The sequence below is a fragment of the Panthera onca genome, chromosome A2 (assembly GCF_046562875.1).
Source record: "Panthera onca isolate mPanOnc1 chromosome A2, mPanOnc1 haplotype 2, whole genome shotgun sequence".
NCBI lineage: Eukaryota > Metazoa > Chordata > Mammalia > Carnivora > Felidae > Panthera > Panthera onca.
In genome coordinates, this window is record NC_138340.1 from 11,091,036 (window position 1) to 11,163,124 (window position 72,089).

Below are 72,089 nucleotides of genomic sequence, written 5' to 3' on the forward strand. Positions count from 1 at the left end.
AGGGTTCAGTGATGGAGAAAGGGGATAAGCAAATGAGACCAGATAAAATATCAGGGGTGACAGGTGCTGTGAAGAAAAACAAAGCCTGTGTAAAGGGAAGCGTGGATGGAGGGATGGCTCTTCCTGGTTGTTTGGGCACACAGGCACACATGTAAACAGAGCCCTCGAGGAGACAGGAGACACAAGGTCCTCTGGGGAAGAGCGTGCCCATCAGAGGGAACTATGAGTGCGACGGCTCTGAGGAAAGACGTGGGTTTTTTAAATTAATTTTTTAAAGCATGAGGGTGGTCGACACACCAGGTCACGTTAGTTTGGGGGGCGCCACACAGTGATTCGACAAGTGTCAACATCACGCCCTGCTCACCAGGCTTGGAGCTGCCATCTGTCACCACACAGCCTGTGACAGCATCACTGACAGTATTCCCTCCGCTGGGCCTTTTACTCCTGTGAGTCTCCCCTTCCTGAACATGGAAGGAATTCCTCAACCAGAAGCCAGTGTCTCCCACTCCCCTTCACCATCCTGCCTTTTGTTGTTTGCATATTGTGTTAAAGACCCAGGCTCAAAAGAAAGCCAGTGTGTCCAGGGGAAGGAGCGAGAGGAAGACTGATGAGAGGTGGTGGCAGGGAATGTGGAGGAATGAGGTGGCCTCCCGGACACTGATGAAACTTCCCGGCACAAGGAACCCCTCCTTCACATGGTGTTCCTGCACTTTATTAATTTCCTCTCCAAGGAATCTTTGAATAGAAATAGGCACCCTTCTTATATTCATTGTCAGTAGTAATCTGGCACCTGTATTTTAAGGGTCACGTATTGGAGGTATGGGTTCCAGGACCTCTGTCTTGAGACCTGCTCATCACACACACACACACACACACACACACACACACACACACACGCACGCTCTATAGCCTCCTTGGACCATGTCACAACCAGACTATTCTCACCTCCAGTCGCAATAATTAGGCAAACAATGATACAAGGCAAGCTGTGCAATATCAGATTGTCTTTCCTATAAGTTGCAAAAACATCCAAATTCTAGTAGTTAAGTCTCCCATGAGCATGTAGACCTGGGTCTCGATTTTAAGGTGATCATTTTGTGTCCAGTATTTACAGAAACATAAAAATCAAATTCAAAAACTGACAGCAAGAAAAGTGGGGAGAAAGATCTAATGAGCTCAGGTGGCCCCTGGTGATGGTGACGAGAAAGTGACCCTGGTTCTGGCGACACCCCAACCCCAGGTACATCTCCTTGATGCCCAGAATAATAAAACAGCAAAAAGCAATTTATCCAAAAGAAAAAGTAGGAATGTCTTCATGTTAGCAAGACATCCCACCAGAATAACAAGGGAAGACACCCACAATTCACAAAAGGAAATACACAGGGTACAAGAAAAGTGGGGGGTTTTAGAAAATTATTTGCTAAAGAACAACTTTTCTAAATGATATAAAATGCTAAACTTTTACAATCAGAAACCGGTTTTGAATTGGGGATCTCCACACGTTTGCTATTTGGACTTGGAGAACCAACCAAACTATTCTTTTTCTCCCCCCTGTAAATTCGAGTCAGGTAACATACAGCATAATATTGGTCTCAGGAGCAGAATTCAGTGATTCATCACTTACCACACCCAGTGCTCATGGCGGCCATTGCCCTCCTTAATCCCACCACCCATCTAGCCCATCCCCACCCACCTCCTCCATCAACCTTGAGTTTGCTCTCTACCCCTATGAATCTCCTGTGGTTTGTTTCCCTCTCTTCTCTTCCCCCACCTTCCCAGCCAAACTGTTGTCAATGCTAATATCCTTCCCCAAATGGTAGGGCTAGAGGTATCTATCCCGCTCAGGTAGTTGGCAGATTTAGTGAATACGTCATACAGAGCTTAGCACGGCTCCCTATGTTGACAATGAGTGCTTCTCACTGGTGAGGAGATTTGGCTGATTTTTTTTCTTCTCTCAAAGTCCCCATCGCTTCCCCACCTCTGGGGTCCCAAATCCACCGGCTTATTTCAGTTCCTTGTCCTGTCTCCACCTATCATGGGCTGGCGCCTCTCTAGCCGATAGTCACAATTACCCAAGAGGTCTTTCTAATATTGCAATTACACGACTGTCCACCTTGACCCCTTCCCAGTGACTCCCCCCTGGAGAATGAACCCCCAATTCCATACCTTCCAACACTTGGCTTGCCTCCCCTGACCGACCCACTGCCTTCATTCACACTCACACCGCCTCACCCCTTCGATCTCACACACACCGAGCCTGAGTTGTAGCTTCCCCGGAAGGCCCGGCTCAGGTCTCGGAGCCTCTACACCCCTGCTTCCCTCTGCTTGGAGTCACCCCCCTGGTCCGTTTGGAGTTTTTCACCTCTTCTCTCTCCTGAAAATCCCATCTCCTCTTTCAGAAGGAAGGAGTCCTCTCCCTCATGAATCTTCGTGGGTGTAGTTCCTTTTAATAGTCTCACAGAATATTAAATAGCCTATTTAATAGTCTCACAGAAAAAAAAGACTTTCTCTTGTGATAATTTAGATGTCAGGGTTATCAATGTGCAACTTTTATTTAATGCCATTCATTTCCCTGCTGGACTGTGGGCGCCCTGGGGCTATTATGCATACCCCCACCCTTTACCCCCAGATATAGTTTAGTTGGGATCACCAGGAATAAATACATATTGCATGAAGGAATGAGAGGCTCTGCGCTCACAGAAGTTGCCAGTGATGAGAGAGAGAACAGAATCGGGGAGCTACTAGCACCGGAACAGAGGACGCGAGAGAAGAATGTTGTCCATGTTCTTAGAATGGGAGCATTTGTGGGGTCAAGCTTGGTCTGCAAGAATAAACTAGAGTAGGAAAAATAAGGCACAGTAGAAAATATCAGAGCGCATCAGACGTGGTCAGGCTGCAAACGCAGCCATTTCGTGGTTCTCCTTGTAGAGCCGTAGGCGTGGGCGCGTGCGTGTGCACAAATGTGTTTCTGTGTTTGCCCCTGCAACGTGCTGGGTCACATGTAATGGCATGTTTTGCTCCGAAGTAAGGTCAAAGTTCTCTTATCCGTGGCAGTACATGCAAGAATAGTTTCAAAAGAAGGGTAGTTCCTGCTAAGGAGGGGAAAGCAATATGAATAAGGAGCCTATTCTAGAAGCCAGGTTGCAGAGACAGTGGGCAGCCAGGGCGGGTGCTGGCGTCACTTCAGCGAACATCCGTTCGCTTCATACAGTGTCCACATCGGGCCCTTGTTTGGCTTTTATTCCCTATTTATTCCTATGTATTGGACCACACTTGCTCTCATATGGCCCAGGAACAGACGCAGCTGGCCCTTCTCTCACATTCCTTTGTAATTCCTGAGCTCTGGGTTTTAATCTCTTTTTTGACAAACTCATTGGGCGGCTCCACTCTTCCTGAGTTTTATCCAACGTGTGTAGGCGTCCCTACAACATGCTCTATAAAATCCTATACGTGCCCCCAAAACCTATTTCCTTTCTTCGTCTGTATATCCCTGAGGACGTCATGTCACACACACATTTACATCACCCCCTCTGCTTTCTTCGTTTAATGTCAGATCCAAATGAGCAGGACCTCGCCTGATTGTTCATTTTTGCCATTTCATAAAGGTGTGCGTTCAGGCAGAAACACATCTTTAGAAAATGGAATTTATAAAATAAAAAGAATAGCAGGGAGAGGACCAGCAGAATAAACACAGTGGATTCCAAACAACCTTGTTAATCAAATCCAATTTTAAAAAGACTGTCTTCTGCCATAAAAGATAGACAATGACAATAAGTTCATGACATTAACACAGGTGTCTAAATCAAAATGGAATGGGGAAAAAAACTAATAAAAAAGAATAGGAAAATATCATTTATAATTATCACTGCTTTTTAAAATAGCGCAGAGAGCAGTATCTAAAATTCTAATTTCATCCTATATAATAAACATAGGTGGAATCACGCATCCTTGTGAGAAGGATATAAGTTGAATGAGAGAGGAATTCATGTTTCCACAGGACGGCAAAAGGACGATTGCTAGTTTAGAAAATAGATCCAATCACAAAAAAAAGGTAGCAGTGAGGAAGCACAGATGGGAGGTAGGTGGCAATACATACAAAAGGCAGTTTATTACTACAAGGCACATAAAAAACAATGGGTGAGGGACAAACTATGACTAGTTGACAGGTTTGGCCACTCACAATTTATAAACTCTCAACAAATACATCTGTACATACATACAAGAACTAAACAGCAAATAGCAAACTTGGCTTAAAATTTTGCAATTGTGTTTTTTGTTTGTTTCACATTTTTGTTTAAATTCTAGTTGGTTAACTTAGTGTGATACTGGTTTCAGGAGTCAAATCACGCGTTTGAAAGAATGCAATCAAAAAGAAGAAAGAAAATGATTCAGCAAGAATGACAAACAAAAACAAGAATAAGAATGCTCCGAACCTAGGAAACCAGGCAAAGAATTTTTGCAGATAATTTGCTGCAAAGAAAGTAAATGGCTAACACCCCAAAACTGTATTCCGTCTCTAGGTAATGAAAAAATTGTCAAGTAAAGCCCTCTAGCATATTCCTGTTGTGCTTTAAATAAACTGTTTAAGTGAATATCTAATGGAGAGAAGATTCTGTGAAATGTATGTCTCCAGAACTGTGGTTGCAAGATCGTGGCTCCCTCCATTGGTCTGGATCTTTCTAACGGATACAGAATATGCTCCAAAATACCCCATCTTAAAAATATTTTTTAAATTCCCTCACTGCACTGCACCCCCCTCCATACCTAATAGTGTATTTTCCTATTCCCTTTTACTGCAACACTCCTTGGAAGTGTTCAAAGTTTCCAGGAAGACGGTACCTCCCACTCCTTCGTTAGTCTCACCCAACTGGACTTTGATTCCCACCACTTAGTTGTCGACAATAATCCTTGCATTAGCAATTTCAACAGACATTCCTTTTTTAAAAAACATTTTAAATATATTGATTATGAATGAATGAGTTCACCACACCAACAAACACAACAATCTCTCAGATCTGGGACAGGATGGTTAGGCTCTCAGGTGACCTCATCCATTCTCCCTGAACCTTTCCTGAAATACTTGCTGAGCTCTGAGACTCACCTGCTTGGGGTCTCTGAGAGGAAGGTCTCCAAGTGGAGGTAAGAATTCCTCCCTGTTGGTTGATGATAGAGAGCAAGCTCTATTTCCAGACAGCAGGAAGGAGTGCTAGGACCCCAAATGCAAAAACCATGTCTCCTCCAGCTTCAGGTAGAACATGTTCAGGGTCTGCGGCAGAGGAGATATTTATAGTCTCTTATGTTTGCTGTATCTGTTCTCTATAACTGCTCATTAGACACATTTCCCATTATTACTCCAACCTCTGAGCACATCTCCCCATGGGAACTTATCTGGACAGAATGGAATTTTTTCCTATAGGTTCTCTGTTCCCAGGAGATCAGGTTAGAATCCAGGTATATCCAGGGTGCCTGAGTGGCTCAGGGAGTTAAGTGTCCGGCTTTGGCTCAGGTCATGATCTCATGGTTGGTGGGTTCAAACCCCGCATTGGGCTCTGTGCCGACAGCTCAGAGCCTGGAGCCTGCTTCAAATTTTAAGTCTCCCTCTCTCTCTGTCCCTCCCCTGACTCATGCTCTGTCTGTCTCTCAAAAATAAGTAAAATGTTAAAAATTCAAAAAAAAAAAAAAAACCAATTCAGGTGTATCCAATTTTTATTATTCCTCCTTGAACTTTCCTGGCTTCCAGAGCTCTAACATTGAAACTTTTCACAGCCCGGAGTGAAAGTTTTTTCCAAATATAAGACTCGGGAACCTGGGTCTCCAAAACATTGAGTTGTGGTGACAACACAACTCCTACTAGCTCCAGAAAATTTCTATTCCTTCTTCAACAAGCAAAGGTAGGTTCCTTTGCTATGAAATCATGGGTACAACAATCCTTGGATTCATAATTCTTTTGACAAGTCAAGTAGGAGTTATGTATTTTTAAGTTGACATTTATTAGATGTTTGGTTATTCAAGCTATATTACAAAGCTGTAGTCATCAAGACAGTATGGTACTGGCACAAACACAGACAAACAGATCAATGAAACACAATAGAGAACCCAGAAATGGACCCAGAATGATATGGTCAAATCTTTGACAAAAAAGGTAAGAATATCCAATGGAAAAAACGCAGTCTGTTCAACAAATAGCATTGGAAATTGGTCAGCAACATGCAGAATGAAAATGGACCACTCTCTTACACCATACACAAAAATAAATTCCAAATGGATGAAAGGCCTAAATGTGAGACAGGAAGTAACCAAAATACCGAGAGGAGAACACAGCGAAATATCTCTTTGACCTTGGCCATAGCAACCTCTTATTAGACATGTTGCCTGGAGGCAAGGGAAATAACAATGACAACCAAAAAAACATGAACTGTTGGGATTTTATCAATGTGAGAAACTTCTGCACAGTGAAATAAACAACCAGGAAAACTAAAAGGCTGCCTCAGGAATGGAGAAGATATTTTCAAGTAACATATTGGATAAATATTCCATTGTGTGTATGTGTGTGTGTACGTGTGTGTGTGTGTGTGTGCGTGTGTGTGTGTGTGTACCCCATTTTCCTTATCCATCTGTCTATTGATAGACACTTAGGTTGCTTCCACATTTTGTTTATAATAAGTAATGCTGCGATAAACATAGGGGTGCATATATCTTTTCAACGTAGCGTTTTTGTTTTCTTTGGAAACAGTAGTGGAATTATTGGATCATAGAATAGTTCTATTTTTAAGTTTTGAGGAACCTCCATACTGTTATCCGCAGTGGCTGCATTCCCACCAACAGTGCATGAGAGTTCCTTTTTCTCTACACCCTCACCAACATTTGTTTTTTTCTTGTGTATTTGATTTTAGCTATTCTGCCAGGTGTGAGGTGGTATCCGATTGTGCTTTTGATTTGCATTTCCCTGATGATGAGTCATGCAGAGCATCTTTTATGTGTCTGTAGTCATCTGGATGTCTTCTTTAGAGAAATGTCTATTCAGGTCCTGTGCCCATTTTTTAATTTGATTGTGTGGGTTTTTTTTTTTTTTTTTTGGTGTTTAGTTGTATGAGTTCTTTATGTATTTTAGATATTAACCCTTTGTCAGATATGTCACTTGCAAATATCTTCTTCCATTTACTAGGGTTTTTTTTTTGTTTTATTGTTTCCTTTGCTGTGTAAAAGCCTTTAATTTTGATGCAGCCCCAATAGTTTATGTTTACTTCTGTTTCCCTAGCCTTGGGAGACCTATCTAGAAAGATGTTGCTATAGCTGATGTCGGAGAAATTACTGCCTGTGTTCTTTTCTAGGATTTTTATGGTTTCAGGTCTCACATTTAGGTCTTTAATCTGTTTTTAGTTTGTTTTTGTGTGTGGCATAAGAAAGTGGTTCTGTTTCATTGTTTTACATGTAGCTGTCCAGTTTTCCCAGCACCATTTATTGAGAAGACTGTCTTTGCCCAATATTGTCACCTCTTTTGTCATAGATTAATTGACCATATAATCATGGTCATGGAGTCTCTATTCTGTTTCATTGACCTATGTGTCTACTTTCGTACCAATACCATACTGTCTTAATTACAACAGCTTTGTAGTATATCTTGAAATTTGGTAGGTCTGGTCTTCTTTCTCAGGATTGCTTTGGCTATGCAGGGTCTTCTATAGTTCCATACAAATTTTAGCATTATTTGTCCTAGTTTTTGAAAACTACTGGTGGTATTTCAATAGTGATTGCATTGAATCTGTAGATGGCTTTGGGTAGTACGGACGTTTTCACAATATTGATTCTTCCAGCCCATAAGCATGGAATATCTTTCCAATTATTTATCTTCTATTTCCTTCATCGGTGTTTTATAGTTTTTGGAGTATAGGTCTTTCACTTCTTTGGTTGAGGTTATTCCTAAAGATTTTATTCTTCTTGGTGCAATTGTAAATGGTGTTTAGAAACATTTTTTGTTCTTTCAGCTACTTCACTGTTAGTGTATAGGAATGTTGCTTATTACTGGGTATTGATTTTTTATCTTGTACTTTACTGAATTAATTTATTACTTCTAGTAATTTTATTGATTGATTGATTGATTGAAATTCAAGTTAGTTAACATACAGTGTAGTATTGGTTGCGGGAGTAGAACCCAGGGATTCATCACTTACATATAACACCCAGTGTTCATCCCAACAAGTGCCCTCCTCAATACCCATCACCCATTTAGCCCATCCCCCATGGTTGCTGGGTTCCCTCCAGCAACCCTCAGCCTGTTCTCTGTATTCAAGAGTCTCTTATGGTTTTCTCCCTCTCTGTTTTTATTGAACTTTTCCTTCCCTTTCCCTATATTCATCTGTTTTGTTTCTTAAATTCCACATATGAGTGAAATCATCACATTTATCTTTCTCTGACTGAGTTATTTCTCTTAGCATAATACACTATAGTTTCATCCACTTTGTTTCAAAAGGCAAGATTTCACTCTTTTTGATTGCTGTGTAATATTCTACCATATGTTATATACCACATCTTCTTTATCCATACTTCTAGTAATTTGTTGGTAGAATTTTCTGGAATTTTTATGTATAGTGTCCTATCATCTGAAAATAGTGGCTGCTTAACTTACTTCTTACCAATATGGATACCCCTTATTTCTCTTTCTTGTCTGATTGCTGAGGCTAGGACTTCCAATACTATGTCGAATAAAACTGTGAGAGTGCACATCTTTGTCTTGTTCCTGACATTAGGGGGAAAGATCTCAGTTTTTCCCCATTGAGTATGATGCTGGCTTTGAGTTTTTCACTTATGGCATTTATTATGTTCAGGTATGTTCCCTCTTTATTGAGAGTTTTTGTCATGAATGAATGCTGAATTTTGTCAAATGCTTTTTCTGCATCTATTGATATGATCATATGTTTTTTATCCTTCATTTTGTTTATGTAGTATATGATATTGATTTTCAAATATTGAAACATCCTTGCATCTCTGAAATAAATGCCACCTGATCAAGGTCAATGATTATTATAATATATTGTTGTATGTGGTTTGCTAGTATTTTCGTGAGGATTTTTGCATCAATCTTCATCAGGGATAGTGGCCTATAGTTTTCTTTTTTTGTGGGGTCTCTGGTTCTGGTAGCAGGGTAATGCTGGCCTTATAGAATGGATTTGGAAGCCTTCCCTCTTCTTCTATACTTTGGAAGAGTTGGAGGAGAATAGATATTAACTCTTTAAATGTCTGGTAGAATACACCTGTAAATCATCCATCTGGTCCTGAACTTTTAGTTTTGAGTAGTTTTCTGATTATCAATTCCATTAAAAAAATTTTTTTAATGTTTTATTTATTTATGAGACAGAGAGAGACAGAGCATGAACGGGGGAGGGTCAGAGAGAGAGGGAGACACAGAATCGGAAACAGGCTCCAGGCTCCGAGCCATCAGCCCAGAGCCTGACGTGGGGCTCGAACTCACGGACCGCGAGATCATGACCTGAGCCGAAGTCGGACGCTTAACCGACTGAGCCAACCAGGCACCCCTTTTTAAAAATTTTTTTTTAATGTTTTATTTCCAATCCCACTTTTTATTGACAATTGGTCTGTTCAGATTTTCTATTTCTTCCCAGTTCCATTTTGGAAGATTGTATGTTTCTAGGACTTTATCCATTTCTTCTAGGTTGTCCACTTTGTTGGCATATAATTTTTCATAATATTCTCTTACCATTCTCTGCATTTCTGTAGTGTCAATTGTTACTTCTGTTCTTTTGTTTCTGATTTTACTAATTGGGTCCTTTCTCTTTTTTCATGATGAATGTGGCTCAAGGTTTGTCAATTTTGTTTATCGTTTCAAAGGAACAGCTCTTGGTTTCACTGGTATTTTTCCATTGCATTTTTTAGTCTCTGTATCATTTATTTCTGCCCTGATCTTTATTATTTCCTTTCTTTTGCTCACATTCGACTTTGTTTAGTCTTCAGGAAAGAATATTTTGAATACAAAATAGTACCTGATAGTAATTTAGAGCAGGCATATCAAACATGAATGGCCTTAACTTCATTTCATTGGTCCTGTATCCATACAGACACCTGTTTTCTTTCTAGTTCTTTCTAGTTAGAGGACAGACCTTCCATCCTGGTTCGATGTGAATCAGCTACTAATGTTCTAGATCCTCCCATCAGCCATGCTCCACTAGACTTTTTTCCTTTTAACCCTATCACTGAGGTGTAATTATATACAATAAACTGCACCCATTTAAAGTTTACAGTTGGACCCTTGTGGTGAGCACAACATAAAGAGTCGTCTGTCAAATCACTATGTTGTACACTTGAAACTATCAATGACACTTCAATAAAATTTTTTAAAATAAATTGTAGAGTTTGCTCAATTAAAGGAGTCATAAATATTTAGAAGCATATTGTGAATGATTCCATTTATATGTAATTCCAGAAAGTGCACAATAAGCTTTAACTACTTTGTTCTGTAACTTATTAAAATTTTTAATGTTTATTTATTTTTGAGACAGAGGGAGACAGAGTGTGAGTGGGGGGAGGGGCAGAGAGAGAGGGAGACACAGAATCTGAAACAGGCTCCAGGCTCTGAGCTGTCAGCACAGAGTCCAATGCGGGGCTCAAACCCACGAAGTGTGAAATCGTGACCTGAGCTGAAGCCGGACGCTTAACAGACTGAGCCACCCAGGTGCCCCTGTTCTGTAACTTATTAAAATTTAATTTTCTTGAGTCTCAGTTTTCTTATTTCTGAAGGTAATGCAGGATAACAAAACTAATTTCAGAGGAATATTGTGGGGAATGAACAAATGTGTGGTAATATTTTGATTCCTAAGAAAATGTTCAAGGAGTATGGTGTGTGTGTGTGTGTGTGTGTGTGTGTGTGTGTGTGTGTGTTTATACACATTTTTCTTTCAAGTAAACATTGTGGGGAATAAACAAATGTGTGGTAGTATTATTTCAATTCCTAAGAAAATGTTCAAGGGGTATGGTGTGTGTGTGTGTGTGTGTGTGTGTGTGTGTGTGTGTGTGTGCGCGTGTGTGTTTATACACATTTTTCTTTCAAGTAAACATATGTGCATACACACAGACTCATTATTAGGCAATATTTCATGTCAAAAATAAACTGGAGAGAAAGTGGGAGAGGATAAAAATGATAAGAATGAAAACTTGGATTAACATGAAAGTAAAAGTATATAAAGATTTGGACATAAAAATTTAAGATAGAACAAGTGACCTTAATATTTCAGGTTTTGTCCCTCAGTGTCTGCACGTCAGTATGGCTCATAGCTTGGGAGATTTTCTCTACCAGCTGTTGGGGTTGAGCAACTCCAAAGTGACTTTAGATTTCTTAATCTACATAAACTGATATTTCGACACCATATGTCCTTATCTGAGAGAATATGAATGAATAATATCCAAGGCTGAATTTCATTTCCCTTGAAGAGAGTGTTATTGGATAACTATCTGGAATAGATATTTATTGTGGTTGTGACAAATTCCATGCTGCAGGCTTAGAACAAATACATTTATGTTCTGATAGTTCTGGAAGTCAGAAGTCTGAAGTAGGTCTCCCTGGGCTAAAATCACACTGCAGAGAAGAGTTCATTCTGGAGGTCTGGGGAATGAAAGCCACCTTTATTCCCTAGTTCATGGTCCCTCCCTTTATCTGCAAAGCCAGCAACATAGCATCTCAAAATTTCTCTGTGATTCCTACTCTTCTGTCTCTGTCTTCCATATCTGGAGGTACCTTGTGATCTATTGAGCCCACCTGGATAATCAGAACAAGTTTATCTTCAGGTCAGCTGACTAACAATGTTAATACCTTTGTCACCCTAATTCTCCTTTGCCATGACACCAGATATATTCGAAAAGTCTGGAGATTAAGATGTGGAAATATTTGGGGGACATTATTCTGCCTACTAAAAGTCTTTTTCAGGGGTATATTTGGGGTCAGCTCAGGGTCCCTCAGATTAAAGAATCAAACACAGACTTTATTTCAGACTCTAGAGTGAGTCCTTAGACTTTTCTTTCAAAACCATACATGAAGAGGATCACGTGCCTCATTTATTAAAATTACTTCAAAACTATAAATGGTAAAGTAAACCCTCAATTCAATGAATTCACTATCAACTCAAGGCGAAGGTGAAGTGCAAGCTGGTTAGACCTCTGGAAGGCAGGCAAGTTCATGAGCGTGAGTAATACAAAACTGGACTCACCTGACTTCTAATCTAAACTCCCAGGAACAGAGTGTCAGCAGGAAATTTTTCCTTTCTGTGCACTCCAGTGGCCCATGGAGAAATGATGTGCTCCAAGGTGGGAGTAACAATGGCAACAGCGTCTAATGAGCAGACGTAAGGAGCTAGAAATGTCTCCTTCACTGCAAAACCATAGCATATGAAACCTTGGAATGGCCAGGACATGATTGTTGCTTTGGGGCTCCCAAGTCTGGGGGAGGAGGGACCAATGTTTCACTCCTTCCTGCTGTCCTGTCTGGGAAAAGAGTTTCGGTCTCCGTGATCAATCATGCAGGGAGGAAGTCAGACCTCCACGTGGAGACTTTCATCATCTAGACCCCATCCAGATGAATCTGAGAGCTCAGCAGGTATTTCAAGCAAGGTTCTGAGAGATTGGAACCTGAGAGCTTTCACCTGAGGTTACCTGAGACTAGGTAGACACATTTATAATTAATTTACATAGTATGTTCAAAAAAGAAGCGTCCATTGGACTCAGCAATACAGGGATCATTGTTGACAATGAGTGGTGGGAACGGAAGTCCAGTTGGATGAGACTGAGGAAGGAATAGAGGGGCATAAAGTGGTTCCAGTGAAATTAGAACATGTCCAAGGAGTTTTGCAGCCAAGGAGAGTAGGAAAACAGAGTGTTAGGCTTGGAGGCATGTGCCCTGAGCTTTTTAAGGAATGGTGGTTTTGAGCACGCTCTGTATTTATAGAAAGACCCAGAGCCATAGAGGTAGCTGTTTCCTTGCAACAGCACTTCTTGAGACACACACTTCTTGGCATCATCTTTCACGGTGAGTATTCACATAAAAATGTGTGTTTAATTTGCAAAAGAGTGTATGCTAACTAGCTTTACTGCGTAATACTTCATTACCAAGTTGTATAGAAACTAGGAAGATATTTGTTCAACATAGAAGAAAAAACTCAGCCAATCTCTTCATCAGTGATAATCATCCACTTACTAATGAGAAGGAACCATTGTAAGCCTTTTACATACACTGACTAACGCTGTCTACCACCCTAGGAGGATGGACACTGCTCTCCCCACTCTTTGAGTAAGGATATTCACATTTGGAATGGATTCATTGTCTTTCCCAAGTTCAAATAGCTTAATAGGATAGATCTGACCTTCGAAGCCTGGTTTTCTGATTCCAAATGCTTTGCATTTAAAATCATTCAGAAAAACCTTTTATTATTGCAGCTTGAAAAATCCCCTTCTGTTGTTGTACAGTGTATATTTTCTGTTGTCAATTGCAGGTTTATTCCCTTAGCACATTTTCTAGAGAGACATGCGATCAGTAAAAGATCCTGACATCATAAAAAATACCCCTCCTTTCTTGTTTAGGTACATTTTTTCCCAGCTATCTTAATTATTGTGGGCATCAAATGGATGTAACTGGGGCTGGAATGCTGCCAGAACCAGGGAAGCTTTCCTTTCATCACAGTCTCTCAGGGACAATTGGAGCTTATTAGATCTTTTTTCCCCTGTTCCATTTCTTTCCTGTCTGTGTTTTTGGAACTGCTTTTTTATGTTTCTTTAAATACAGGACACAAGGGGCACCTGAGTTGCTCAGTCTGTTAAGCACTCAGTGCTTGGTTTCAACTCAGGTCATGATTTCCCAATTTGGGGGTTCAAGCCCCGTGTCGGGCTCTGTGCTGCCAGCACAGAGGATTCTCTCTCTCCCTCCCTCTCTCTCTCTCTCTGTCCCTTAAATAAGTACACTTTAAAGAAAATACAGGACACAAGATGATCATATTAAAAGGGCTCCCATGTTTACATGTCCATGGGAGGCATACTCAACAAAATTTAAGTACTATTTACACATTCTCTAGGATAAAGGTAATCTGATGTTGACAGCTTGCCTTGTACCATTTCTTTCAAAAGTATGGTGGTTGAGGGCGGGAAAAGCCTGATAGCAATCAGTGCCAGGATGCCATAATGCACTCTCTGTGTGTGTGTGTGTGTGTGTGTATGCATGTGTGTGTTGTAGGGTATGAGTTGTCCTCAGGGCAATGAATTATACCTGAGTTCATATACTCCAATATGTGACCCTTAAATGCCAGGATGTCAACCAACAGATGGAAATAAGAAAGGGAATATCTCTATTCACATAATATCTTGGGAAAAATTAATAAAATGCAAAGAACCATGGGAAGGAAGGACTCCCTGTGTCTTGAAGGTTCTGTCCATTTATTAACTGGATTATTTTGGGGGGTGTTGAGTTTGATAAGTTCTTTACAGATTTTGGATACTAACTCTTTGTCAGATAGGTCTTCTGCTAATATCTTCTCCCATTCCGTAGGTCGCACTACTAGGTATTTGCCCGAAGGATAAAAAAATACTAATTCAGAGGGATACATGCACAAGGATGTTATAGCAATATTATCTCAAATAGCCAACCTAGGGAAATAGCCCAAGTGTCAATCGATTGGTGAACGGATGAAGAAGAGTTTACACACATACACACACACACACACACACACACACTCGGCCATCAAAAAGAATGAAATCTTGCCATTTGCAATGATGTGGATGGAGCCAGAGAGTAGTATGCTCAGCAAAATAAGTCAGAGAAAGACAAAAACCATAAAATTTCACTCATATGTGGAATTTAAGAAACAACACGAACAAGAAAAGGGAGAAAAATAAGACAAATCAAGAAGCACACTCTTAACTATAGAGAACACACTGATGGTTACCAGAGGAGAGAAAGGTGGGGGGGATGGGTAAAATAGGTGATGGGGATTAAGGGTTGGACCTGTTGTGATGAGCACCGGCTGTTTATGGAAATGTTGAATCACTATACTGTGCACCTGAAACTGATATTACACTGCATGTTAACTAACTGGAACTTAAATCAAAACTTTAAAAAATGAAAAATAAATAAATGGTAATACACGAGTAAAGCTCATTTGCTTGAAAAATACTCATGTTATTATTTTCTCTCCTAGTATTCAACTCCACCACATGGGACTCAGCAATGATACACACATTTCATTTTTTTCTTTGGGGATTTTCAGAGGAACCAGAATTACAGCCCCTCATATTTGGGCTTTTCCTCTCCATGTACCTGATCACTGTGTTTGGCAACCTGCTCGTCCTCCTGGCTCTGACTCCCGCCTCCACACCCCCATGTACTTCTTCCTGGCCAACCTGTCCTTTGTAGACATCTGCTTCACCTGCACCACCATCCTGAAGATGCTCTGGAACATCCAGACCCAGAGCAAGGTCATAACCTATGAGGACTTCATCACCCAGATGTATTTTTTCCTACTCTTCACAGGACTGGACAACTACATCCTGACCGTGATGGCCTATGACCGATTTTTGGCCCTCTGTCACCCCCTCTGCACTACACGGGCATCATGAACCCCCGGCTCTGTGGGCTGCTGGCTCTGGTGTCCTGGATCATGAGTGTCCTGCATTCCTTATCACAAAGTTTAATGGTGCTGCAGCTGCACTTCTGCACACACATCACTTTTTCTGTAATTTAATCAGATGATCCAACTTGCCTGCTCTGACACCTTTCTTAATGACACAGTGATGTATTTTTTAACCGTGTTGGTGGCTGGTGGTCCCCTTGCTGGGATCCTTTACTCTTATTCTAAGATTATTTCCTCCATACATAGAATCCCATCAGCTCAGGGTAAGTATAAAGCATTTTCCACCTGTGCGTCTCACCTCTTGGTTGTCTCCTTACTTTATTGTACGGTCCTGGGAGTATACTTTAGCTCTGCTGCTACCCAGAGTTCACGCTCAAGTGCAACAGCCTCAATGATCATGCCTATGCTGAACCCCGTCATCTACAGCATGAGGAACAAAGACATAAAGAAGGCTCTGATGAGATCCTTGGGGATGGCAAGTGTAAAAGGGACCATTGTCCTGCTAGTGAAGAAGTGCCCTTGATTGCAGGGCTCAAAGCCATGATTCTTTGAACATCGTGAAATAGAATTTGCTGTTATGTATTTCCTGAAATTTCCATTTCTTAGAAATCAGCTTCTCTATACAATTTCAGAAAACTCAGTTTACTAAGCTGTCTGCTCTGTCCAATATATACACAAGTTTTTCCCTTTGTCGGTTTTCATGTGTTCCCACAATTCTTTCTGGCCTTGGGTCAGACATATTTGAAAATTTCCACATCTTTTTGTGGCACCTGGGTGGCTCAGTCAGTTGAGTGTCCAATTTCAGCTCAAGTCATGGTCTCATGGTTCATGAGTTTGAGCCCTACAGCAGGCTCACTGCTGTCAGCACAGAGACCACTTCGGATCCTCTGTTCCACTCTCTCTCTGTATCTCCCCCTCACCTGCTCTCTCTCTCAAAAAAAAATGTAACTAAACCTTAAAAAAAAGAAAATTTCCATATCTTTCATAGGACAGCTTTAATGATGTGTTAGAAATGTTTCTTCTCGGGGCGCCTGGGTGGCTCAGTCGGTTAAGCGTCCGACTTCAGCTCAGGTCACGATCTCGCGGTCCGTGAGTTTGAGCCCCGCATCAGGCTCTGGGCTGATGGCTCAGAGCCTGGAGCCTGCTTCCGATTCTGTGTCTCCTTCTCTCTCTGCCCCTCCCCCGTTCATGCTCTGTCTCTCTCTGTCTCAAAAATAAATAAATGTTTAAAAAAAAATTTTTTTTTAAAAAGAAATGTTTCTTCTCAAATGATATATATCACATGTATATATGACATATATCATACATATATAACAATTTCTTTTTTAATTTAATTTTAATTTGTTTTAATTCCAGTATCATTAACCTACAGTGTTACATTAGTAACACTTTATTTATTCATTCATCCACTTGAACATCTCAGTTGTTTCCATGTCTTGGCTATTGTAAATCATGTTGCAATGAAATGGGGGTGTGTATATCTTTTTGAATCTGTGTTTCTGTTTTCTTCAGATAAATGCTCAGGAGTTTCATTGTTCAATCATATGGTAGTTCAATTTTTAATTTTTCAAGGAACCCCCACACAGGTTCCCACAGTGATTGAACCAGTTTACATTCCCACCAACAGTACGCGAGGGTTCCCTTTTCACCACATCCTCACCAACACATGTTGTTTTTGTCTTTTTGAAAGTAACCATTTTAATAGGCATGAAGAGATATCTCATTGCAGTGTTAATTTGTATTTCCCTGGGGGTTAGTGATGGCAAACATTTTTTCATGTATCTGTTAGCCATCTGTATGTCTTTGGTGGAAAAATGCTTATTCAGATCCTCTGCCCATGTATGAATCATATTGTTTGCTTTTCTTTTTATTTTTTTCATTTCATTATTTTTCATTCATGAAAGCTGATTTGACATACATCCGCATAGAACCTTTTCTCTCATGTCTACAGCTCAACACACTGCTGAATCCAAAGGAGCTGGTGCCATTACTATGTGGAGTATATTGTATTAGTGTTTCAGTCGTTTATTCCGACCCATTTCTTCTTTTACACTCTAAAACATCTTCATTATGCTGTTTGGTCAGATAGATCCACAAGAAGCTGGAGGTGCCCAAGGTCAGCCCAACTTTCATCCAGTCAGGTCTGTCACGTGGCAGCTCCTGAATGTAGGACCTTGATGGCCCTGAAGACCAGTTGGGAGTCTGGCCAGATCCAGAAGCTTGGAGAAGGGGTGCAACAATGAAGTCAGGGCCATCTTCCTGGGCTGGGGTCCTTTTCTGTCTTTGCTATTGAGTTTTTTATATACTTCAGGATATTTACCTCTTATGATATGTATGATTTGCAAATATTCTCTGCCACTCGAGAGGTTGCCTTTTCATTTTGTTGATGGTTTCCTTGCCATGCAGAAGATTTACTTTGATGTAGACCCTGCTTATTCTTGCTTTTGTCCTCTTGTTTTTGATGTCAGATCCCAAAATCATTGCCAAAATCAAAATGTTTTTTTCCCCAGGAGTTTTATGGCTTCAGGTCTTATGTTCAAGTCTTTAATCCACTTTGAGTTACTTTTTGCCTGTGGTGTAAGACAGTGGTCCAGTTTTATTCTTTTGCGTGTGGCTCTCCAGTTTACCCAACACCATTTGCTGAAGAGACTGTTCTTACCTTACTGTATATGTTTGCCTCCTTTGTCATAAACTAATTAACCATATATACAGTGGATTTGTTCCTGGGCTGTCGATTCTGTTGCATTGATCTGTGTGTTTTTTATGCCAATAACATGCCGTGTTGGTTACCGTAGCTTTGTAACATAGTTTGATGCCTCCAGCTTTTCTCTTCTTTCTCAAGATTGCTTGGCTATTCGGTTCTTTTGTGGTTCCAGACATATCGTAGAAGTGCTTGTTCTATTTCTATTAAAAAAAAAGTGCCATTGGAATTTTGACAGGGAGTGCTCTGAATCCACTGATTGCTTTGGGTATATGGACATTTCAACAGTATTCATTCTTCCAGTCAATGAGCATGGTCTTTTTTTTCATTTGTTTGTGACTTCATTTCTTTCAGCAATTGTCTTATAGTTTTCAGTATACAAGTGTTTCACTGCCTTGATTAACCTTGTTCTCAGGTATTTTATTCTTGTTTATGCAGTTGTAAATGAGATTGTTTTCTTCATTTTTCTTTCTGATAGTTTGTGATTAGTGTGCAGAAATGCAGCCAATTTTTGTATATTGACGTTATAGCCTGCTGAATTCATTTTTCAGTTATAAGGGATTTTTTTCTTTTAAATAATCCATTGAAATGCAATGGCACACAATAAGCTAAACATATTTAAAATGCCATATAGTCGGTTACGCAACTGACTCTTGATTTCGGCTCGCATCACGATCTCACAATTGTGGGGTCAAGCCCCACACTGAGCTCTACACTGACAGCATGGAACATGCTTCGGATCCTCTCTATTTCTCTCTCTCTGCCCTTCCCCTGCTCTTGCACTCAATAAATAAATAAATAAATAAATTTTAAAACAAATAGTAAAATGCAAAATATTCTGAATTAAAGGAATCATACAAAAACCGAGTTCATACTGCCTAAATCCATTTAAATGTAATTCAAGAAAGTGCACAAAAGCTTTAAAGCTTTATTACATAATCGTAAACATTGTGATCCACCCGAAACCTCTGTTTCCTTAGTTCTGATGGTGATGTGGGTTAATACGTCTAATTCAGGCAGATGTGTTTAGGAATAAGTACAGTGTTTGGAAATACTGGGTGAGTCCAAGAAGTCTTTCATAAGTAGGGAGTGTATGTACGTGCACATATCTACGCATTTGTATATTATTTCATACAAATACGCTCTTATCGATGTATGTATGACACAGACACAAGAATCCCATCTTCGATGTTGAAAGGATATTTGGAGAGGATAGAAATCAAACCAATGAATGTTTGAATTAATATGGAGTTTTAAAAGTGTAGGAATTTAGACTCAAATACTTAAAGTATAATGGGTGAACTTAATTTTAGTAATAAATGACGTTTTTGCTCTTCTTTTCAATGTTTACTTATTTACTTTGAGACACAGAGAGAGGGAGAGAAAGAGAAGGTGGATGGGGAATGGGGAGAGAGAGAGGGAGAGAGAATCCCAAGCAGGCTTCACACTGTCAGACCAGAGCCCAATGTGGGGCTGATCCCACAACCACGAGATCATGATATTAGCCAAAATCAAGAACCAGTTGCTTAACCGACTGAGGTACTGAAGCACCCCAGATTACCTTTTTTTATATCAATGCATAAAGGCCTCAAAACCAGAACTTATGTTTAAATCTAAAGTCACAGAGTGCCTGGTTGGCTCAGTTGGTAGAGCATGCAATTTTTTGGGGGGAAAGATATTATTTTTAAGTAACCTCTGCACCCAACATTGGGCTTAAACCCACAGACCTGAGATCAAGATTCCCACCCTCCATGGACCTAGCCAACCAAGAGCTGCACACATGTGACACTTGATCTCAGGGTCATGAGTTCAATCCCTATGTTAGGCGTATTTATATAAAATAGATAGATAGATAGATTGATAGATAGATAATAGATAGATAGATAGATAGATAGATAGAGTCACATTTATATTTTATCAATGGGGAGTTCACTTTTTCCATTCCTTTTAAGAAATGGAGCAGAAGCTCCAAAATGACTTTATTTTTTTTCTTCCAGTTGAGGTTGGATTTCAACACATAATGCCCTTACCAAGAGAAGAGAAATGAATTAACTGAGAGACTAAAATGCCTTTTCCTCCAAAACCATTTTATTGGATGAATTTCTATATTACATTGCTATTTCTGATTAACAGATTACCACACTAGAAGCTCAAAAGAAACACATTTATGCTATTACTATTTAGAGGTCAGAAGCCTGAAGTAAGTCTCCATAGGCTAAAATCAAGATGTCTGCAGGGCCTGGTTCCTTCATGGATGCTCCAGGAGAGACCGTCTTCTTTCCTATTGTGGTTTCTAGGGACAACAAGCATCCTTTGGATCATTGCCTTTTCTGCATCTTGAAAGCCAGCAATGTGGTGTCCTCACATCTCTCTCTGATCCAACTACTCTGCCTTCCTCTCCAACATTTGGAGGACCATGGTGATTACATTAGTGCCACCTGCACAATCTTGGCCAACCTTAGTTTAAGGTCAGCTCATTACCAGCCTTGTTCCACTTGCTACTTTAATCTCCCCCCCCTTACTATAAAAATAAACACATTGAAAGTTTCTAGGGTTTAGAATGTGGACGACATCAGAAGGCTCTTATTCTGCCTACTGGAAAGCCCTTTACCAACAGTATTTTATTTCATGTCACTCAAAGGCCCTTATGTAAAAGAAACAAACACAGAATTTATCACAGCCCCTAGAATGACTGGATACGCTTAGCATTCCAAAACTTATGCAAACACAATTTATTTTGTGAAGAAGACCTATGACCACCTGCACCTTGCTCTATCCCAGGACCACAACCTTGCTACTCAAAGAGTGGTCCATGGACCAGGACTTACAGTATCAACATCATTCAGGGGCTCATTAGACGCACCAAACTCCTGGCCCACCAGCACCTGCAATGTCATAATTTGCATTTAAACTAGAATTCTAGGTGATTCGTATGCACCTTGAAGTTGAAGAAGTGCTGGGCTAGAGTAGGTTTTCTCACATTTTCAATTTGGCCTTTGAGGCAGGATGATGATTTGTGTTGGGAGCTGTCCTGCTCACCACAGGTGTTTAGCAGCATGCCTCAGACATTGTCAAATACCCCAGGGGGAAAGACTCATCTCTGGGAGGGAACCACGGGCACAGAGTTTGAAAACTGGGAACGTCTTGACAGGATCCAATGAACACCCATCTATTTCCACAATGATAACTTTGAGAAGATCACTAACTTCTTCAAGCCCCATTTCTCCATGGGGAATGGAGTTCACACTAGTACTTTCTTACAGAATATACTTTTATAAAAATCAGGCTATTCCTAGAGCTGCTGAACTCAGGTTACAGTGCGTAAAAAGATGTAAATATATCTCTGACAATTAACAAACATTTTATAATGGCATTTTAAGTAATGCCTTTAAACTGGTGATGTAAATATGAAATCCCTAATTGTTTTGGCAAAACTATCATGAAGCCCACGAGTGTAGTGCCCCAGGTTTTATATCAAAGGAGCAAACCTCACATCTTCGTTGAAAAAGAGAAAAGTTACTTTCCAAAGATATTAGGGGCTATGTCTTTAACCCAAGTCAATGCTTTGAAGAGTCCAAGGGACCTAGTCAAAAACTGATTTCTCAGTCTTAAACAGGAGAAAATGTTCATTCAGGATTGAGATAACATGCTGGGAGTTTAGATCTCTGAAAGACAGAAGTAATAGAAAAAGAGTAAGAAAAATGGACTTCAGCTGCCTTATCACCTGGTCTCCTAGCAACAGAAATTCAACAGGGAAAATTTCCTTTCTGTCCACCCTGGTGTCCCGTAGGGTAATCACGTGCCTAAAGGTGGGAGAGACAAGAGGGAAATGTGCCTAATGAGCAGAATTAAGAGGCTGCAAATACCTCCTCTGTTGCAGCCTCATAGTGTGTACACCTCGGGCTGGACAAGACATGGTCGTTTCTTTTGCAGTCCTAAGTCTGGATGGGACACTGAAGTTTGACCCATCCCAGCTGTCGCGTCTGGGACAGAGCTTCATCCTCCACCATCTACCAACGAGATGGGTATTTTGATTTGCATGTAGAGACCTTCCTCCCAGAGACCCCATCTAGATGAGTTTTACATCGCAGTAAGTACTACCGGAGAAGGTCAAGAGAATGAAAGTTAAGAACATTTACCTGAGGTCACCTGAGAGCCAATCTAGCCTAGCCAGAGCTGAGAGTTTGCTGTAGTTGTTTGCTGGCTTGATTAGTAAGTTGATTGATTGATTGATTGATTGATTAATGTATTTATGATGCTATAAATAGAAGTAAATATTGAAGTCAGAAATGCAATGTTCAACGTTAACAACTAAGTGATAATAATGGAAACTCATTTAGAGGGGGGATGGGAAGCACAAAGGTAGAACCTGAGACCGAGGATCTTTGCAATTAACCAGAGTAGAAAAGTCTAGTACTGGTTGTTGAGGGATGTACATTGAAGTGAGGACATGTCTTTTCATTTTTAAGATGGGACATACACTACAATTCCATACTGATGAGAAAAACCCGGATGAAAGAATGTTTGCAAGTGCATCCTTGCAAGAGCAGTACTTGAAACATACATATCACAGCACCTTCTCTCCTTGAGTATTCAAATGAAATTTTTTAGGGGCACCCGGCTGAATCAGCCAGTTGAGGGTCCGAATCTTGATTTCAGCTCAATTCATATCAGGGGTCATGAGATTGAGCCCGACTTTGGGCTCTGCTCTGACAGCACGGGGCCTGCTACGGATTCTCTCATTCTCTCTCTGCCCCCTCCCATTCATGCTCTCTCTGTGTCAAAATAAATAAATAAACATTAAAAAAATAAAAATTTTAAGTGTACTATGTGAAACGGGGTATGCTAATGAGCTCCCTTCACAATCAGCTCACAACCTGTGAGTCTGAATGTATTCTGGGTTAGCTAGCCACCCACTTTCTCTATTGAAAGTCGTCTGTGGGAGTCCTTGGTGTTTGCATAGTGGGGTTGGAATGGTTTTATTTCTGGGTTTTTTTACTCCTTTTTTTTCTTTTTTTTCAGAAAAAGAATTGGCATTTATTTCGTGAACTACTTGCCATTTTGTTTATTTTTTAATGCACGTATAGATGTATTTGTGCAGAATGTATGAGAGTGTGTAAATTTTGTGTGGTAGTCTATGACGTAGTCATACTCCCTCCACAGCTTTTTCTATTTTTATTTATTTATATTTTCCTGAAAGAATTGATCTGAAAGAATTGATCTGTCACCTTAATATTCTTCCCTCGTGAAGACACTACTGTCCACAAAATTAAATTCTAAGTCCTTCTGCTACTTAGTGCTCATAAATCCCCCCTTCTACATATTTCCAACTAATTTTCACTTCTCTGTATTCCTCGTTTGTTCCTTTTGGCCTTTTATTATTGGATCTATTTCTACAATCAGAATTCCAACACTTGTAAGGCATTCTTTTTTATGTTTCACTAAGAATCACCTTTATCTTTGGGGTGCCTGGGGGGCTCAGTCGGTTAAGCTTCCAACTTCAGCTCAGGTTATGATCTCGCGGTTTGTGAGTTCGAGCCCCATGTCGGGCTCTGTGCTGATGGCTCAGAGCCTGGAGCCTGCTTCAGATTGTGTGTCTCCTTTCCTCTCTGCCCATCCCTGGCTTGTGCTCTGTCTCTCTCTGTCTCTCAAAAATAAATAAATAAATATTAAAAAAAAAATTTTTTTTTAAAAGAATCAACCGTTATCTTCCATAAGCATAGCTGGTCTATCTATCTCTATGTGACGTGAAATTAAAACCTTAGATATCACTTTCTCTCCACATGAAAAGACTTTTTTCATATTCTTTTATTCCTGAATCCCTAGCAATCTAAATTAGATTTGGACCCATGAAACTATCATTAAATTATTATTCTTTTAAATCTTTTTATTCAGAAGTTGCTTTGGTTCTTTAATTTTGTTTCATGCGGTGGTTTTTGAACCACTCTGCCTAACCCAAGTGCATTTTCGCTGTTTCTCTTTCTTAAAAGTCTTCATTGCTTTTAAAATTTTTCTGTTACGTACACATACATATTCACACACTTTCAATTCAAATGTATAGGAAGACAGCAATGCATATTGGAAGCACTCTTTATGTTCTGACACCATCGTTCTTTCTAGCTTTTCTCTGCCCATCCTTCTAACTCAGTAGTACCTTACCTATGTCCCTCTAGTCAAGTAGTATAATGCTGATTCATTAGTTCTTTTTCTTTTAAAGATTTTATTTTTAAGCAATATCTACACCCAATATGGGGCATGAACTCACAACTTCAAGATCAAGAGTCTCACTCTCTACCTACTGAGCCAGCCAGGCACCCCTGATTTATTATTTCAAGGCCGGTATGACGCATCATGGTGTGGCTGTGCCATTACACCTTTGGTAGTCTTTCATATTTTTCTCATTAAATTACTATTATATCAATGCTTCAAAATATTTTTAAATACTTAATACTATGTTTCTCACCCAAAAGTGATTTTGTACCCCAGAGTATATTGAGCAATGTTCAAAGACATTTTTGGCTGTCACACTGGAGAGGGGTGCGTGGAGGCCAGGGATGTTCTAATCCTACAATATATAGGACACACCCCACAGGGAAGGATCTGGCTGGGAATGTCCATACAGTAGAGACTGAGAAATCCTGAGTTAAAAAATATCTGTATTTTTGTTTAAACATTTTTTTTTTCAAAAATCTCTACACCCAACATGGGACTTGAACTTCAAACCCCAAGCTCAAGAGTTGTGTGCTCTACCAACTGAGCCAGCCGTGCGCCCCAAGAGGATCTGTATTTTTAATATTTGTAATTGTCTTCACAGCCTCCGAAGATGTTATAACGCTTCACAATTATGACAGCAAAATTAGAAAGTGCCCCTTTGTTAATTGGTTAAAATTTCCGACCCCACTCAATGTGACAGCCCTTTGAGTGATTTCTCAGGGAAATGGGTGTGAAAGAGATTTCTTGTTGATTTTTTAAACTATTAGTGAGCTCCAGTAAAGATTCATATATTTGATCACTATGTTCATTTGTCTGTTATTATTATATGTCCACGTATTATATGCCTATTTATCTATAAGTATCAGCATTTCGAATACTTGTTGTAAATCACACTTCTGTATTGATTTTTAGTTAGGTATTTTCGTTTCTGAGTTTGTTTGTTTTTTTGCCTTAATTATGATGGTTTGTCCACCTGTAGATTTTTTTGACATGTAGTTTTCTAGATGTGTATCTAAAATGCAGCGGATACTCTTACACTGAGGGTTTACTCTTTTGGATTTTTTTGTGAGATGTGTGAAATGAGCACCACACTTCCTTCCACGTAGAAAGCCATTTGTGCCAGCTTTCACTCAACAGTCCGGTCTTTTAACCACATTTAAATTCAGCTTTGTCGCGCTAAAAGTGCATATATAATAAGACCTAATTCCTGATTCATTCAACCAATACGAAAAGTGCATCTGCTAGTACCAGAAATTTCTCAGAACTTTATATGTTATGCTCTTTTATTTCCAGGTCTTGGGGAATTTTATGATTCATCTGGGTTGATTTTGTTGACTTAGTGGTCCTGTAGATCATGTTTCAGTTAGTTCTCAAAACTCCATTCAATTTTGTTTAATACAGTTGTACTGAAACCGTTCTCTTTAACCTGGTTTTATTTCCTCTATTACTCTTTGTATTTCATAATGTCTCATGTTCTTGACTTTTTTTCCATGTAAGTGCCTATACATGCACATATTTTGGAAAGAAGAAGATGAAGAGAAGTTCCTGCTCCTTTGATAATTACATCACAATGACAGACAAGAGTGCAGTCCAATAAATGTGAGTGCAAAATAGTGTCCTCAGATAAGTCACATGCAGATTATTCAGAGTAAGAGAAGAGATTGTCATGGGGTGTGTAGGATTTTATAGAGTCTGGGGATGTCTTTGCATGTTGGACAAGGAACAAAACCATCCCTAGTTGTGGTCATCAGACTTGTGAAGAAAGTGATTAAACCCAAAGCGTAAGAATAACAAATACACGAAAAAAGATGTCACATAAGAAAAATGCTAAACAGGCTTGCCTCATCCTCTCTTGGACCATATAAAAACTGATCAGTCAAACGAAGATAGAATAGACACAGGAAAATCAAGTCTTCTTCTCTCTGCTCTCTGGGCATAAAAATGCCCAAATTGTGAGAAGTGTTCTATTCTCTTGTGATGTTCAATATGTAAGATGTTTCACACCATAAAGATAGCATTACTTCTGTCCTTTGGACAAACTTATTTTTGTCCTTTCATCATTTTTGCTGGAGACAAATGGGATACGACCAGGATTGGGTGCCACCAGCAACATTTTCTCTCTCTCTACTCGTCGCACATAATTTTTTATGTTTCATTACATACAGGTCAGAAAGTGACCATTCCAAAACGGAGCCCCGGGATTATTTGTTCTTGGGAAGCTATGAATAGGACTTTCGGGGTACAATTTCTACCTTCTTTCTGGGAAAGGTATTGTGATGTGTTTGCGTTCATATCCTAAAAGTGTGTTGAGGCAGGCAGGGGGACGTGAGAAGGACAGAGAAGTAACACACACCAGGAGGATATGATGAAATTGTGTTGTGTGTATGTGAAAGTGTGTGTGTGTGTGTGTGTGTGTGTGTGTGCAGTGAAAGCAGATCTCCAAGCAGGGGTACATGAGCTCCTCTATTCCAAGGTGACCCTATAATACACAGACCAGACTCAGTCAATAGATGATACTGAGAAGAGATGTTCCACGGACAGGACACTACAGTAACCAGATGAATAAAGTGAAAGAGGTACACAGTATGGACGAGGAGCTCCCTGTGTCTTGAACTTAGGCAGCTGTGAGGCAACATGGTTCTACAAAATTCACAGCCATTGCCTTTAGTCCTTAACACACTGGCTTCCTTCTGAGCCTTGATTTTCTGGGAAAAAAAAGCGCTTCCTCAAGGCCTTTGCCTTAGCCGACGCTCTGGCAGTTTCCAGGCAGTTTTCTCTAGTCTTTCAGGTCTCTGTTCAAATGTCACCTTCTTAGCCAATCTTGACTAAACACCCAACATCACACCTCAACCACTCTCTTCCTATACCTGCTTCATTTTCCTCATGACATCTATCTCCATCCCAAGATTATTTAATTTTTATGTATGCATATATCCTATGCACATCACTGAATATTAGGTAATTTTTCTGTTCAGCACCCTCTACTTTATGACTTGGAAATGCTGAAAACACGATTGACGCTCTATATATTCCTCAAATGCATTAAATAATTTCTTATTAAAAATGTACAAGGGCGCCTGGGGGGCTCAGTCAGTTAGGCCTCTGACTCTTGATCTCGGCTCAGATCATGAGCTCGCGGTTTGTGGGTTGGGGCCTCACGTCTGGCTCTGCGCTGACAGCGTGGAGGCTGCTTGGAGTTCCGTCTCTCCTTCTCTCTGCCCCTTCTTGACATGCACACATTCTCTCTCTCTCTCTCTCTCTCTCTCTCTCACTCTTAAAAATAAATAAATAAACTGAAAAAAAATTTTAATGGACAAAACCTAGCCTATTGGAAAACATCGACGTTGGGATGAAAATTCCTAGTAAGAGAGGAAATAAGGATCCCCTCAAAGGACTCAGATCCATTCACAAAATATCGAAATTACTTTCTTGACTGGGGAATATAAATTGTAGCATTTGAACCACGTGAGCCAAGCGATTTATGTGAAAATTAGTCATGTTATTTTCCCCTTTACTGGTAGTCACCTCCACCACATGGACCCAGGAAATGATACAGGAATTTCAGAATTTCTTCTTATGGGATTTTCAGAAGAACCAGAACTACAGCCCCTCATATTTGGGCTTTTCCTCTCCATGTACCTGATCACTGTGTTTGGGAACCTGCTCATCCTCCTGGCCGTCAGCTCTGACTCCCACCTCCACACCCCCATGTACTTGTTCCTGGCCAACCTGTCCTTTGTAGACATCTGCTTCACCTCCACCACCATCCCAAAGATGCTCTGGAACATCCAGACCCAGAGCAAAGTCATAACCTATGCAGGCTGCATCACACAGATATACTTTTTCATAACCTTTGCGGGGATGGATGACTTTCTCCTGAGTGTGATGGCCTATGACAGGTTTGTGGCCATCTACCACCCCCTGCAATACACGGTCATCATGAACCCCCGGCTCTGTGGGCTGCTGGTTCTGGTGTCCTGGATCATGAGTGTTCTGTATTCCTTGTTACAAACCTTAATGGCGTTTCGGCTGTCCTTCTGTACAGAGGTGGAAATCCCCCACTTTTTCTGTGAACTCAATCAGATGATCCAACTTGCCTGTCCTGACACCTTTCTCAATAACATGGTGTTGTATTTTGGAGCTATGTTGCTGGCTGGTGGTCCCTTCATTGGAATACTTTACTCTTACTCTAAAATAGTTTCCTCCATATGTAGAATCTCATCAGCTCAAGGCAAATACAAAGCATTTTCCACCTGTGTGTCTCACCTCTCAGTTGTCTCCTTATTTTATTGTACAAGCCTAGGAGTGTACCTCAGCTCTGCTGTCACCCAGAGCTCCCACTCAAGTGCAATATCCTCAGTGATGTATGTGGCGGTCACACCCATGCTGAACCCCTTCATCTACAGCTTGAGGAACAGAGACATAAAGGAGGCTCTGCTGAGATTCTCTGGGATGATAGCTACAAAAGGGCCAATTGTCCTGGGCTGAAGAAGTTCCCATGATTGCAGGGCCCAAAGTCTGAGCCAAATGTTGAGATTGTTTCATCAGATTGTGGAGGTGAAAGATGCCTCTTCTATTTTTTCCTGGAATTTCTATTTTTTTCTTTCACCCTCTCTGCACAATTTATTTAACTCACTTCATTAAGCTTTCTGATATCTCTTACATCCAAGAGATTTTCCCGTTGTCATTTTCTTCCTCTCCCAAGGTTATTCCTTACTTTGGATTAAAATATTTGGAAATTCTTACATATTTTTCAAAGGACGACATGGATATATTAAGAATAATTTCTTCTCATGTGAAATGTATCATAGGGAGTACTTTTTCTTTTGTTTGACCAAAAACAACAAAAACAAAAACAACAACAATAACAACAACAAAACAACCATTCATGACTTATGCTAGTCCTATGGAAAGTCTAGTCTTGGCTACCACAGCTATTGATATAAGTTTAAAACAGAGAAAGATCTGAGACCACCAGACTTCACTCTTTTGAACATCATTCTTTTCTATATCACTACATTAACTGCTCTTCCTGATAAGGCAGACTTTTATGTACTGGTTGTTATCGCTGATCGTGGGGTTTTTTTCCTACACATTAGGTACCTGCTCTGTCACACAGCTTGTGTCCATCATGCTTACCATAGTCACTGACAAAAAAAAAAAAAATGATAATAAAATGCATGTCTCCAAGTGGAATCTACAAAGAAAGAGAAACATGTAAAAAATAGATTGATATAATATGGCCTTTTAAGTCAAACTTGACTTTAAGTATGATGGCACAAAATATTAAGTCATGCATTTATCACTATGCAAAACATTTCCTTCTCAGGCACTTTATCTGCTCATTGAATTACGGAATATCAGGGTTCGTGTGTAAAGTGTATTCATTAAGATGAAAGGCTGGTGGCATGTTTTGGGTTTTATTAAATTATTTTCTGGTTTCTGAAAATGTCCAGTGCTACTTATAAATGTGAGCCCTTCCATTTCTCTAAATGAAATATCTCCCACTATTCAGAATTTTGCCAAAACCACTGAGGAGGCAGCAAATGAATATTATCCATATTGTCTGTTTTACATCTTCCTCCTTCTTAATCGCTGGATGACTCCCCAGCAAGTGTGGATTCCTGTCCAGGTATGTGAATCGGAGTCACAAGCTTTGTGAAAACATACATGACCTTCCAAAATTTCCGTTTTACCTGAAAGGGACTCAGTGGGGTCATTTTTTAATACGTTTATCTGAAATAAACTTGAAGAATAGAATAATCCTGATGCTTCAATTATGCTACCTACAAACTCCTAGAATAAAAAGAATCAGATTATGACAAATGGCCTCATTTCTGCCCAATTTGATTATTATATCAGTTAGCTATTGCTGTGTCCAAAGCATCCTCAAATAAAATAGCTTACTACATATCTTTATTATTGAATGGGATTGTAGGGTAGGAAGTTGTTTGGATCTCTGCTGGGCTCCTCATGAGTCCATAGTCAGGTGTGAATCTCTACATTGTGTTTTGAAGGCTCGTCCATGAGGTGTGTGGTTCTAGTGTCTTTCTGTCTTGAACTAACTTATGTCAGTTTACTCCTTTTCTGTATGTGGGCTAATCTTCTAGTCTACAAAACGTGAGTTTATTGAATGTGATTTGTCTTAATTTAGTTCCACTATTTTAATATTTACATGTGAACCTTTGCTTTTTCACAGCTGGTAGAGAGATCTCCCACCCCATTAGGTGTGACTCAGCTCACTGTGCTCCAGATCTGACCCTGAGTCATGCACCATTAGAATTTTTAATTTCTAATTAACTTATTGGAGCATTATTACATGCGACAAACTGCACATATTTAAAGTATACAACTTTAAATTGAAAGAGCCATTGAAAAATCATGGGTACATACTGCATGATTCCATTTATATAGTACTCAAGAAGGCTCATGGTAAGTTTTAACTGCTTTGTTATGCGATTTTTAGGATATGATCACTCTACCCATTGCTTTCTTCTGAAGGCAATGTGGAAGATAAACATAACTTCAAGAGATGTGGTGAGGAACGATGACGTAGAAATACTGTTGAGTCCAAAGAATGTTCAAGAATAAGGGTTGTGTATGCAAATGTACATACAAATGTATGTGTATTTATGTATATTTTTCTTTTTTAAAATCTGAACTTTATTGTCAAATTGGTTTCCATACACCACCCAGTGCTCATCCCAACCGGTGCCCTCCTCAATGCCCATCACCCACTTTCCCCTCCCTCCCACCCCCCATCAACCCTCAGTTTATTCTCAGTTTTTAAGAGTCTCTTATGGTTTGCCTCCCTCCATCTCTAACTTGTATATTTTTCTTTCAAACAAACTCACTCACATACATAGATGTACATGCATGAAATTCATGACCCTTATTGTAACTCATTATAACTTACATGTTGTGTTGAAAGAAAGCTTGAGAGAAACTTGAGGGTAAAGAAAGGAAGAGAATGAAGGTTTGCCTTAACTTGGAATTCTAGGAATGTAGAAATTTAGACAAAAAAATTAGACTAGAACAGGTGGCCTTATTTTTAACAATGAATCATGTTTCTTATCTTAATGCCCAGAGGTCTCAGAAACTGTATCATATTTGCATTTATGTAAGGAGAAATCCTGTGTACCAGCTCATAAGGCTGAGTATCTCCAAATTGACTTCAGGTTTTGTTTCTTCTACTCAAGTAGGGTTTCAACACAAAATGCCCTTAGTCAAGGAACCTATGTAAATGAGTTGAGAGTCTTGGGTTCTATTTCTTCAAAGAAAATTTTTTGGATGAATGTCTTTGTCATTTCCAACTGCTGCTTTATACAATTATCACATTAAAGGTTTAAAAGAAACAAATTTCCACTCTTTCAGGTCTGGAGGTCAATGCCAAAAATGAGTCTCATTGGGCTAAAATCAAGATGTCTTTGCAGGGCACAAGAGAGCTTGAATTCCTGCTCAGTTATGTGATTCCAAGACACCATATTTTTTCCACCCAAATGCAAATCCTTCCAACCTCTACTGATAACTGAAAAGGAATAATTTTTTAATAATTATCCAAATAAACTTGAATAACAGAATGATCATGAATGTTGCTGCATAGCAAACCATCCTGAAAGCAAAGGGCTTGGTAGAATGTCTTTAGAATTCAGTGGAATTGTATGGTGCTGAGTTGTTCTAATCTCTGTTGATCTCCTCAAGGGTCTTGAGTCAGCTGTGTGTCAGCTGGGGAGGCTCTGCTGATCTTTCCAGAGCATTCTAATATAATTGGGGCTAGGCTAGCTATCTGTGGCTGATCCAGGGTGACCTTGACTTGGACAACTGGGCTGTGCTCCATATGTCCCCACTTCCTCTGCAGGCCATCTCATTTTATTCACTTTGCAGAGCCATAGTTCCAAGAGAGAGCAGCAGAAATGCACAAGGCCTTTAAGTTCCACTGTCACTTCTATCATATTATGCTGGCTGCAGTAAATGAAAAATCCTAATCCATCCAGAATCAAAGGTGGAAGAATAGTCTCCACCTCCTGATGTAAGGTACTGTGCACATTGTCAAAGATATGGCTACAGAGAAAGACGGCATTTGGGGCCACCTCTGCAAATATTCTACCATGGTTGTTAATTTCAATTCAGTAGGTTTCATTTCCACTTCCACCTTCAGCAGTGCAATGATCTGACAAGAGAGTGAGAATTAGGTGTCTAATGATCAGTTATGGAAGTTCTACTCCAGATGGTCAAACTTTCCTCCAAATGTAAGTTTCCTCCTCACCACTCACCTATAGATCAACATTCTTATTAAAAGAAAAGGACAAAGAAACCAAGGTTTTCTTTCCAGTTGCCTCAGAGAGACTGGGGACCCTGTATCTAACTCGTTGATTAATGAAGTTAGCAACTATTGTATCACTGATGCTATTTTTATGGCATCCTTCTGTAGATACTGTTTTTCTATTGATTGACCTTCCCATTGACATACTCATAAAGGTTTTCATCCTGGTACTGTTTGTTTGTTTGTTTGTTTATTGGGAGGGTTCCATTGGGAGGAGGTTACATTGGAAATGCAAATAAAAGACAGAGACATTGGAACATATTTTCTTCGTTTATCCAGCTCTATTGAAATTTCATTGACAAATAAAATTATGGAAGTTTAAGCATATAACTTGGTGATTTCACATATTTATATGTTGTGAAATAATCATCACAATAGGTTAGTGAATACATCCATCACTTCACATAGTTACCATTTCTTTTTGTTGGAAGAACATTTACTATGTACTCTGTCAGCAACATTCAAATATACAACACAATATAGTTAAGTATAATGACTACATTGTACATTAAGTTCCCAGAACTTATTCATCTTATAACAGACAGTTCTTAGGCTTCCACTAGCACCTTCTCATTTCCCCAAACCCTAGCCACTGGAAAACATCAACCTACTCTCTGTTTCTATGGTTCGGATTTTTATATCTCACATATAAATGAGATCATAAAGTATTTGTCTTTCTCTGCCTGATTCTTTTACTTAGCATAATGCCCCCAGGGTCCATCCATCTTTGAGCAAAGGAAAGCATGTCTTCCTTTTAAACTGGTGAATTCCACTGTATAGATGTCATCATTATTAATTCATCTGTCAACGGATGCTGGGCTGTTTCCATGTCTTGGCTATTGTGAATCATGCTGCAGTGGATGTGAGAGTACAGATATCTGAGATGCTTACAAGTATGTTGGAATTAAACCATGCACTTGTGAATGACTGATGTGTGAAAGAAAAAAATCAAAAAGCAAATTTAAAATCTTAAATCAAAGGAAAATGTTAACATAGCATATCACAACTTATGGGATGTTACAAAAGCAGTTCTCAGAGGGAAGTTTATAGTAATAAGCACCTACGTTAAGAGAAAAACGACCTTAAGAAAATAACCTAACTTTATCATTGAAAGACCCAGGAAAAGAAGCAGCAACTAAGTCCAAAGCAGCAGAGGAAAAGAAATAACAGATATCAGAGCAGATATAGATGATATATAGACCAGAAAACCAGTAGAAAAGATTAATAAAATAAGGAGCCAATTTTTTGAAAAGCTAGGCAAAATTGACAAGCCTTTAGTTTGACCAAAAAGGGGGGGGGGGGTGCAGGGAGAAGACCCAAATAAATAAAATCAATAGCAAATGGTGATGCTTTACAGCCAAAACCACAGAAATAGAAAGAATCATGGGAGACCACTATGAACTATCTCACTGCAACAAATTGGGCAACCTAAAAGAAATAGATAAATCCCTAGAAATGTACAATGTAACAACAAAATCAGGAATAAATAGTAAATGTGAAGAGACCAATAATAAGTAGGGATATTAAATCACTAATCAAAAATCTTCTGGCAAAAAAAAAAAGCCCAGAATCAGAGAGCATCACAGGTGAGTTCTACTAATCATATAAAGAAGAATTAATGATAAGTCTTCTCAAACCCTTCCAGAAACTTAGAGAAGAAGACAAATTTTCAACCTCATTTTCCAAGGCTGGCATTACCCTGATACCAAAGGTAGAAAAGGTCAGTACAAAAAAAAAGAAAAAATATAGACCAGTATCCCTGCTGAACACACACACAAAATTTTTCAAAAATATCAGCAAACTGAATCAAACAGCACATTAAAGGAATTATACACCATGACCAAGTGGGATTTATCTCTGGCATACGAGGATGGTTCAGCACAAGCAAATCAATAAAGGTGATACACCCCATTAGTAGAATGAAACATAACAATCATATCATCTCAATACATGCAAAAAGCTTTTGACAAAATACAACATCCTTTCATGATTATAAAAAAAAATCTTCAACAAACTGGGTATAGGGGGAACATACCTCAACATGAAAAAAAAGGCTATATATGACAAACCCACAATAACACTGTACTCAATCGTGGAAAGGTTAGAAAACCTCTTCCGAGATCATCAGCAACACAACGGTGCCCATCTAGCTAAAGCATTCAGGCAAGATAAAAAAAAAAATGCATCCGGATGTTTTCCTTAGAAAAGTGTCTATTTGGGGCGCCTGGGTGGCGCAGTCAGTTAAGCGTCCAACTTCAGCCAGGTCACGATCTCGCGGTCTGTGAGTTCGAGCCCCGCGTCAGGCTCTGGGCTGATGGATCCGAGCCTGGAGCCTGTTTCCGATTCTGTGTCTCCCTCTCTCTCTGCCCCTCCCCCGTTCATGCTCTGTCTCTCTCTGTCCCAAAAATAAATAAAAAACGTTAAAAAAGAAAGAAAGAAAGAAAGAAAAGTGTCTATTCATGTCTTCTGCTCATTTCTTCATTGGATTGTAAATCGGAAAGAAAGAAGTAAAATTGTCTTTATTTACAGATGATATGAACTGAATATAGAAAATCCTTTAGATTCAACCCTTAAGAACACACGCACCATGATGAGCACCAAGTAACATGTAGAATTGTTGAATCACTATGTTGTACTGAACTACATTGTTCTGTGTGTTGATTTTCTGCCCTGCACCAATACAACTTTATTGAATTGAAAATTACACATGTGGTACACCTTTTGCAGACATGGCCCCAAATACCACTTATCCCTGTATCCATGTACTTTGCAATGTGACTGGGAAGCTCCTCCCACTTCTCCACCTTTGAATCTGGGTTAAATTTACTATTTTATTTGCCTTGGCTAATACTATCTGGTAAAAATGACAACGTGCCTCAAGGGTCTTTGGCGTGTTTCTGCTGCTCTCTTGGAACCCTGCCTCTGCCATTGAAACAAGTCCAAGCAAGCCTACTGTAGGTGGAGAAATCATGTGGAGCAGAGCCCAGTTGCTCTAAGGATGGTCAACCTAGCCTAGCCTATCTAGGAACCAGCAAGTTCCCAGATGTGAGAATGCAGCCAGGATTAACAGAGCACTTCCAGCAGACCCACAGCCCTCCACAACCTCATGAGGAGACCAACAGAGAGGGGAAGACTTCCCAAACATAGATTCCCATGTGATCGTTGGAGATAGAATGTGTTATGCTAACCGAAATGAGTCGATCAGAGAGAGAGAAATATCATATGAGTTCACTGATACGTGGAATGTAACAATCCAAATAGATGAACATATGGGGGGAGAGAAGAGTGGGGAAAAAAGCCACAAGATGCTTTTAATGATAGAGAAGAAAGTGTAGGTTGATGGACGGAGGTAGGTGGGTGATGGGCTAGATGGGTGATGGGTACTAAGGAGTACACTTGTTGTGATGAGCACTGGGTGTTGTGTGTAAGTGATGAATCACTAAATTCTTCTTCTAAAACCAATAGCACACTACATATTAACTAATTAAAATATAAATTTTAAAAATTTAGAAAGCATTATCTTAAATCATTTACCTTTGGCAAGGCTTGTTACGCACCAATAGCTTACTGATACAATAACCAATATGAAAAAATCTGAGACAATTAAGGATAATCTACTGCTTTTTATTTTTGGCATTTGTTCTGATATTTGAAGACGGCATTCATAATGACCTGGTTATTCACATTTATTTCAGATAAATGTACTAAAAAGTGACTACCATTCAGGTTCTCTTCTAGGTAACTGGTAGAGATTGGAAAGACCTATATGTTTTTTGTGTGGATAATTTGTGGGACTCTTGGTCACAAGACTCCATACCCAGAGCATTACTGGGCAGGAATTCAAGCTCCTGTCCACATCATCCTCTGCTCATGAGGATTGAAGAGAGTTTAGAGCATAAAAAAGGTAAAGAAATTAATCCCAGAGAGAATACACATATGGTTCACTCACTCACACTATAATTTTTATGACAGCATTTTTAAAGATGAGATATTAAGTTTAGGACAATGGAGGAAACAATACTTGTAGGCAACACTGGAAATTTTCAAGTAGAAACAAAAAAATCATCCAATTAAATAATATAAAATCTGCCACTAAATTCTTCACTCCAATTAATAAAACCCTTTAAACATGGACACCAAATATCTCACACCTCAATAAGATATACATCATCAAAAACATATTTTCTGCAATAAAATACGGCGTGATTGAAAATTTTATGTCATCATTTTTTCAGGTCTTCTCGGATAGTAACCCCATATTAGTCACTTGGTTTATGCAAATTTGTCTTTCTGTACTTTACACTTGGAGCAGAGCATGTTTTTCATAAGGAATTTTTGCCTTACTATTCTGTGCCAGGGATACTGTGGATGCTGAGCTGATAAGAGAGAGAACAGGATCCTAGTGAGGATCCTAAAACCCCATGACTAACTACAAAACAAACTAATATGTTAAAGTCTACATTATCAGGAAAAGCATTCAAGGTAGTCATGTAGAAAGGAATGGGCAGTCACAGAATTTCCTCTACAGTAAAATTATATAAATGGCCTCAGTTGCCAAATATAGTTTATTCCATAAAACTGGTACAGTTCATCACTATGTGAAGCAAATGGGAATCTCCAAACTGTTTCTGATTCAAGGTTGGACTAACTTTGGAAAGTAAGAAAACAAAAAAAATGAAAAACTGGTGGGTACCAGAAGGAGCATAAAGTTAAACAAAGGGACTTATTTAAATTTAATAAAGCAGTCGAACTTTGGAAAAATTGAAATTCCAGGATATGAATAGAGGGATTAAGTTCTTCCATGATCCGATTAAAGGATCACAATCTCTGGCTGTTAAGCTCTGAGCCAGCAATCACAGGTACTTCTGGGAAAATGGCTCTTTTATGGCTTCCCTCTGAAAAATACATTTAGAGCCTCCTTTCTGTCTCTGTTCCTCAGGCTGTAGATGAAGGGGTTCAGCATGGGCGTGACCACTGTGTACATCACTTAGGATATTGCACTTGAGTGGGAGCTCTGGGTAGCAGCAGAGCTGAGGTACACTCCCAGGCCCATACAATAAAATAAGGAGACAACCGAGAGGTGAGATGTACAGGTGGAAAATGCCTTATACTTGCCCAGAGCTGATGAGATCCCACGTATGGAGGAAACTATCTTAGAATAAGAGTAAAGGATCCCAGCCAGGGGAGCACCACCCAACAGCACAGCACACCGTGTCATTAAGAAAGGTGGCAGAGCAGGCAAGTTGGATCATCTGATTGAGCTCACAGAAAAATCGGGGATTTGCATGCCTGTCCAGAAGGACAGCTGCAACACCATTAAGGTTTGTATCAAGGAATGCAGGATGTTCATGATCCAGGACACCAGAACCAGCAGTCCACAGAGCCAGGGGTTCATGGTGACTGGGTGGTGTAGCGGGTGACAGATGACCACAAAGCTGTCATAAGTCATCAGTCAGGAGGAAGTTGTCTAAACCTACAAAGAGTATGAAAAAGTACATCTGCATGACACAGCTTTCATAAGTTATGACTTTTACGACTTTTCTGTGTTTGTACATTCCCATCTGGGGGACCGTGGTGAAGGCGACATAGATGTTTACGAAGGACAGGTGGGCGAGGAAGAAGTACGTGGGTGTGTGGAGGTGGGAGTCAGATTTTACAGCCAGGATGATGAGCAGATTCCCAAGTATGGTGACCAGGTACACGGACAGGAACAGCTCAAAGAGGAAGGGTTGCAATTCTGGTTCCTCCAAAGATCCCAGAAGAAGAAATTTTGAACTTTGTGTATCATTGCCTAGTTCCATGTAGTCGATGTGACTATCAAAATAAGAGAAAAAAAGCATGACACGACCATGCATTGCTAATCTGGCAGATACATCATTGTTTATATTTTGCAGTCAGGAAATTAATTTTTACATTTGTAAATGGAACATGTTAAAAACACTAAAATCTAGGAATAGAAGGAAACTATCTCAACATAAAGCCCTGTATGAAAACCCCACAGCAAACACGTGCTCAAGGGTGATACAGTGAGCATTTTCCTGTATGATCAGACGCAAGGAAAGGATGCCCGCTTTCACAACTTCTACTCAACACTGGAAGTTCTAGCCAGAGCAATTAAAGAAAGAAAAGGTATCCAAAATGGTTAGAAAGAAATAAAGTTACGCGTGTAGAAGATGTGATCTTGTATGTAGAAAATCCTGAAGATAACACCAAAAAACTAGCACCTCCAATAAATTAATTCAGCCAAGAAACTGGGTACACAGCCAACCCTCAAAAAATCAATTGCATATTTACATACAAAGAATGAATGATCTGAAAAGGAAATAAAACAATTCCCTTTATGTGACACCCCAAAGAAGAAGGCTATCGCCTCACACCAGTCAGAATGGCTAGTATAAGGAGACAAGACACAAATGTTAGTGAGGATGTGGAGAAGAGGGAACACTTATCCACGTTGGTGGGAATGCTAACTGGTGCGGCCACTGTGGAAAACAGTATCGAGGCTCCTCAAAGCAATTACATGATCATGTAATTCTGTTGCTGGATATTTACCCAAAGACAACAAAAACACTAATTCGAAAATATATACGCACCCCATGTTTATTACACCATTGTTTACACTAGCCACTCTTTGGAAGCGTCCAGTGACACATGAATGTATAAAGTAGATTGGCAAATATATTTATATATTTATATACAAAAAATTGAATATTACTCATCCGTAAAAAGGAATGAGACTTTGCCATTTGCAACAACATGGATGGAGAGTATAGGGTGCTATACTGAGTGAAATAACGTAGCAGGATTCTCGCACAGAGAGTCGTGACTCCGAGGCTTTTCTTTCCAGGAGGCAACTCGATTCCGGCCAGCACTGCTCAATTGGGTTTGTACCCAAAGAACTGAGCCCCCAACGTCCTGTGGCATAGTTTTTTTAATATATTTTTATTTCTTTGTCTCCTGTATATGGTAACATACAAAAACATGTAGTCTGATTAAGTAGTCTCAGTTCACAAGGTCATGAGGGATATTGTCACGTAGGCACATGGCCAGGCTATCTTGTTTTTTTCCCTTTCTCTCTTTTTTCTTCTCTCCTTAGGGAGGGGACCCTACCACATCCCCCCCTTTGATGCTCAGACCCCCCCTATTTTGGGACAAAGAGCATCATCTTGGTTTAGAGGTTAATATTTTTATAACAGTATTACATGAGTGGCCGTCCTTTCTAAATCATGGCTTCAATGAGACTGGAGGCAGACCGTACAACCAGGGGAGCTAAGCATCCAGGGGTAAGCATCTGTACAACCAGGGGTAAGATTAAGCATTCTCCCAAAATTAGGAGGATAGATTCCCATGAGGGTTTTGAATACACTGAGAGTTGAAAAACATCCTCCAAATAACTCCCCGGGGTCCCAACTTTTCCGGGGTCTGGACAGGGACATTAGCAACGTTTTTATTTGATCTGTGATCTCCTCTATGACTTTTCCCTCATCTATCTGTAGGCAGCAGTTGCTAAGGTTAAATCTTCCACAAACACCTCTCTCAGAAGCAAGCAGGTAATCTAAGGCCATGTGATTTTGATAATGGCATTGTGCATTTTGGTTTGTTGCTTAGCTAGTAAGTTAAGAGCTCTAACAGTTTCATTGGTTATAACTTTTATAACTGCTTGTAGTCTGATTATGCGGTTTAGCCTGTAAATGGGAGCACAGTGGCCCCAGGACCCATCCTCTGTCCAGGTGGCAGGGCCATAATATTGGATTATACGCTCAGGAGGCCATTCATCATCTTTTTAGTTGCCAGTTTGTAAAGCATACCGCTTTCTTTGAATCTCCCTGTCCCCATACACTTGGACTCCCAAATGTTTCCTTCTGGCAAGTGGGAGCACAAAGAAAGATGGATGAAGAGTTCCCAGAGTGTATGATCCTGACCAGACTGAGGGAAGTACTATATACATAGGCTTTCCTTCCACATATCCAGGCTAGTCCACCTGGGACCTGCCATTTGATGGCTGTATTGACCTTGTCCCAGGCCTCTCTGAGATGAGAGAAGTTAGACAAGGGGTGGGGATCGGGCTCAAGGTGATCTGGGGTCCCCCACCATTGGGTTTTCCGGACAGTTGAGTTATAAAATCTTTGGCTTACGCATGTTAAGTTTTTAACAGAGACGACAATGAACTTTTTCCCCACCAGGCAGGACAGTTTTTCCCAATAATTGAGCTTCTGAGAAGCCAAACTCTGGTCGTAGGACTGGGGTATTTTGTTTTACTATAAGGTTTGTGGGGATCCAATTTTCTAGTCTCTATGGCCATTGTTTCCCCGTGTTGGTACCAGCGAAGTATCCAATCCACAAAGGGAGGGTGAGTGTTCACAGAAACCTCTCACCACGTTTCCAGACGGCCGGGGTGGCCTCGGCCAATCCTATGGCAAAGAGCAGAGCAAGAATCATGATAATAGTGAGAAACGAGGCATGACAGTGCATCACAACAAGGAAACATACAGAAAATAACGACGGTCTTTTGTTTCTCCAGACTGCCGATTCCTCAAGCTTCTGCCGTGTGTAGATCAGCTTCTGGAGTGACTAAAGCAGGGCTGCAGTCTCCTGGCGCCTCTGGAGTTGCAGAACCTTCCGTATGGTCAGTCTGCACAGCATTGATGGGTCAGGAATGCACTCCCAGTTTTGAGATGCCGGCTTCACTCTGCTGTAGCGAATCCAGGGACCCACGTTGGCCACCTTTCCAGCGGTAGGGGTGGACAAAATGACAGTGAACGGGCCCCTCCCGAGGGCTTTTAGCGGTTGGACATTTCACTCCTTTATCCCTATTGCATCTCCTGGTTTAAAGGGATGAGCGTCTGTGGTCAGATTCAGATAATCGCTCCCTGACCCAGGGGTGTAAGGTGGTTAGGGTAGAGCCAAGGCCTCGCATCTGTTGTCTCAGGGCTAGTTGGTCTATCTCATTTAGATCCCTCCCCCCATGCCCTTGATAATGGGGGAGGGGCGCCCATAAATGATTTCATAAGGGGAGAACCCCATCCGCTTCTTTAGCCTCCCACCTGCATCTGCCCTCTGCCTCCCTGAAGGTCCCTTCTCTCTCCCTGCCTGATGTTAACCCTTTCCCTATTTATTTCTCTGCTGGAACAGGGCCTGGAACCGCTGTTAGGGAACAGGGGCAACGACTGTTCTGGCTTCTTCAGGCTGATAAGGGACGGTGTGGGGGTACAGCAGTTGGAGTCTACCCAAGGGGTCGGTCGAGTGGCCCATAGTATGGTTCTGCAGGAAGGCTGGCAGGCATTAGCAGACACAGAGAAAAACACAAAGGAAAAATTATACTGACCAACAAGATGGCATCTTAAGATCATGTCTATGGTTTCCAAACCTGTCAAACAACCTTTGTAAACAACACATGTCAGGGAATCTCTCATGACCCAGGTGATGGAGAAGCAGGAGCGGTAAGTAATCAACGGTGGCTCTATTTCCAAGAGTTTGGCCTTAACTTAATTTAAAAACAATTTTTAAAACATCTAATGCTTGTGAGGTGTTATTTAGAGCTTTTCTGAGTGTAAACAGACAGTCTGCTTTATTTTGAGATGTAAAACTTTTCCACGAGCCAGGAGTGCTACCAGAGAAAGAGTCAAGGCAGCCATTGACCATTATTAATTTGTAAATATTTAGGTAAGTCAAACCTAGGCATTATTTGATAAAGCAGAAGTTTTATTACTTTTTGTGCCTTTTCTGTCTCATAGGGGAAAGCCTTTGCCCAATTAGTAAAAGTATTAACTCATACCAACAGATGTTGGAATTTTTTTTTGACCTTGGCATATGAGTGAAACTTAGTTGTCAGTCTTTCCTGGACAGCCTCCGGTTTCTTGATTGCCTGGGATAACAAGTTTGTGGTTGACAGGAGTGTTTCTAAGACATACTTCACAGGATGATCCTGCTTGCAGAACCGTCCTTGACAAATTTTGGGGAGGACACATCATTAGGGTAAACATCCTTTGGGCCATTTGAGATGTTTTGTCCCTCCCTAAATAAAAGGCTTGATGCTGTGTTTTAATGCTCTTTTAGCTCTGAGATCTTTGTAAGAGTAATTGTCCTGCTCTGTTTGTAACCATTCCAACGGCTGGAGACAGTGTCTAGGAGTTAGACCCCAGTTTATTATTTTTGGGGGGACAGTAGGTCGGCTTGAGTCTCCTTTAATAATTGATATAGCAGGCAAACTATTTTCCTGAACCCTGGTATCTACAGCCTACAATATCCAGTAATTTTCAAAAACTCACATAATTGTTTATCTGTCCTGGAGTTGGTAGCACCATAGTCTCTAATTTACTTCTAATGTCCCCTTCTAGCAAGGGAGTAAGGCTCTCTGGCATTATCAGGAAAGAACGAGAAAAAATTACATTTTTTCATATATATCCCAAGGGCTAAGAGAAAATTTTAGTTAGAAGTTTCTCGAAGATGCCTCTAATCATCCTGCTGCATTTGGATAGTTGGCCTGGAGTGGAAAGGAGGACAGAAAAGGTCGCTCTGGTGTCGAGAAGGAAATCAACTAGTTTTCCTTCCCTTCTATATTTAGAGCTACTCGAGGTTCTGGGTTTCTGATAGACAGTTGGGTTGGGGGGGGGGGGCCACCGTGAAGAGCCCCAGGCCCCAGTTAATCCCTTCCAGGGACATTGTTATCTGAGCCCTCACAGACAGAGGTCCCCCAAGGTATTCAGATCTCCAGTGATTGTCTCCACATAAGGGGCATGGCTTTTGGGGTTTTCATTTTGGTTGTCCCCTCTGAAGACATTCTCGTTTTAGTGCTCTCAGCGGCCATATAAATGGCATTTGGTGCCAGGACCTCGGGAAGCCCGATCTCACATAGTACCTAAGGCCACAACTAAAGCCTCAGATTTTTTTAAGCCTCCTTTTCTGTTTTTTTTTTTTTTTTTTTTATTCTCCTCTTGATCTTGGTTGTAATATACCCAATTGGCAGCTCATAAGAGCTCCTCCAGGGTCCCTTCAAGGCCAACAGCCAACTTTTGCATTTTCTCTGAATACATAGGGCTCAGTGAGAGACAAATTTGTCCTTTTAATCATCTCAGCCTTAGGGGTGTCAGGGGAGATAGCCATATATTTAATGAGAGCCTCCCTCAACCTTTCCAGGAAGGCCCTCCGGCTCTCATTTTTTGTTTGTAAAATAGTGGCTAATTTAGCATAATTTAAGGGCCAAATCTTAGATTTCCTTAGTTGTTTTTTTTTTTTATAAAGCATCTATCTTACTAAGAGTCTGGTTTAACAAAAGCATTATGTCTTTCCAGGTCAACTCAAAAACATACATAATATTCTGAAAAGGCTTTATATACTTATTCAGTCAGAAAATGTACCTAGATCTCCTTTTACCTGTCTTAAACCTTGTAATGTAAAGGTTTTTTCTTCTGGCATTCTAGCTTCCTGTAAGGGAAACACGCCCTTTACAGGAGGGCCTGGATAAGGTGGGTAGCAGGGAACAGAATTGCATTTTTTTATATGTAGATTGAGGACCCAAGGAGGAGGAGGAGGAGGAGGAGGAGGAGGAGGGAGTCTTCCCTTCCTCCTTCTCTAGGTCTGTTTTGGGTACAGGTGAGGGGCCCTTAATTGTGTCCCCTCCTGATTGCTGGGCTCCAGAAAGGGTTGCCATTAAATGACAATCCACCTTACGTTGCTTACATATATCTCGATTTTTTCCTTAAGGCCCAAGAACAATGAACATAGGGGAATTCTCCCCATTTCCCTTCACATTTGCAAAACATGTCCACTTGTAGGATAGTATCGTCATTGATATTTCCCTCTGGTGGCCAGGTTCCCTCTTCCAATTTGTATTGGGGCCAAGCCTTTGTGCAAAAGAAAATGAACCATAATGCATTCCAAAGGGGTAATGGCCTTGGTTGGGGAATTACCCATCCGTAGGAAAAAGGACGAGTTATTTTGTCAAATGTTGTTTTGGCATCTATTGAGAGGATCATGTGGTTCTTATCCTTTCTTTTATTAAGGTGATGCATTATACTGATTGATTTGTGGATATTGAACCAGCCCTGCCTCCCGGGATAAATCCCACTTGATACTGATGAATAATCCTTTTAATGTGTTGTTGGATTTGGTTTGTTAGTATTTTATCGGGAATTTTTGTATCCATGTTCATCAGGGAGATTGGTATGTAAATCTCCTTTTTAGTGGGTTCTTTGTCTGGTTTTGGAACCAAGGTAATGCTGGCCTCATAGAATGAGTTTGGAAGTTTTCCTTCCATTTCTATTTTTTGGAACAGCTTCAAAAGAATAGGTGTTAACCCTTTTTTAATCTTTGGTAGAATTCCCCTGGATAGCCATCTGGGGGGAGGAAAACTCTAAGAGACTCTTAAATACTGAGAACAAACCGAAGGTCGATGGGGGGTGGGGAGAGGGGAAAGTGGGTGATGGGCATTGAGGAGGGCACCTGTTGGGATGAGCACTGGGTGTTGTATGGAAACCAATTTGACAATAAATTATTTAAAAAAATATGATCATAGGGGAAGGGAAGGAAAAATAACATAAAAATAGGGAAGGAGGCAAACCATAAGAGACTTGTAAAGACAGAGAACAAACTGAAAGTTGCTGGAGGGGAGGTGGATGGGGGGTGGGTTAGATGGGTGATATGTATCAAGGAGGGCACTTTTGGGGATGAGCACTGGGTGTTATATGTAAGTGATGAATCACTGGGTTCTACTCCTGAAACCAAGACTACACTGCATGTTAACTAACTTGAATTAAACACATTTAAAAACAAAAATTGAGGTCGCCCATTGCAATGGAAACTTTTGCCTTTATTTCTGCATCCTTTTATCTTATGTTTATTCAAGCATCCAATCTTTTCTCTATCCTCTCTAACTTTCTCTCAAGTCTTCTTTCAACTTAAAAGATAAAATCATAAATCATATGTGGGTGTACACATCTGATTGAGCTTACTTGAAAAAAAAAGTATATGCACACAAACACTTAAGACACAACCACTACACTTGAATGTTTTCTTTGGAGTAAAAAATTAACTTCCATGCATTTCATTCTTGCCTTACAAGATTCATAGGAAGTTATGTTTAGCTGTATACTTTAATACAGATTATTGAGCGTCATTATATGCTAATAATTTAATTAATTGGGAAAATCTCTATGGTGCAGGGCTATGGGTAGGATTGAGAGCACAGAAGCTGACTCTCCATTACAGGTTTGGGAGATAGCTTCTAACAGGGAAGGAAAACAAGTGTTAAGGCAGTGGAATTAAATTCAAAGAATACACATGATTGGGAACGCAAGCTGGTGCAGCCACTCTGGAAAACAGTCTGGAGGCTCCTCAAAAAACCAAATAGAACTACCCTACAACCCAGCAATTGCACTATCAGGCATTTATCCAAGGGATACAGGTGTGCTGTTTTGAAGGGACACATGCACCCCCAGGTTTATAGCAACACTATCAACAACAGCCAAAGTATGGAAAGAGCCCAAATGTCCATTGATGGATAAATGGATAAAGAAGATGTGGTGTATATATATATATATATATATATATATATATACACATATACAATGGAGTATTACTTGGCAATCACAAAGAACAAAATCTTGCCATTTGCAACTATGTGGATGGAACTGGAGGGTATTATGCTAAATGAAATTAGTCAGAGAAAGACAAAAATCATATGACTTCACTCATATGAGGACTTTAAGAGACAAAACAGATGAAAATAAGGGAAGGGAAACAAAAATAATATAAAAACAGGGAGGGGGACAAAACAGAAAAGATTCATGGAGAACAAAGTGTTATTGGAGGGGTTGTGGGAGGGGAGATGGGCTAAATGGGTAAGGGGCACTAAGGAATCGACTCCTGAAATCATTGTTGCAATATATGCTAATTTGGATGTAAATTTAAAAAAATAAAAAATAAAATTAAAAACAAGAATGCACATGATAATTTCACTTAATTTATAAATAGAATAACTTACATATAAAAATGTAGTAAATTTATACACACAATGGAATACTACATGGCAATGAGAAAGAATGAAATATGGTCTTTTGTAGCAACATGGATGGAACTGGAGAGTGTTATGCTAAGTGAAATAAGTCATACAGAGAAAGACAGACACCATATGTTTTCACTCTTATGTGGATCCTGAGAAACTTAACAGAAGACTATGGGGGAGGGGAAGGGGGAAAAAAGTTAGAGCAGGAGGGAGGCAAACCATAAGAGACTCTTAAAAACTGAGAATAAACTGAGGGTTGATGGGGGGTAGGAGGGAGGGTGGGTGGGGGTGGGCATTGAGGAGGGCACCTTTTGGGATGAGCACTGGGTGTTGTATGGAAACCAATTTGACAATAAATTTCACATTTAAAAAAATAAAAATAAAAATTTAGTAATAAGATTATAAATTGGTTGAAGACAGAAGAGCACTACAACCACACACAGCATCATGGATGAGCCTTAGAAACACAACAGAGAGATTCACACCCGACTCTAGACTTATAAGGAGCCCAGCAGAGTTCAGAAATGCTTCCAAGAATATAATGCCGTTTGACTGTAAAGCTATTATTAATGAGAAAAACAAAAGCAAGAGAAATGTAGCTAAAAGTCAATGTCAACTTGCAGCCCACTGATAAATTCATAAGACATGTAAAGTGTGACACTTCTACAGGAACTCATGGCTGCCTTCATGTTTATGTTTTATTAGAGATTGACAGCAACCTTATCTTGAAAAGAACCAGACCACTAAGGTCCTGTCAACCTCACTTTCAGCTTACAGAAATTCCTTAGAAACTTCCTTATCCCCCCTCCACAAACTTAAAAGTATATCATCAGTCACTCTTCACAATCCAAGTGTAGCTCTTTCTGCCCACAGATTCTGTCCACAAGCCATAATAAAAGCATAATTGTGCACCATAAAATGTCTCAAGAATTCTTTCTTCACCATTGTGCTTGGTGATCTTGCATCATCATGATATCCTGTTTGACGAGGACAACCTGTTATACAGCAATAGCTGACTGACACAATAATCCAAGTGAACAGACTGAGGCGATCAGAACATGTGCTGCTTTTTATTTGTGACATATGATTTGACAATCAAGAAGAGCAGTCATGATCATCCTGAGATGCAAGTTTACTTCCCATGACTTTATGAACAAGTGACTACATGTGGGCTCCCCTCAGGGTTACTGGGAGAGTTTGAAGGACATGCAAGTTTGTGCAGAAGAACTGGGGACCCTGAGCCACACGCCAGCAGGACATCCAGCTCTCGTGTGAAGCATCCTCTGGTCATGCAGGTGGGAGAGATTTCGGGGCAAGATGGAGGTATGAAATGGATGATGTTGATGGTGTTCATTTGGATCCCTTAGCATTTATGACAAATATTAAGAAAAGAAGTTATTTCATATACACCATAAAGAGTCATATTAGCAGGTAACATTGGAAGTTCTCAAGTAGGAACAGGAAGAGAATTCAGTGATAAAACATAGAAGACATTAAGCAATCCTGTACCTCAATGAATAAGCCCCCTCAGTTGTGGACACGAATCTTTAATACATAGATGCACAGCCTGAACTCTGATGGTAAAGGAAAGGAAAGGAAAGGAAGGGAAGGGAAGGGAAGAAAATAAAGAAAAGAAAAGAAAAAAGAAAAGAAGAAAAGAGAAAAGAAAAAAATAAAAGAAAAGAAAATTTTGTTTAGTAACAAAATGCGTGTTCTGAAATTTGGCCTCATATTTATGTCATCCTGACACTAAGAAAATAACAGGTTGATCTGTTTATTCAAGTGTGTCTTTCCCCGAAGACTCGACTGGGAGTTACCTTATGCTAATCAGGTTTGCCAGTGGCTATGGTAGGCTCTCTGGACACCGAGCTGAATAACAGAATAAACCAGAAGACCGGTTATGAAATACAGTAGCATGGTAAGAGTAAGTGCCTGAAATTAAGCTTTTGATTTCTGAGGCATCCATTTCAAAGACAACCATGTTGAATAAATATATTGTCAGGTGTGTGATACAATTACTTAGACTGCCCCTGCCATGAAGTACCTGTTTAGAAAGCCCTGGCGAGCTCAGATAACTTCTCATGAATCAACCTGCTTTTCCCCTTCAGTAGTCAAAATCTACTCATATATAATTGTCCACTAAGGTGTGAGACACAAAACCCTAGTCACTCTGGCCATGGACCTCAATAAACCAGATGCCTCAGCAGTGCTCTCTCTCTCTCTCTCTCTCTCTCTCTCTCTCCCTCCCTCTCAATGTCTCCCTCTCCCACTGACACCTCCCCAAATGGCCTTAGGGTGTCCCACGGGCTCTCCAGGATCCCTGAGTAATAAACGTTGCATTTTTAGAGTTCTCTGATGGGTGTTCCTGAGGTGTTTCTTGCACTTACAATAAGAACCCAAGGGCCAGTGCAGTCACAGCATAGGCTGCCAGGGAATGTGCATGGGAATGTCCACAGGCACATGGGCACAGGTGAGTGCCTGGGCTTTCAATAGCCAGAGCACCGTGTCAATAGCCAGAGGCTGAAACTGAACACTGTTAGAGTCCACATCATCAGGAGGAATGATGCAGGTTGTGATATAAAATGATCGACAGTCTCAAGGCGAAACTGTGGTGGATTTTTTTTTTTACTCCTTTTCTTTGAACTTGCCTCCTTCCTGATAATCTCCTAGCACCTTATCTCAGCTCCCAGTTATAGTTTCTGCCAGGTCTAAGACTGAGGAACCCGCTAGGGCTAGGTCTCTTTATCTTCAAGGCACTGACTTGTGGTGGGGATCCAGAGATCTCCAGACATGTTTATTCTTCTTTTAAATGAGGTGGAGAACTTGGTTCTTCTGATAATAAACCTTGGGCACTACGCACATTGGGTTCAAGATACGTTTGCCATTACAATTAGGAATTTCTTACTTTATCCCAAGCTAAAAGCTGTCCCTTGGTCCCACTTATAAAGTGTTTGTTAATTATAAGATATATTCTTAGGTCTTTGTATGTGCTATCACCTGTAATGAGCACCTTATGGGGATTATTTGATTCAGTTTTCTGTAAACATGTCATCCCTGAGGAGCAACATTTCTGAACTCCCTTCTCCATGCAGGAATAGCACTTGGTGGCATGTAGTGATCTGCCCGAAGTCGTTGCTCAAGTGTTCGATGGGCCATGAGTGTGATTCTGTCAGGATGCTTCTAGTTCTCAAGCTTGGGGACAGTGGTCCTCAACCAGAAATGAATTTTCCCCTGGGCATGGCTGGTAATGCCTGATGCTCTCAACACCCACGTCCACAAGAAAACACCCTCCACAAATAGAATTATGCTGTCCCAGATGTCAAAGTTAATAAGTGAGAACACCTATTCTAGACCAACACTTCTCCAACTTCACCTGGTCTGCAAGGTGTCCATGATTCTACACGATCCCACTACAAATGCAGGAGCTGAATCACAAGTCCCGGTGGCCCAGAGATTCTGCCTTTAGAACAAGCTTCTAGGTGACATTGATGCATGAATCCTGGTCTATAGACCACTCTTTGATGAGCAAGCCTGGGATCCTGTGTTAGAGATAGGCATAGGAAGTTTCGGTCTTCCGCACCAAAGATCATCATTGCGTCTCATTTTGAGGGAATAATGTACCCACTCATTTTAGAGGCTGTGTAAATTCTGTTTGCTTCTTTCATATACAGATCCTTGGGTGACACAAATTAATACACTTCTGAAAACACTTTTTAGAAAGCAAAATTAGGGCCTCTCAAATATGTGCACTCCCTAATCCCCAGGAACCTATCAACATGTTATTTTTTACAGCGAGGGAGAATTAAGGTGGCAGATTGAACAGGATTGCTAATCAACTTACAGTAAGAGAGAAAGATTAGTGATGGTGGGAGAAATTGAAACCCTTGTGTACTGTTGGTGAAAATGTATATTGGTGAGGCCTCATGGAATGAAATATTGATTAAAAATAGAACTAACATATGATCCTGTAAATGCACTACTGGATATTCACCCAAAGAAAACATAAACATTAATAGGAAAAGATATATGCACCCCTGTGTTTTTTGCAGCATTATTTATAATAGCTGAGATATGCAAACAACCCAGTGTCCATCAATAGATGAATGGGTAAAGAGGATGTGGTATATAGTATACAATGGAGTATTACTCATTTACAAAAAAAGATTGAGATCATGCCATTTTCACAGATGGACCTAAAAGGTATAAGGCTAATTGACATAAGCCAGTCAGAAAGACAAATACCACATGATCTCACTGATAAGTAGAATTTAAAAAACAAAACAGAAAAACAAGAGACAAAAGAAACAGACTCTTGAAATATAGAGAATAAATGATGGCTTCCTCAGAAGAGTTGTGCAGGGGGATGGGTGAGAAAGATAAAGGAGATTAAGGGGGCACTTATCTTTTTTTTTAATGAAGTCGTAATAGTTTATTTCCACTTTTGTCTCCCTTGCCTCAGGAGACACATCTAGAAAGAAGTTGCCAAGGCTGATGACAAAGGAGGTTACTCCCTGGGTTCTCCTCTGTGATTTTGATGGTTTCCTGTCTCACGTATCGGTCTCTCATCAATTTTGAATTTACTTTTGCATGTGGTGTAAGAAAGTGGCCCAGTTTCATTCTTTAGCATGTTGCTGTCCAGTTTTCACAGCAACATTTGTTGAAGAGACTCTCTCATTCCCATTGCATTTTCTTTCCTGCTGTGTCAAAGACTGACCACAGGTTGTGGGTCCGTTTCTGGGTTTTCTATCCTGTCCCATTGTCTACGTGTCTGCTTCTGTGCCAGTACCATACTGTATTGATCACTACAGCTTTATAATATAACTTGAAGTCTGTAATTTTGGTGCCTCCAGCTGTGCTTTTCTTTTTCAAGGTCACTTTGGCCATTCGGGGTCTTTTGTAGTTCATCAACACAAGAAACAACAGGCATTGGTGAGGATGTGGGGGGAGGGGAACTCCCTTGCATTGTTGGTGGGAATGCTAACTGTTGCAGCCACCGTGGAAAACAGTATGGAGAGCCCTCAAAAGTTATAAATAGAACTACCCTATGATCCAGCAATTACACTACTAGGTATTTACCCAAAGAATATACAAAAATACTAATTCAAAGGGATACATGCACCCCAGTGTTTTTAGCAGCTTTAGCTACAATAGCCAAATTATGGAAGCAACACAAGTGTCCATCAACTGATGAATGGATAAAGAAGAGGTGTGTGTGTGTGTGTGTGTGTGTGTGTGTGTAATGGAATATTACTCAGGCATAGAAAAGAATGAAATTTTTCCATTTGCAATGACTTGGATGGAGCTAGAGAGGATAACACTAAGTGAAATAAGTCAGTCAGAGAAAGACGAATACCATATGATTTCATTCATATGTGGAATTTTTTTATTTGAGAGAGAGAGAGAGAGCATGAGAGGTGGAGAGGGGCAAGGAAACAGAGAGGATCTTAAGCAGGCTCCACACTCAGCACAGCACCCAATGCAGGCTCAATCCCACAACCCGGGGATCATGACCTAAGCCTATAACAAGAGTTGGAAGGTCAAATGACTGAGTCACTCAGGTGCCCCTCATATGTGGAATTTAAGGAACAAAACAAAGAGCAAAGGAAGAGAGAGAGAGAAAAAGAGAGAGAGAGAGGGGGGCAAACCAAGAAACAGACTCTTAATAATAGAGTACAATCTGAGGGTTAACAGAGGGGAGGTAGGAGGAGATAGGAAATGGGGATTGAAGATTGCACTTGTTGGGATGAGCACCTGGTATTTTATGGAAGTGTTGAATCACCAAATTGTACACGTGGAACTAATATTACACTGTATGTTAATGAAAGGGAATTTAAAACTTTAAAAAGAAAGTACACTTATCCTAATGAGTACTAAGAAATGTATAGAATGGTTGAATCATTATATTGTACCACTGAAACTAATAAAACACTGTATGTTAATTACACTTTGGTTAAAAAATGTTTGAGGGAAAATAGATTTTTTAAAAAGACAAAAAGATAGAAAGGTTAACTGTGACTGTCCAGGTGGGACTAAGGTGACCATAAAGGTCCTCCAAATGTTGCGGAGGGAGACAAAAAGTTGGCGTCACAGAGACTTTGAAAATGCTACCCCGCTGGCTCTGAAGGTGGAGGAAGAGGTGGCCAGCAACAGAGACTGCAATAGATTCTCCTCTGAGCCTCCAGAAGGATCTCAACACTGCAGACATCTTGCTCTTACCCCGATGAGACTCCCTCCAAGCCCTGATTCCAAAACTGTAAGAGTGTGTATGTGTTTGTTTTAAGCAGCTAGTGTGGGGATAGTTTACAGCAGCAGTAGAAACCTCATAGGGACATAGTCAATAAAATTCTTTGCAGGAACTGAGTTTAAGACTCAATTCTCTCATCAGCTTCCCTTGGATAAGGGCAATTGATATCAAAAACACAGTAGGTAGAAAGGAAAAATTAAATCAAGTTGGAGATATTCTTTCCCATTAGCTGGTAGAGTGAATTAATTCCTCAGGGCATAAATGTGGGTATGGTCTATGAGGCCTTTGAGCCAGTGAGACAGGAAGGAAGTCTGATCAAACTTAAAGTCATTCTTTGTCATTTCAATCTTTGGCTGTATTTCTGCATCCTTTCATTTCATGTTGATGCAACCATTTCATGTGGATCCTTTTCAGTGCCATCTTCCCCAGTTCTCTCTCAGGTTTCCTTCCAACATAAAAGATGAAATCATAAATGCATCTGTGTGTGTGCATATGCGACGACTGAACTTACTTGCAAGAAAAATGTATGCAAACACACACATACCCAAGACACAACCATTACCCTAAAATGTTTTCTTTGAGGTCAAAAAAGAAGTTCCACATATTTTATCATTCCCAGCAATGTCCATATGCAGGTATGTTTCGAATCCCACATTACCATCAAAACTAGGGAATATGATGCCCGGGATGCTTAAATTTTTAGTAATTACCTAACAAAGCAGTTAAAGCCTATGTAACAGTCTTAAGTTATACCCAAATAGAAACTTGCACTGAGTACTCTTCATTTTTGTGTAGTTCCTTTAATTCACCAAAGTGTACACTTTACATATGCAGGTTAGTGTGTACAATTATACTCCAAAGATTTAATTCAGTGGGAAAAAATCTAATGGTGCATAGCTAAGGGTAGGATCTGGAGACCAGGTAGCTGATTCTCACTTAAGAGGGGTGGGAGATAGCACTTCTAATGAGGAAGAAAGCCAAGTGTTAATATGGGTCTATGAACTATGGAATTACATTAAGTAATTCCCACAATAAACAAATTTTTTCTATAAGTAGATTAACCTCCAGGTACAAATGTAGTAACAAGAGCCCGTAAATTGACTGAAGACAGAAGAGCACTACAGCCAAACACAACATCACACATGAGCCTTAGAAACACAATGTAGAGATTCACACCTGACCCCAGACCCATGAGGAGCCCAGCAGAGATCAGAAACGCTCCCCAGCATATGATTCCGTTTGATTGTAAAGGTATAATGATATCTCATTTGACAAGGACAGCATGTTATACAGCAATAGCTGACTGACACAATAACCCAAGCGAACAGACCTGAGTTCTGACCTGAGAAAATGTGATTTTTTTTTAAGTTTATTTATTTATTTTGAGAGAGGGAGGGTGGGGGAGAGTGATGGAGTCACAGAGAGAGAGGGAAAGAGAATCCCAAGCAAGCTCCATGCTGTCAGCAGCGGAGCCCAATGCGGGGCTCGATCTCATCAACTTTGAGATCATGACCTGAGCTGAAACCAAGTGTCGGGTGCTAAACCAACTGAGCCACCCAGTGGCCTCAGAAGATGCTGCTTTTTATTTGTGGCACCTGATCTGACAATTGAGGAGCGCAGTCATGATCATTCTGTTATTCTAGTTTATTTCCAATGACTTTATGAACAAGTGACTAAACCTGGGCTCCCTTCTGGGTAACTGGGAGCATTTGAAGGACATGCATATTTGTGCAGAAGAACTGGTGACCATGAATCAGATGACTGTCAGAACATCCAGCTCTCGTGTGAAGCATCCTCTGGTCATGCAGGTGGAAGAGATTTCCGTGCAGGAAGGAGGTACGAAATGGATGAGGCTGATACTGTTCGTTTGCCATCCCTTCACATTGGTGACAAATACTAGGAAAAGGAATCCTTTTGTGTAACAATAGAGTCATATTAGCAGGTAGCATTGGAAGTTTTCAAGCAGAAACAGGAACATAATTTGGTGACAAAACATAGAAGACACTAAACATTCCTGCACCCCAATGAATAAACCCCCTTAGTTGTGGGCACCAATCTTCCACACTTCAATAATTAGATGCACAGCATGAACAAGAAATACTTCGGATAGTAACAAAATGGGTAGTTTGAAATTTTGTACCCTCGTATTTCTTAAATTTTTTTTTTAATTCTAGTATAATTAACATACGGTTTTATAACAGTTTCAGGTGTACAATACATTGATTCCGCAGTTCTATACATTACTCAGTGCTCATCATGATAAGTGTATTCTTAATTCCCATCACCTATTTGACCCATCCCCCACGCACCTCCCTCTGGAAACCACAACTTTGTTCTCCATATTTAAGAGTCTGGTTTTTTGTTTGTATCTTTTTTTTTCTTTATTTCTTTGTTTTGTTTCCTAAATTCCACATATGAGTGAAATCATATGGTATTTGTCTTTCTCTGACTGACTTATTCCACTTAATTTATACCTTCTAGATCCATCCATGTTGTTGTAAATGTCTACATCAAATTAAAATCTTTTGTGCAAGAAAGGAAACAATCAACAAAACAAAAAGACAACGTATTGAATGGGAGAAGATACTTGCAAATGATGTATCCAACAAGGGATAAATATCCAAAATATATAAAGAACTTATATAAGTCAACACCAAAAAATTAATAATATTTCAATTAAAAAATGGCCACATGACATGAACAGACTTTTCTCCAAAAAAGAAATACAGACAGCCAACAGAGACATAAAAATATGCTCAACATCACTCATCATCAGAAAAACGCAAATCAAAACCACAATGAGATATCACCTCACACTTTTCAGAATGGCTAAAATCAAAAACACAGGAGACAATAAGTGTTGGCAAGGATGTGGAGAAAAGGAACCCTCACACACTGTTGGTAGGAATGCAAACTGGTGCAGCTTGTGGAAAACAGTATGGACATTCCTCAAAAAATTAAAGATAGACCTACCATACGATCCAGTAATCTCACTACTGGGTATTAACCCAAAGAAAATGCATCCTCATATTTATGGTCATCTCTGACGCTACGAATATATTACGTCAATCTATTTATTCAAATTTGTCTTTCTAAGTACACTCCACTGGGAGATCTATATTTGATCATCAATTTTTGCCAGTGGTGGTGGTGGCATTCTAGACACCTAGGTGAATGCTTCTACTCACCAGAGAACTACTCAGAACACACCCAGCCTGAAGCACCTCTTCAGAAAGCCGTGGGTAACCTACATACTGACACATGAGTCCCCCTGATTTTCCCTTTCTGTGCCAGAATTTCTGTTTTAAATTTGTCAACAAAGAGGTAACCTGCGAACCCCTAGACACTCTGACCAGAGACCCCAATAAAGGCAGGGCCTGCCATTGTGGCCTTTCTCTCTCTCCTTCTGAATTTCTGTACGGTCCCTCCAGACCTTTCTGCCTATTCCTTGCAGAGACTATAAGTAATAAACCTTGTTTTTTTAGAGTTCTCTGATAGGTGTTGTGGAGGTGTGCCTTGCAATCACAGTAAGTACCCCAAGGGCCAGTGCAGTCACAGCATAGGCTCTGGTCAGGGAAATGTCTGTGGGAATGTTCATAAGCACATGGGCATAGGAGAGTGCCTGGGCTTTCCTAGCTTAGGCATTGATGTCAATAGCCTGAGGCTTAAAATGAACACTGTTAGAGTCCACATTCTCAGGAAAAGTAGTTAAGGTAATGATATAAAAAGATTGACAGAATCAAGGTGAACACTGTGGTGTTGTATTCTCCCAGACAATAGAATTATGTAAAGGGCTTAGTGGCCAAGTGTAGTTTTCTTCCATATGAGGAATGATTATTCTTTTGGGAAATCTACCTGGCATGATAGAAGTCATTTGAAATGAAAATATTTTTAAGAAATCCAACTTCTGAAAAATAAAAAAGATAGAAACGAGAGGGAGGCAAACCATAAGAGACTCTTAATGATAGAGAAGAAAGTGAAGGTTGCTGGAGGGAGGTGAGTGGGGGGATGGGTTAAATGTGTGATGGGCATGAAGGAGGGCACTCGTAATGAGTGGTAGGTGTTGCATGTAAATGATGAATCACTAAGTTCTACTCCTGAAACCAATACTACACTATATGTTAACTAACATGAATTTAAATAAAATCTTGGAAAGAAAAAGAAAAAGAAATCCAACTTTCCCATTGTAAGATACAGAAATTTCTAGGCATTTGTGACCCAAGGATGGGGTAAACTTTGGGAACTTATGAAAATGGACAAAGGATAAACTGTATATCAGACAGATCAGAAGCTTAATAAAGTGAGTTACTTAAATACATAGAGAGGTTGAAATCAAACAAATGGAAATTCCAGGAAATAAATAGAAGGAACAGATTCTACTTCCCCAGTCTGATCAAGGAACATCAGTTCCATCCAGTCTCTGAGGCTCTGAGTCTTGCAATCGTGGGCACATATTTAGCCCCAGGACAATGGGCCCTTATATCACTGGAACCCCAATGATTCTTTTCAAAGCCTTCTTCATGTCTTTGTTCCTCAGGCTGTAGATAAAGGGGTTCAGCATGGGTGTGACCACTGTGTACATCCCTGAGGCTGTTGCACTTGACCATGAGCTCTGGGTAGCAGCAGAGCTGAGGTACACTCCTAGGACTGTACAGTAAAATAAGGAGACAACTGAGAGGTGAGATGCACAGGTATAAAATGCCTTATACTTGCCCTGAGCTGATGAGATCCCACGTATGGAGGAAACTATCTTATAATAAGAATAAAGGATCCCAGCTAGGGAAGCACCGCCCAACAATCCAGCTGCAAAATGCATCACCATATCGTTAAGAAAGGTGTCAGAACAGGCAAGTTGGATCATCTGATTGAGTTCACAAAAAAAGTGGGGGATTTCCACCTCTATACAGAAGGACAGCCGCAACAGCATTGAGGTTTGTAATAATGAGTTCAGGGTGCTCACCATCCAAGACACCAGAACCAGCAGTCCACAGTAGGTGGGTTTCATGATGATCGCATAGTGCAAAGGGTGACAGATGGCCATGAATCTGTCATAAGCCATCACAGCCAGTAGAAAGTTGTCCAATCCAGCAAAGAGTAGGAAAAAATACATCTGTGTGATGCAGCCTGCATAAGTTATGACTTTTCTCTGAGTCTGGTTGTTCACCAGCATCTTTGGGACAGTAGTGGAGGTGAAGCAGATGTCTACAAAGGATAGGTTGGCCAGGAAGAAGTACATGGGGGTGTGGAGATGGGAGTCAGAGCTGACGGCCAGGATGATGAGCAGGTTCCCAAACACAGTGATCAGGTACATGGAGAGGAAAAGCCCAAATATGAGGGGCTGCAGTTCTGGACCCTCTGAAAATCCCAGAAGAAAAAATTCTGAAATTTGTGTATCATTTCCTGGTTTCATGTACTGGAGGTGACTACCAGGGAACAACAACAAAAAAATAACATGACTAATTTTCTCAATAATGAACATTGCAAGTATCATTGAAATGCTACAATTCTTATTTTGCACTCAAAAGTGAATATCCATCGTTTTTGTATGGAACTTGTCCCCTCTCAGCATCTCCATGCCAGCTCTGAATAGGTATTCACTTCCCACACTTAACATTTTCCCCAACGGCTCATGTTTTCTTTACTTTTAATGAGAAATTCTGTCATGCGTTTGAAGAATAACCTTGAGCACTGACTAACCTTCACGCAAAGTGTATAAGTGTCTAGAAACAAAAGCCTGGAGGGTTCAGTGATGGAGAAAGGGGATAAGCAAATGAGACCAGATAAAATGTCAGGAGGTGACAGCTGATGTGAAGAAAAACCAAGCCTGTGTAAAGGGAAGCGTGGATGGAGGGATGGTTCTTCCTGGTTGTTCGGGCACACCGGCACACATGTAAACAGAGCCCTCGAGGAGACAGGAGACACAAGGTCCTCTGGGGAAGAGCGTGCCCATCGGAGGGAACTATGAGTGCGACGGCTCTGAGGAAAGACGTGGGTTTTTCTAAATTAATTTTTTTTTAATTTTTTTTTTCAACGTTTTTTATTTATTTTTGGGACAGAGAGAGACAGAGCATGAACGGGGGAGGGGCAGAGAGAGAGGGAGACACAGAATCGGAAACAGTCTCCAGGCTCCGAGCCATCAGCCCAGAGCCTGACGCGGGGCTCGAACTCACGGACCGCGAGATCGTGACCTGGCTGAAGTCGGACGCTCAACCGACTGCGCCACCCAGGCGCCCCCCTAAATTAATTTTTTAAAGCATGAGGGTGGTCGACACACCAGGTCACGTTAGTTTGGGGGGCGCCACACAGTGATTCGACAAGTGTCAACATCACGCCCTGCTCACCATGCATGGAGCTGCCATCTGTCACCACACAGCCTGTGACAGCATCAGTGACAGTATTCCCTCCACTGGGCCTTTCACTCCTGTGAGTCTCCCCTTCCTGAACATGGAAGGAATTCTTCAACAGGAAGCCAGTGTCTCCCACTCCCCTTCACCATCCTGCCTTTTGTTGTTTGCATATTGTGTTAAAAACCCAGGCTCAAAAGAAAGCCAGTGTGTCCAGGGGAAGGAGTGAGAGGAAGACTGATGAGAGGTGGTGGCAGGGAATGTGGAGGAATGAGGTGGCCTCCCTGACACTGATGAAACTTCCCGGCACAAGGAACCCCTCCTTCACATGGTGTTCCTTGCACTTTATTAATTTCGTTTCCAAGGAATCTTTGAATAGAAATGGGCCTTCTTAGCTTCATATGTTGGTAGTAATCTGGCACCTGTATTTTAAGGGTCATGTATTAGAGCTATGGGTTTCAGGACTTCTCCTTGAGAACCACTATGTCGCACGTGGACACACACACACACACACACACACACACACACTCACACATACACACAGATATACACACACACGTTATAGCCTCCTATAGCTATTCTCACCTATGGCCACAATATTATACAAACAATGATACAAGGCAGGCTGTCAACATCAGATTGTCTTTCCTCTAAAGATGTAAAAATGTGTCCAAATTCCATGAGCATGTAAACATGGGTCTCCATTTTAATAAGATCATTTCATGTCCAGTGTTTAAAGGAAACTAAAAAATCAAATTCAAAAACTGAGAGCAAGAAAAGTGGGGAGAAAGATCTGATGAGCTCAGGTGGCCCCTAGCGATGGTGATGAGAAAGGTGTCCCTGGTTCTGGTGACACCCCAACCCAGGTACATCTCCTTGATGCCTAGAATAATAAAGCAGCAAAAACAATTTATCCAAAAGAAAAAGTATGAATGTCTTCATGTTATCAAGACATCCCACCAGAATAACAAGCAAGGAAAGACACCAACAATTCACAAAAGGAAATGCACAGAGTACAAAAAAATGGGAGATTTTCAAAGATTATTTGCTTAAAAAAACTTTTTCTGAAAAATATATAATTCCAAACTTGTATAATCAGAAACTTGGGTTTCAAATTTGGAATCTACACATATTTGCTCTTTGAACTTGGAATACCAACAAATCTATTCTCATATGGCCCAGGAACAGATGAAGCTGGCCCTTCCCTCACATTCCTTTGTAATTCCTGGGCTTTGGGTTTTAATCTCTTTTTTGGCAAACTCATCGGGCAACTCTCCTCCTGTTTCTGATTTTTGTCCAACGTGTGTAGGCATCCCTACAGTCTACCCTATAAAATCCTGTACGTGCCTCAAAAACCTATTTCCTTTCTTCATCTGTATATCCCTGAGTGCATTATGTCACACACACATTTATGTCACCCAGTCTACTTTCTTCATTTAATCTAAGATCCAAATGAGCAGGACCTCACCTCCTTTGTTCATTTTTGCCATTTGATAAAGGTGTGCACTGAGATAGAAACACCCTTCTAGAAAATGGAATTTATTTTTTGAGGAACCTCCACACTGTTTTCCAGAGTGGCTGCACCAGTTTGCGTTCCCACCAACAGTGCAAAAGTGTTCCCATTTTGCCACATCCTCGAACCAGCAATAGCACTACTAGGAATTTATCCAAGGGATACAGGAGTGCTGGCTCATACAGGCACATGTACCCCAATGTTTACACTATCGACAGCACTATCGACAGTAGCCAAATTATGGAAAGAGCCCAAATGTCCATCAATTGATGAATGGATAAAGAAGATGCGGTATATACATACAATGGAATCCTACTTGGCAATGAGACAGAATGAAATCCTGCCATTTGCAGCAACGTAAATGGAACTGGAGGGTATTATGCTAAGTGAAATAAGTCAGTCAGAGAAAGACAGGTATCATATGTTTTCACTCGTATGTGGAACTTGAGAAACTTAACAGAAGACCTTGGGGGAAGGGAAGGGGAAAAATAGTTACAAACTGAGAGGGAGGGAAGCCAAACCCTAAGAGACTCTTAAATACAGAGAACAAACTGAGGGTTGATGGGAGGTAGGAGGGCAGGGTAGAGGGGAAAATGGGTGATGGGCATTGAGGAAGGCACTTGTTAGGATGAGCCCTGGGTGTTGTACGTAAGCGATGAATCATGGGAATCTACCCCCAAAATCAAGAGCACATTGTACACACTGTATGTTAACCAACTTGACAATTAAATTAAATTAAATTAAATTAAATTAAATTAAATTAAAAAAAAGAAAGTGGAGTTTATAAAATAAAAAGAACAGCAGGAACAAGAAAACCAGGATAAACATAGTGAATTCAAAACAACCTTGTTAATTGAAATTGAATTTTAAAAGACTGTCTTCTGCAAGAAAAGGTTAAAAATAACAATAATTTCATCGCATTAACACAGGTCTCTATATCAAAATGGCATGGGCAACAACCAAAAGCAGATATGAAAATATAATTTATAACTATCATTCATTTAAAAGTAGTGCAGGGAGCATTATCTAAAATTATAATTTCATCCTATATAAACATAAGTGGAGTCACACATTCTTGTGAGAAAGATATAAGTTGAATGCAAGAGGAATTCATGTCTCCACAGGATGGTAGAAGGATGATTGCTAGCTCTGAGAACGGATCTAATCACAAGAAGCAAAAGATAGTGAGGAATCACAGATGTGAGGGAAGGTGGCAATACATACAAAAGGCAGTTTATTACTACAAGGCACATAAAAAGCAATGGGTGGGAGACAAAATATGACTGATAGACCTGACCACTCAAAGTTTACAAACTCTCACACCACCCAGAAAATATATCTGTACATACATACAAGAATTAAACAGCAGATAGCAAACTTGGCTTAAAATTTTGCAATTATTTCTTTTGTTTGCTTCATGTTTTTATTTACATTCTAGTTGGTTAGCATATAGTTTAATATCGGTTGTAGGAGGAGAATTATTCGTTGAAAGAATGCAATCAAAGAGCAAAAGGAAAGTGATTCAGCAAGAACAACAAACAAACAAACAAAAGCAGGAATAAGAATGTTCAGACCCCAGGATACAAGGCAAAGAACTTTCCCAAATAAGTTACGACAGAGAAAGTAAATGGCTAACGAACCCAGAAATATTTTCCGGCTCCAGGTAATGAAATAAGTGGAAAATAAAGCCCTCTAGCAAATGCCTGTTTGTCTTTTAAATAAAAATTTTAAATGAATACCTAATGTGAGAGAAGATTCTGTGAAATGTATGTCTTCAGAACTGCAGTTACAAGATCGTGGCTCCCTCCACTGGTCTGGATCTTTCTAATGGATACAGAATATGCTCCAATATACCCCATCTTAAAAATATTTTTTAAATTCCCTCACTGCACTGCAATGCTTTCCATACCTAATAGTGTTTTTTCATATTCCCTTTAACTGCAAAACTCCTTGGAAGTGTTCAGATTTTCCTGGGAGTCAGTATCCCCATTCCTTCTTTAGTCTCATCCAAATGGACTTTTATTCCCACCACCTAATTGTGGACAATAGTCCTTGCATCTCCAAGTTCACCAGACATTTCTTTTTTAAACATATTAAATAAATTGATTATAAATGAATGAATTCACCACACCAGCTTGTCTCCAGACTAGGCTGGTTAGGCTCTCAGGTGACCTCAAGTAAAAGCTTTCAGCTTCCATTCTCTCTGAACCTTTCCTGAAGTACCTGCTGAGATCTGAGACCCACCTGGATGGGGTCTCTGAGAGGAAGGTTTCCATGTGGAAGTCCAAATTCCTCCCCATTGGTTGATGATGGAAACCAAAGCTCTGTTCCCAGACTGCAGGAAGGAGTGAAGCACTGGTCCCCAAGCCAGACTTAGGAATCCAAATGCAAAAACCATGTGTCCTCCAGCTTAAGATTGGAGCAGGAGGTCAGGGGCTGCAACTGAGGAGACATTTATAGCTCCTTATGTTTGCTGTATCTGCTCCCTATACCTGCTCATTAGACACATTTCCCATTATTACTCCAACCCCTGAGCACATCTCCCTAGGGAAACTTATATGGACAGAATGGAATTTTTTCCTGTAGATTCTCTGTTCCCAAGAGATCAGATTAGAATCAGGCATATGCAATTTTTATTACCCTTCCTTGAACTTTCCTGGCTTCCAGAGCTCTAACATTGAAACTTTTCACAGCCCTAAGTGAAAGGTTTTTTTCCAAATCTAAAACTCAGGAACTTGTCTTGACTATGTCCCTTGGTTCTCCAAAACAATGACTTGTGGTGGGAACACAGCTCCTGATAGCTCTAGAAAAATCCCTATTCCTTCTTCAACAAGCAAAGGTGTGTTCCTTTCCTATACAGTCATGGGTACAACAATCCTTGGCTTCATAATTATTTTGACAAATCAGTTAAGAGTTTGTATCTTTAATACAGGTTAAAAGTTGACATTTATGAAACATTTGGTAATTCAAGCTATATTTTAAAGCATAGTCATAGATAGTAATGTACTGGCACAAAAACAGACACATAGATCAATGGAACAGAATAGAAATCCCAGAAATGGACCCACAACTATATGATTAACTAATCTTCGACTAAGTAGGAAAGAATATCCAATAGAAAAAAGACAGTTTCTTCAACAATGGCGTTGAAAAATTGGACAGCAACATGCAGAATGAAACTGGGCCACTTTCTTACACCAAACACAAAAATAAATTCAAAATGTGTGAAAGACCTCAATGTGAGACCATCAAAATCCTAGTGGAGAACACAGGCAGCAATCTCTCTCCCCTCAGCTGCAGCAACTTCTTTTTTTTTTAATGTTTATTTATTTTTGAGAGAGAGAGAGAGCACGAGCAAAGGAGGAGGGGCAGAGAGAGAGGGAGACACAGAATCTGAAGCAGACTCCAGGCTCCGAGCTGTCAGCACAGAGCCCAATGAGGGGCTTGAACTCACGAGCTGTGAGATCATGACCTGAGCCGAAGTCGGATGCTTAACTGACTGAGCCACCCAGGCTCCCCTGCAGCAACTTCTTATTAGACATGATGCCTGGGGGCAAAGGAAACAATAGCAAATATGAACTATTGTGACCTCTTCAAGATAAAAAGCTTCTGCACAGCAAAGGAAACAATCAACAAAACTAAAAGGCTGCCTACAGAATGGGAGAAGATATTTACAAATGACATATCTGATATAAGGTTAGTGTCCAAAATCTGTAAAGAACTTCTCAAACTCCACACTGAAAAATTAATAATCCAGTGAAGATTTGGGCAGAAGACATGAACAGACACTTTTCCAAAGACATGCAGATGGCTGACAGACACACGAAAAGATGCTCAATGTCACTCATCGTTAGGGAAATACAAATCAAAACCACAGTGAGATATCACCTCACACCTGTCAGGATGGCTAAATTTAACAATGCAGGAAACAACAGGTGTTGGTCAGCATGTGGATAAAGGGGAACCCTCTTACACTGTAAGTGGGAATGCAAAATGGTGCAGCCACTCTGGAAAACAGTATGGGGGTTCCTCAAAAAATTAAAAATAAGACTATCCTACAATCCAGCAAATGTACGACTAGATATTTACCCAAAGGATAGAAAAGTAATGATTCAAAGGGGCACATGCACTCCAATGTTTATAGCAGCATTATCTACAAGAGCCAAATAATGGAGACAGCCCAAATGCCAATTGAGTGATGAATGGATAAAGAAGATGTGGTTTATGTATACAATTGACTATTACTCAGGCATAAAAAAGACTGAAATCTTTCCATTTGCAATGAGTGCATTATGCTAAGCAAAATAAGCCAGAGAAAGACAAATACCATATGATTTCATTCACACGTGGAATTTAAGAAATGAAACAGATGAACATAGGGGAAGGAAGAAAATAGAGAGAGGGAGGTAAACCATAAGAGACTCTTAGCTATAGAGTACAAACTAGGGGTTGCCGGGGAGGAGGTGGGCAGGGGAGGGGTTAAATGGGTGATGGGGATTAAGGAGCACACTTGTTGTGATGAGCACTGGGTGTTGTAGGTAAGTGATGAGTCATTAAATTCTACTCCTAAAACAAATATTACACTGCATGTTAACTAACAAGAATTTAAATAAAAACTTGAGGGGTGCCTGGGTGGCTCAGTCAGTTGAGCATTTGACTTCAGCTCGGGTCATGAGCTCACCGTTTCTGAGTTCAAGCCCCATGTCGGGCTCTGTGCTGACAGCTCAGAGCCTGGAGCCTTCTTCAGATTCTGGGTCTTCCTCTCTCTCTTCCTCTTCCCTACTTGTGCTCTCTATCTCTCTCTCTCTCTCTCTCTCTCTCTCTCAAAAATAAATAAACATTTTTTTAAAAAAAGCTTGAAACATTTAAAAAAAGATCTTTTCAGGCACCATGGGCTGAGCTTGAAATTGTATATGTATTGTCTCATTTATTTTTTTCAAAAGCCATTCTATGATGGCCATAATGTTAGGAGCCTCATTCCACATTTGCAGAGATGTGACTTGGAAGGGTTGAGTGGTCACCCCAGAATTATGGACTGGACCATTATGAACTGATGTGCTTCTATTGGAATGCTGAGTTCTCTTGCTCTAGACCAGTGGATCTCAGCCAGGGATGATTTTGCCTCCAAAGGACACTTGAAAATACCTGGAGAAGGTTTTGTTTGTCATAGCTTAGGAAGTGCTCCTGCTAATTTGACATGCCCAGGGTGGCCCAGAAATTCTGCCTTGTAACTAGCTCCCTGTTGTTACTTTGACAATCTTGGTCTGTAGACAACCTTTGCATATTAACACTGTGGTCCAGTGGTAGAATCAAGTGTGAGTATTTTTGGGTTTTCTTCTATAAGAATCCCCCTACCTACCTCAGGTCTGACCTTAGGCAGTCAAATGTGGGACTCAGTGGTTCAGCTTCTTTATACACAAGTTTGCAGGTGTCTCTTTTTCCTCATGACAGGAAATGAATCTTCCAAGCCTTTGTTCCTTTATCTGTAAACTAGAGAAATTCCATCTAAGCATTTGGTGTGAGAATCCTTTTGGTTAGTAATATCTTTTTAAAAAATTTAATGTTAATTTATTTTTGAGAGAGAGAGAGAGAGCATGAGTAGAGGAGGGCAGAGGGAGACACAGAATCCAAAGCAGGCTCTAGGCTCTGAGCTGTCACCACAGAGCTTGATGCAGGGCTTGAACCCACAAACCGTGAGATCATAACCTGAGCCAAAGTCGGACGCTTAACCAACTGAGCCATGCAGACACCCTGAGAAGTTAGCAATTTTTTAGATCTCACAGGGAATTACCTGGCACAGAGAAGGTGCTCAATCCACAGGGGCTACTGTGACCTTCTAAGTTCCACATTGACTAAGTTGATGATGACACGCCCCTCCAAAAAAGTCTCTTGGGACAGGAAGTGAGTCCAGGATTATTCTGCTTCAGGGGCAGTTTTTTGGGTGGGTTGGGAAGGCAGTGGGTGTAGATGGCAGCATCCAACACAACTGGGGGCCCAGGCACTCACTGGCACACTCTTACATTCATCCCTGGGTGAAGTCCCTGGCTGAGATCTCCTGGGGCACTAAGCGTGCTCCCTTGGGATAGAGCTTATGTGGGTAAAGTATAATTGTTCCTCTTACTCTCCTCAATGCGTTCAATATTGAGTGTTTTTTGCTCCAACTTTGGGCTTGAGTTTCTTCATCAGGCCCCTGGACTTCCATGAAGATACTCTCAGCAATGAGTTACTGTCTTTTCTTAGGGAAAAGATGTGAGAAAACTCCAATTTCACCGTTTTGACGATCTGTTTTTTTAATTGGGAAAATACATGTTTTCTAGAAGCTCCACTAACAGATTTCAACTCATATGTTTGGGCAAACTTGTGTCACATGGTATGGTCAGCAGAATGATGGCCTTCCAAAAATGTCTGCTTCCCAATCCTCAGAAGCTGTGAAAATGTTAGGTTACAAGGGAAAAGGGATTAAAGTTATAGAAGGAATTAAGTTTGCTCATCACTTGATCTTAAGATAGAGGTTATCTGGGGCTAACTGGATGAAGCCCTTGTAATCCTAAAGGTCCATGAAGAGAAAAAGGAGGCAGCTTAAGTGTCCAGGAAATGAGAGAAGGGAAAGACTCAGTCAGCCACTGCTGGCATTGAAGACACAGGCTGGAGCCATAGGACAAGGGAGGAGGATGTTCCCTAGAAGCTAGAGAAGGCAAGAAAGGGGGTTATCCTCCTGGAATCTCTAGAAAGGAATGCAGCTATGAAGACATCTTGATTTCTATCCCAGGGAGACCCATTTTGGACTTCTGATCTCCAGAACTGTAAGCTAATACCTTTGTGCTCTTTTTAAGCCACCAAGTCTGCCGTCGCTGGTTACAACAGCAACAGTAAGCCAAAGCACATGATGACCCCTTTATTAATGTTTTGAGTATCTTGCCACCCCCATCAATATCCTGCTACTAGGAAAAAGGGGAGAATCAATATTGGAAAGGCAACATAGCCTCTGTTCTTGATTAGAACCTGTAATAAACTTCCATTTCACCAAACTGTGAAATTGACAGGAGAATAAGAAAACACAAATCCTATAAAATAAAATATGTCATATTATAATTTTTTAATGTTTATTTATTTTTGAGAGAGAGACAGAGTGTGAGCTGGGGAAGGGGAAGAGAGAGGGGGAGACACAGAATCTGAAGGAGGCTCCAGGCTCTGAGCTGTCAGCACAGAGCCCGACATGGGGCTCGGACCCATGAACCACAAGATCATGACCTGAGCCAAAGCCAGATGCTTAGCCTACTGAGCCACCCAGGCGACCCATAAAATCTGGCATATTATAAAAGTGGAATAAAAAAAAACCAATGAGGGAAGCAAGGCTTTTGAAATAAGAGGTGTTTGGATAATTTGTTATTAGTTAGAAGCAAAATAACATTAAATTTCTATCTTAATGACATCCGCTTGTTGGCATAAAGAGAGTGAACATGTAGAAAAGCAAAATGAATAAAGTGAACTTGTAGAAAAAACATAGCAGTGGACATCTAGAAGAAAGATTAGGTTAATCCTCTGAGCATAAACCAGATGGAAGAAAAAGCAAAGAACTGAGAACATAATCAATGGATTCCAGTGCCTTGAAATCTGTAGGTCCAACAATAAAGAAAATTTACAAACAAGTGGAAAACTAGGGAAAATATTTAGAACACGTTGGATATTACAAAGCATAAAGTGTAGACATATAAAAAATTATTTTAACCCAATTAGAATAAAAATACCCGAGAAATGGTCTAAAGATGCAAACCAAAAATATAGGAAGAAAACATGCAAATAAATATACAAACTTGAAAATGTGCTAAACTTTGTAACAATCAAATGAAGTAAAATTATAATATTAAGGAAAACTTAATAAACCTCAGTGTAGGGTTTAGATTTAAAACTCCGTCATTAGAGCTATACCAGGCACTGTAAAGATAGGTAAGAGACAGTTCTGAAACTCAAGAAATCTGTAGAGTGGACAAGTTGAGAAATTTAATAACGTTGATGGGACTGGAAGGAAAGTAGATCAGGAAAAAAACGTGGAGGGGATCAAATCTTTGGGTTCATTTATTCATGTGACCTGAGAAAACATCTCTGTAAATGAGTTTTCAGGACATTTCCAAAATAGGCACACATCCCATCCCTCTGAGGATAGATATTAAATACATGAGATTTGATTCATTTTTTTTAAAGAAATCCAAACCATTACCAAATATAACTGAGAAAATATCAGGTTCTGTTCACACCAAGTTAAAATGAGTGGTTATAAAGTGAAAAAGGGAACTCAAGATATAGCCTGAAGAAAAACCGAGAGGGCAGGGAAGACCCCAGGAAAGTACTGCTTTAAAACAGGTACAACTGGGGAAAAAATAAAGATATTGGATGAAGCAAGCCAGGATTTCTGGGCCTCCATATTGTGCACCCAGTTACCATAAGACTCCTCCAGAGACCCCACTGCTGAGAGGCACCACCCTGCTGAGGAGTCTCCTTAGAGCCCCCTTCATGTCCCTGTTCCTCAGACTGTAGATGAAGGGGTTCAGCATGGGCGTGACAATCGTGTACATCACTGAGGCCACCAGACTTGTCCTAGAGGATGAAGTCGCTGCAGAACTGAGGTAGACCCCAAGACCTGTTCCATAGAACAAGGAGACCACTGAGAGGTGAGACCCACACATGGAAAAGGCTTTGTACTTGCCAGTAGCTGAGGAAAGGTTGAGTATGGAGGAAACAATTTGAAAGTAGGACAAAAGTATTCCATTGAAAGGAATCATGGCCAGAAGGCCAGTTGCAGAATACACCACCATGGTATTGACGAAGGTGTCAGAACAGGCAAGCTTTAGGACTTCGGGAAGATCACAAAAGAAGTGTGGGATTTCCATGTTTGTGCAGAAGGACAGCCTCAAAAGGGTCAAGGTCTCGAGCAGGGAACCCATGATACTGAGGCACCAGGATCCCAATGCCAACAGCCCACAGAACTGGCCGTTCATGATGATTGAGTAGTGCAGGGGGTGACAGATGGCCACAAAGCGGTCATAGGCCATCGCGGTCAGGAGTAAGTTGTCCAGGCATCCAAACACAATGAAAAAAAATATCTGGCTGAGGCAGCCTTCATATGTTATGATTGTGCTCTGAGTCTGGATGTTCCAGAGCATCTTCGGGACAGTAGTGGAGGTAAAACAGATGTCAGCCAAGGACAGGTTGGAAAGGAAGAAGTACATGGGGGTGTGGAGGAGGGAGTCAGAGCAGATGGCCAGGATGATGAGCAGGTTCCCAGTGACCGTGACCAAGTACATGGACAGGAACAGCCCAAAGAGCACAAATTGAATATCTGACTTTGCTGAAAATCCCAAGAGGAGAAATTCCAAAGCACGTGTTTGATTTCCTGATTCCATGTGGATGAAAGCACTACCAGGAAAGAGAGGGGAAAAAAAATCAACATTCAATTACCATCACTTTGATGGCACAGAAATGTGGTTGCCTTCGATTTCAGGTGAATGGATTAATAAAGTACTGCCCCTTATATCATTGCCTCAGTTGGGGAGTTTTAAATGCTTTCATCCTTCCTTTGTACCGCTACTCACTGGAAATGTAATCCTCGTTCCAAAGCAGCTGTCCCCCTTCATCGCCTGGCTACTCAGAGTGTGGTCCATGGATCAGCAGGATCAACATTGCCCAAGAGCTTATGTGAATGCCGAGTCCCAGGCCACATTCACCTTGACGAATCAGAAGCTACACTGCAACAAGGTCGCAGAGTCTCACCTGTTCATTCATGACTGTGTAGTGTTGGTCTAGAACCTCGGTGGCATCAGGTCCTTCAACTTTTATCTCCCCACTTTTATTTTCTTCTACATCTTGTGTCAAACCTCCTTACTTAATATGTAGGCAAAAATTGGAGCCCAATTAATAGAGCTTTTTTCTGCCATCCGTGTGGAGTTCATACTTTCATTCATTGGCCTTAACTATTCCAAACACTGCTTATGAAGCCTGAATTTAGTTTTTCAATGCAAATATCTATAAAAGGTATACAAGCACCGCATATTAGGCTGATGTCACATTTGGGTATTTTTTGTTTTTAAGGTTAAGATTCAGAGCTTTTATACACATACATATGTTGTAGACTGTGGCTCTAAAGTTCTTGTCTCGCAAGAAAGCGGGATGCAGGATTAAAATGCGAGAGATGGCTAATGTCCGGGACAAGACAAGAGCCCCGATTAAGGGTCCTTGCTCTGTTTTTATTAGGATCAGAAGGCTTACAGACATGGTGATGGACGTGCATAAAGAGACAATGAAACTGTGAACATTAACTCATGGTCAGGAGGGAAAGGGGGTTTTGAAGATATGTGGGGTTAGGGGCTTGGGTTAATACAAAACAAAACCCTGGCCCCGGGAGGCTGGGTGGAAGGTTGTTTACAACAGACATGAGGCACCACCTCTGTTTACCAAAATTGGTCTAGAGGACAAGAAAGACAGAGCATGCTACCTCAGGATCAACAAGGCACCTTTCTTTTGTTAATTAGCTCCTCTGGGCAACTTCTGGGCAACTTCACCCTGCAGAGGTCTATAGCCCTATTTACCTGTTTACCTAATTTGGTCCTTCCTTCCTGGGAAAGCAGCTTTCTGCTATTGTACTAAATTTGGGGGGGGGGGGGGCGCTTCCTCCCTGAATACCTAATCTTGTTTACCTCACATACCTTTGTTCTGTATTGGGGACTTTGTCCCGCCCTCTCTATACTGGGGTCTCTGCCCAGCCCTCTCTATACCTATGTACCTAATCTTGTTTACCCAAACTTGGTTGTGAGCATCCTGTGGCGTTCTAATTCTTGATGCCTTGTTAACGCATCCGTGCAAGCCCAGGGAATTCCTAAGCTTATTCCCCGCATACATATATACACATGCACTTTAAAGAGAACCTACAAAATTCTCTCTCCAGATAAATAAGCAAACAAATTAATTAATTAAAATATTTGAAACAATGGGGTGCTTGGGTGGCTCAGCCAGTTAAGCATCTGACTCTTTTTTAAATTTTTTTAATTTTTTTAATGTTTATTTTTGAGACAGAGAGCGTGAACAGGGGAGGGGCAGAGAGAGAGAGGGAGGCACAGAATCTGAAACAGGCTCCA

At 40.5% G+C, this 72,089-nt stretch overlaps 3 protein-coding genes and 3 pseudogenes across 3 annotated transcripts; 2 read left to right on the forward strand and 4 right to left on the reverse strand.

Moving 5' to 3' along the window:
- Positions 1 to 15,369: 15,369 nt before the first annotated feature.
- LOC132676310 (olfactory receptor-like protein OLF4) lies at positions 15,370 to 16,143 on the forward strand (annotated as a pseudogene).
- A 1,502-nt stretch (positions 16,144 to 17,645) lies between these two features.
- LOC132679773 (NADH dehydrogenase [ubiquinone] 1 subunit C1, mitochondrial pseudogene) lies at positions 17,646 to 17,875 on the reverse strand (annotated as a pseudogene).
- Positions 17,876 to 28,053: 10,178 nt separating this feature from the next.
- On the forward strand, positions 28,054 to 29,022 carry LOC132679760 (olfactory receptor-like protein OLF4). Its single transcript, XM_060633588.3, has one exon. It carries the CDS (start codon positions 28,069 to 28,071, stop codon positions 29,020 to 29,022), a length of 954 nt encoding a protein of 317 aa, XP_060489571.2. The 5' UTR covers positions 28,054 to 28,068.
- Positions 29,023 to 37,739: 8,717 nt separating this feature from the next.
- LOC144613888 (olfactory receptor-like protein OLF4) lies at positions 37,740 to 38,658 on the reverse strand (annotated as a pseudogene).
- Positions 38,659 to 57,580: 18,922 nt separating this feature from the next.
- On the reverse strand, positions 57,581 to 58,594 carry LOC132675435 (olfactory receptor-like protein OLF4). The gene has a single exon (XM_060627795.3). It carries the CDS (start codon positions 58,592 to 58,594, stop codon positions 57,581 to 57,583), a length of 1,014 nt encoding a protein of 337 aa, XP_060483778.3.
- Positions 58,595 to 69,395: 10,801 nt separating this feature from the next.
- Positions 69,396 to 70,361, reverse strand: LOC132679754 (olfactory receptor 7C1-like). Its single transcript, XM_060633585.3, has one exon. The coding sequence runs from the start codon at positions 70,359 to 70,361 to the stop codon at positions 69,396 to 69,398; it is 966 nt and encodes a 321-aa protein (XP_060489568.2).
- Positions 70,362 to 72,089: the final 1,728 nt, after the last annotated feature.

Bases quoted from the DNA above. Each gene is read 5' to 3' on its own strand.
- LOC132675435 (XM_060627795.3), bottom strand. From the start codon at position 58,594: ATGATACTTGCAATGTTCATTATTGAGAAAATTAGTCATGTTATTTTT.
- LOC132679754 (XM_060633585.3), bottom strand. From the start codon at position 70,361: ATGGAATCAGGAAATCAAACACGTGCTTTGGAATTTCTCCTCTTGGGA.
- LOC132679760 (XM_060633588.3), top strand. From the start codon at position 28,069: ATGGACCCAGGAAATGATACAGGAATTTCAGAATTTCTTCTTATGGGA.